Source organism: Dermacentor silvarum, chromosome 3 (genome assembly GCF_013339745.2).
Source record: "Dermacentor silvarum isolate Dsil-2018 chromosome 3, BIME_Dsil_1.4, whole genome shotgun sequence".
NCBI classification, from domain to species: Eukaryota; Metazoa; Arthropoda; class Arachnida; order Ixodida; family Ixodidae; genus Dermacentor; species Dermacentor silvarum.
The window spans coordinates 139,681,506-139,753,594 of NC_051156.1; positions in this window are offsets into that span (position 1 = coordinate 139,681,506).

Below are 72,089 nucleotides of genomic sequence, written 5' to 3' on the forward strand. Positions count from 1 at the left end.
ATACACCAGAGTTTACCAACCGGCGCCTATATGCCATGGACCCACAGATGCAATTACAACTTTTACCCGGTTTTAAACGACAAGAAGAAACCTTACTGTGCCGCCTGCGAATAGGAATTTCTTTTACAAACTCCTATTCATTCCTAATTTGAATGGCTGACAGTGCCAACTGCAGCACATGTGGTGTTGAGGAAACCACCAGACATCTCTTATGTGACTGCCCCAGATACGAAGAAAAGAGGATTGCCCTTCGGACTGCTTTGGGGCACTTAGACGACAAGCCTTTTACGGAGGAGATCTTGGGCCCGTCGCCTCCTGCGTCTGCTATGTACAAGGCTACAAAGGTGCTGCTGCGTTTTTTGAAGTGCACAACCCTGTTTGACCACCTGTGACGAAACTCGGCGATGAACGCTTGACTGTGTAAATGTGCAAGGTGTGAACTTCTCTTTTCCTTCTCCTCTTTCAATCCCTTCTCCCTCTTCCCCAGTGCAGGGTAGCCTACCGGGCTCAGCCTGCCTTTTCCTTATGTCTTTTCTCTCTTTCTCTCTCTCTCTTTTTCTTGAGCTGAACTCAAGAGGCGGACATTATTTGCAAGAGAAATCAAATGCTCCTTTCGACTACTTACGGAAATTTCACTGATTAACATTTTATCTATTTATTTTAAGGCATATATTGTGATTTATGAATAGACACCGATGATCTCGTAAGGCATACCCCCTCCTCGATAATGGCAAGGAGCATACTGGTTGAATAACCAAAGTTACGCGGGCTGGACCGCAAGCTCGATTGCCATCGTCGTTAAAGTTGATGCTCTGTATTTAATCTCAATATGTTGAGCGCGGACGTCTGTTGCAGGACCGGCATAACTTAAGAGGTATGCGTGTGATAAGTCTTCTCACACGCATACGTATATATATATATATATATATATATATATATATATATATATACAGTACTGCGTCGGCAGCAAAGTGCGTTTCGAATGGTTCTTCTTTCTGGGGTTTTATGTGCCAAAACCAGTTCTGATCATGAGGCACGCCGTAGTGGAGGGCTCCAGATTAATTTTGGCCACCTGGGGTTCTTTAACGTGCACTACAATGCAAGCACACGGGCGTTTTTGCATTTCGCCTCCATCGAAATGAGACCGCCGCGCCCGGGATTCGATCCCGCCATCTCGTGCTCAGCAGCGCAACGCCTTAGCTGACTGAGCCACCCCGGCGGTTCGTCAATCGCTGTGTTGATAGTGTCTTCTGCAGATGCATATCGACGAGGGCAGGATCACGTCCGTAAAATCAAATCCTTCTCCGCGCACTTTTGGACTTAGTGCACAGTGCAGCATTTATCCTTCTGAGTCTTAAGGAGAACGAGCCAGTCCGCGGGGCGCAGGGAAGTTTTTATTGACGTTATACAGAATGGGTGGGGCTAAAATTAGTACTAACAACTTCTTGGGCCGATTTGGTGTTTACGTAACATGATACTTTGCAGCGCAGAAAAAAACTTCAAATAAAAGATAACAGTGAGAGGTGAGAGGAAAGGGAAAAGTAGCGCTCGCCTTTCCTTACCTCTCCCCTCTCATGCGCTGTTATCCTTTACTTGGAGTGTTTGCGCTACTAAGTTTCTTGGCATTAATAGGCCAGTAAGCAAACGCAGTTAATTAAAAAGCGATAGCATTGACTACACAGGGGCACCCTTCGACCTTTTCGCTAACGACGATGACGTTAACGATGATGATGATGATGACGATCATCATCATCATCATTTCAGTACTGTGGCATATGGCCACCGCGTGGTCCCTTCAAGCATCAGAAGCCGTGTGCAAAGAGAATTTATGATATCCTCAATTTGATATTAATCTACAAACTTTTGAACAAAGAGGAAATATGAAATTAAGATGCGTGAAAAACCAGTTAACCATTTCTTAAGTTATCATGTACGACAGGTGCCCGCTAACAATAGATGGCGCTCGATGATGACTACAGAAAAATAGCAAGTTTTTTCCCCCCGCTTTATTTATGTAATTACTTATCCGTTGATGTGTGTAACATACGACGTCGTTGTTTTGTGGGTGTGACTTGGTGGCTCTTAACTTAACTCTATGCCCTGCTTATGCACATCGGAAAACATTAGTTGGGGCGCCTCTTATAATATCGCCTCATATATCTACGGACATACAAAGCCGGACGCCCCGATGCAGGTGTTAGCTACACACATTCACATATGAACCGTCGTTGTCAACGACCACACAACGCCAACAAGTGATAGGCTGAAGAACGTGGCCCAGGACTAACATTCAGTCTCGCAACACAGCTTGCCAGGTTGGATGGAATGATGTCACACAATTCACTATTGTTACGAAAAATTGTCTAACGTTCAAGTAGTTGCATATCTTACGAAAGGCAAGATCTCCTATTCTGTCATCATTCAAAGCTTAAAGAAGCAATGATGTTCAGCGTACATAATTGTGTGCGTTTTGGACGTCCGTGAACATTACTGTGATTGAATGTTTCATAGTTTCCTTATGTTAAAGATATGACCGAATCACGCTAACTATGGAAGGTAGGCCACACAAGAAGGCCAGCATAGCTTATCTGTCAAATTTTAGGTGCCACTTTTAGGTGCCAGTAGAGGCATGTCGTCACCATCATTTCTATTAGTTATTTGTCGCAACTGGTCAGAACAATTGGACGGCGCGATGCCATGGGTGACAGATATTCGCTATATTTAAGTATAGGTGGATGAGTGGGTGGCTTTTGATAACAATGAGCCAACTCAGCGAGCCATATGATACGTATCTTCCAAGAAAACGATTCACGGCCAGTTTACAAGTACCTACCACGTAATCAACCCCGTCAGGCCAAGTCAATGATGACTCCTAAGTGTGTCATGGTAGTTTCGCGAGGTGGTCTTCCCCAAGCAGCCCATTTCATCTCTTCCACCGCCATTATTCGTTGTATGTACATAAAGAAAATTAGCGTGACGCACTACATCTTTCTCGACCCTGCTTTCCCTGCTTAATTCAATCACCTTTAAGGACTGCCTGAAGGCCGGTCCTTGGAAGCCCACATGGGTGTAATGAGCGCGACACAGAAGAACACAACTCAGAATTAACAACAAACAATTTGCGCAAAAAAACACTACACGCACGCTTCACCACGCCAAGAAGGCAAGTGCTCTCGACTCCGTCTCGTGGCATCGTCGTCATAGGTACTCGACGCTGACGATGCGTCGATGATGCGAGAACTAATTGCAGCCCGAGGACAAAGTAGATTGGGTTGGAGATGAGCGAATACTTAATCAGCGCCAGTTGCAGCAGGTTAAAAAAGATATATGCGTGCATAGATATGACAGTGCCCTAATGTGATGTGCTTCGGAAACCGCAGTAGAAAACACCCAGAGCGCCAAAACTTCGAAGAAGCGAGCCACTCTGCCCGAAGACGCGACGTCTGGGAAGGTACGCCACGCACTCGAGGCTGCGCTGCCTCCTTTTGCCGACGTTGTCGGTCCTGCCAATGCGGCTCGAAGCAAACACTGACGCTGTCAGCCTCTGAAGAGAGAGCACACGGTTGCAGTTCGTTACTCCGGCATCGCCCCAAGGCCTGTGATAACCGGGTCTCCCCTTAAAGTCGTCTTCTCGGGCTTTCTCTTCCAGTGCTTTCTTTTATGCCTGTGCGTTTGTTGGCGTGTGTCTGTCTGTCCGTCCGTAGTGGAGCGTGCGTGTGTGAGTGTGCGCATGTACGCGCGTTTGCGTGTATATGCGTACGTGTGTGCCTGTGTGTGCTTGCGCGTTTCACTGTGTGTTTGCGTATGTGATTGAGAGCCCGTGGCTACTGAGCGCCAGAAAAGATGGATGGAGAGAACGATGGTAGAACCGAGAGAATGCGGCCCAGCCGGGAGGTCGTTAAGGTTGATGTTGATGAACCGTTAAGAGGAGATAGCTTTAGCCTTACGATACCGGGTTGTTCGTATAGGAACAAGAAACATCGCGCTATCGGTTCTTATGCCTTAATGTCGCTGTTATACCAAGCAGCAAGCGCACCACGGGTTAATTTAGCTCGTGATGCTCGACCTAGGAAACATTTGCAGCCTCCTTATACGAGCAGTAAATAAATGTACGTAAATATCTTGATGTGTAATTCTTGTCTATTACGAGCACAACGTTAAAGGTGCTCTTTCCGATAAGTGAGGCGATTGATCGGACTAACATGAAACGTATCAACATGGCCTGCAGCATACGACACTGCGGGTCTCCGCTAGGCAGCTGCTGGGACCTCGCCATCATTACTCTTATTACTATCGGACTAGGCTTTAGTCATTAAAATCTTTATGTGTCACAAGGTTTCAGTTCCACGAAGTGTGGCGTGTATCCTTTGTTGGTACATAGAACCTTCAACTTTCCTGAAGCTTGTGCAACAACTACCTCACCTTCCAAGACGCGTTAATTATATAGCGAAAATGTTATGTGGGAAGCATTTGCTTAATCACCTATTTGTGGCCAATGTGGAAACCAGGGTTCTTTTTAAAGTGCCAAACTGTTAAAGTGCTATGGTTAAGTAAGCCAAGTTGAATGCGTCTGTCACATGCATTGCGAGAATGTTTCCCCGGCAAAACTCGTCAGCAAAGAAAAGAAAAGCAGATGAAAAACATTCCATTTCTCATGGTCAGTATTTTGTAGCTCAATAAAAGAAAATATCAAAATGCTAGCCGCAAAACGAGAACTTAAATATTAACATGATTTCTGTACAGCGAACATGATGAATGCATGATATGAAAAGAAAGAATGGGCTCGCATGCAGTAAATGTTCCAGATTGTTGGTTTGAATAAAGAAGAGCATAGGGAAAGTTGAAATAATTAACATGCCTTCTTATCAGTTCTATAAAACTATAAAGAGTTCAATACATGCTTGGGACAGCATAGCTGAAAAAAAATCATGCGGATCCCAAGCACTGTGAGAATTGGTGTAAGCTAAGCTTGCTTTAACGTTTTCGTTCCTTGGCGATACTTGGTTGTAACGTTGACGGGCAAATGTTTAAGTTAATTAGCGCATGGTGCCAATACGAGAATGGTGAGGCGAAGTTAAACGTTACCTTACGTGCACCACTTGGGTTTCTCTACGTAGTACACAAAACACACAGGGAGACGTGCTTACTTGAGGCGTAGTTTCTCCAGTTCGTCTGCAACGGCTTTTATGTCTAGGAGTAGGGTTTTCATTACTGACGAAACCCCAAACCAGGCTGGCTTTCTAACGTATTTTGCCTCTCTGGCTCCTGTCACTTAAGCGAGCTGCCACGGCTCGTTTCGTGACCAAGTCGGTGCACGAATGGGTCGAGAAATCTGCACGCGGGCCAACCAAGCGTACATTTATGGATGGAGTCGCAACTGGCACGCGGACCTTAAGTTTGGCAGTAATTGTGGCACCAGCTTTGCGGAGCACAATATCAGCAGCTGCAGAGGAAAAGTGGGAGCATATAAGATGCTTGTCGAAGCATGTGTTCGTGCGGTTCGGCGTTGGAGGCCAGATACGTACGAAAACGTGCGTGGCACTCGGCAAGACAGCTTCGCTTGAATGAAAAAAATAGTGTGACAAATAAGGGGGCTTCGTATTTATGTGTGTAATGCCGTAAGAAAGACGTTCGGTCATTCCGATAGGTAAGAAAGCTTAGCATTGGAGGACGCTTAAGCTTCGCCTTTAAGAGGGGAGAGCAATAGCATTAAAAGATCCCTGACTGCTCACGCTTCCCGGTAACTGCAGCTTATATAACCGTAACGTTTGCGGGTAAACGCTGGCGGCGAACGCTATGCACGAAGGCGCGAGCTTTCTGGTAGGAACGCGACCTCTTGCGTGGGTCGATCCCGGAGCTAGTGCACAACTGCGACAAAAAAATTACATCATTTTCGGTTTTCTGTTATATTTCAATCTGAGAAGATTTAACATAAAAAGCATGTGCTGAGGTGTTTTGCTTCATGACATTTGTTTGTGAACTGTCATTCTCAAAATTCTGAGGAATAACTTTGTCAAGAATGTAAGACAATGTATAAGCAACTTTAGTGATAGAACGGCGTGGCAATATAACCCGCAAATACCGCATGTTATATAGCAAGGCGTGGCAAATACACATACCTATATATATACGAAAATTTTCGTTCACGGAAACACCGCCGACACCGACACCAACGCCGACATGAATTTTTCTGCGACATGGACCGTTAACGCTGTCGCGTTAAAAAGTTCTTCTATTTATTTATTTATTTATTTATTTATTTATTTATTTATTTATTTATTTATTTATTTATTTATTTATTTATTCTACACTATGCTAGACGACCATACATGCTGCGGCCGGTGCATCCTGCAGGGACACCGAAAGCAGTCACATAGATGTTTTTCTTTTTGATATAAACTGCTTTTGATATAACCCACCACCGTGGCTTAGCGAATGTGACGTTCCGCTGCTAAGCAGGAGGTTGCGGGCATGATTCCCGGCCACAGCGGCCGATTTCCGGAGGGAAGTTTGCAAAAACTGTCGCGCGTGGTGCATTGTATGTGCATTAAACAACCCAAACGGGCAAAAATTAACTAGACCATGGCGTGACTCATATCGTAATTTTAGCACGTAAATGCCCAGAATTATTTTAACAGCGGAGCTGTTTAGCCGGAGGGTGGCCCGTGTAGCGTAGACTAGAAACGGTGCCTGGCGATGACGTCACCGCGCGTTGCTTAGTAACCACTTGGCACAGCTGCGCCTCGCTTCGCCGCCGCACCGCCGCGCCGAGCTGCTACGACCGCGCACCTGCTCCGTCTAGCCATGACGTCACTTCGCGTCGCCTAGCAATCACATGTGCCTCGCTGCGCCTAGAGATGTCAACGCTTCGCCAGTCCGCGTCTGTCAACACTTCGCCAGACCAAGCGAGAATCTGCGAGTCGGCAGCGAGCCGATCCAGAATACCGTGGCGAAGATGCAGTCGAGAAGAGGCGTCGTCGAGTCGAAGATCCCGAGTTTCGAGAACGAGAATGCGAGAGTCTGCGTTTGAGTACCCAGCGTCATCGGGATAGTGACCCTGGCTACATGTAGCTTGCTCGATCACATGCTCTGCTGTTTTCTCCAGTCTTTCATCACTAGTGCAAGCTGCGCTCATTTTGTAGCGGTAGCTACATTGCGCCAGGTTTTCGCCTCTTCGCCGTCGTCGCACTTTGAGCCGTGGCCGCATGGTGACGTCACACCATTGCCCTCGATTCTCCAGCAACTCGGCTCGTCGCGGTCGCCTCGCGGCCACCGCTCCTGCCGTTGGTAGCCGTTGGGCTCTGGCCGCGCCCTCTGTGTGACGTCACACCACGGGCCTCGATTCTCCGGCGACTCGGCTCATCGCGGTCGCCGCGCGGCCACCGCACCTGCCGTTGGGCGCTCGCTGTGCTCTTTGTATGACGTCACACCCCGCGCTCCACAGCTGTGATGACCGGGAGTATAGAAGAGGAGAGATCGCGTCGCCGCCGCCATAGTTGAGGCCGCAGTATGGATGTTGAAAAGTCGGTGGGCCTGAAGGAGGCCAGGGATCGCCGTAGAAATGAAGTGAAGAGGCGACAGCGCACTGAAGAGACTCAAGAGTAGCGTGCCGAACGGTTGGCCAAACGCCGTGAAAGCGATGCCGCTAGACGGGCTCGCCTAGTCTCAAACGACGAATCTGCAGTGCCGACCTCTGATGAGCGCAGCCGGGGGTCTGTAGCTATTGCTACTCGACTAGGTTTAACCAGAGCTAAACCACAGCCAATTTTTTAAGCGAAGCTTCATAGGCTCACAAGTGTCGGCGGTGGTGGTGGGGGTGGTGTCACGCTGAAAAGCAGGCCGATCCTGGTGATAGTGCAGATTGAATCCAAGTTCAATGGCACATAGAAGGGACAAAAAAGAAAGAGAGAAAGAGAGAGAGAAATAGAGTTCTTCAACATGGGAGCTCTAATATGGCAGTTAGCGTATTCCTTACTTGGTACCAATTATTCCCTTCATGTCTTTTGGATGCTCTTCATAAGGACCAAACCAACTACTTTTGTTTCAGTTATTTTTCCTTTTTCTGCAACAACCCACACTGCTCGTCAGACGCTGCTGTAACAGACAACTTCTTGGCTAGGTAATTCCTAGAATTGAAACTATGGTCTTCGGCTGACGGGAGTAGAACTCTGTAACCGCTGACGCACCGTCGCCGGCGTTCAGCCACATTCGCGCGTACGTCGGTAGCCTAATAGCCTCTCCCATTAACCCGCCGCCTCTGATCCTTCACTAACACGGCTGGAATTGATCAAAACTCGTGGCGGTATTAGACGCCGGGCCAACTCTGTTTCTCCGCGCCACTTTTGTACTCCACAGTCGCGTCAGCACAACTCGAAGGAGACGGCCGTTAATATACAGGAGAGTGCTGAGTAATTCGAACTCGCGCTGCCATCTGCTATCCACTTGGTTAGTTCAGATCGCAGACTACTACTGAGAGGCTTGGAAGCCTGGCGCATACATTTTTTATTCCTTAACTGCAAAGCTCTTTCTCTCTCTGATAAACCAGGAAGCCTTTCCATCGTAGCTTTGTGTTACGTTCGAAACGATGACAGTTTACTTTACAAAAAATACAAAAGTGGATTGACAGTTACAGAGGTTGTGTAGCATTAAAATAAATGTAATTTCCAAAAAAAAAAAGTAATATGTTCTCGCTTTGTGATTGCCGTTGCTGTCGCAGGTCATATACTTTTTTTTTTGTGTGCCCAGAATATTTTATTATACATCAGTTGGGCTCGATGGTTGAACCCATGAAGCCGAGAATCTTACTCCTATCGTCTCGTGAGATATGGAGGCCCACTGTTTGCAGGTAGCGTCGTCGGACCTGGTTTAGGCCAGGGCAGGTCCACAACGGGCGTTTGGTCGTAACATGCGGAGATTGAGCAATGTGGGCAGGTATCTCCGAAGTGTTCATGGCGGTTTTGTGGCAAGCCATAGGGCGCCGACGGGGTTAGTGCCACCATCACACGGTTGCTCCACAACACCACCTCTTTCTGGCGAATGAGATCTCAGGGGAGGTGTGAACGACATTGTGGGATTGAATTTCGTGTGGCATGGCAGGGAATCTTCTGGCAGTAGAAGGAATTCAAAATTTAGGTGAACTTGTCTGTGGCGCGAAATGCATTTTGTGAAAAGGGGACAGAAGAGAAGAGACAGTGAAGCGCTTCACTGTCTCTTCTCTTCTGTCCCCTTTTCACAAAATGCATTTCGCGCCACAGACAAGTTCACCTAGGAAATATCAGCACCAACTTGCCCAAGAAGAAGTTCTTTGGGAATTCAAAATTTAATTTTCCTTCTTTCCAAAGTTATGTCATGCTCTCCAACACACCTTTTCTAATCAAAAGGTAGTGGTGCTCTTACGTGTTGTTTAAAAGCCATAAGTTGACGTAGGCACTGTGAATAGCGGCAAGCTATGGCGAATGCTGATTTGTTCCACTTAAGTCTTTCTTTAATTGTAATGCAATACGGAGGCTGCAGATATTTTATTCTGCAGATCAGAAAGGCCCTTCGACAAAACCATTCCGTGAAAGATATTACAAAAGAATAGGAAATAGGTGTCAAATCGACTGAGCACCACGATGTACTTGTTGTTTCCCTTGTTGTTGTTGTTGTTGTTGTTGTTGTTGTTGTTGTTGTTGTTGTTGTTGTTGTTGTTGTTGTTGTTGTTGTTGTTGTTGTTGTTGTCGTCGTCGTCGTCGTCGTCGTCGTCGTCGTCGTCGTCGTCGTCGTCGTCGTCGTCGTCGTCGTCGTCGTCATCGTCGTCGTCGTTGTTGTTGTTGTTGTTGTTGTCGTCGTCGTCGTCGTCGTCGTCATCGTCGTCGTTGCTGTTGCTGCAGTAACGACTTTAAGCCTTCGCAAGCAGATGCATTCAACCGACCATCGATGTGATATAAGATGGGCCCTACGGCTGCCGGCTACTGAAAGCAGGGACCAAAAGGAAAAACATCCGACAAAGGCGCCAACATGCATTATGCGTAAAAACAGGTCAATCATTCTCTAGGAACTTCTGCATATACATATACCTGAAAAATTAATAAGGTGCCCACCATACGCGAGGATACTGCGGCCCATAGCGAAAGTCAGCCACGCTAGTTCAGCGAGTTCCGGCCTTTATCATTATGCGTACTAACCCTCCTTCCGACGAGACTGTTTGTTCCCTCGTGATATACTCAGAAAATAAAATGCAAAGAACAAAAATATCCCTTCCGTGCCGGTAGACATTCATCATGCATGCACCAAACGGCTCCAAAATGGAGCCCGGCAGGTCTTTCGAAACCAATAACCGTTACTGCACATTTGCGCATACGCCCTCTAGTCTGTCGCGGTCTCTCTGTTTGCGTACGCCGCTGCGACTGGGCTTGTTTTTATGGCCGTTTCAGTGGTAGGCCACCATCAATCATGGTACCTGAAAACAAACTCTAAAAATAAAGTTGTCGCACACATCAGTTATGGTTTGTTTTCTGCTCCAAGGAGTATGTTTGCTGTCACTGAATCACTTTCACTGGCATTCATTTTTCTCGTGTTTGTAAATAGGAATGGACATATCTGACTCTAACGTTTCTTTTCTTTTTATGCATTCGCGAAGCATCGGACGCACCCAGGTGAAGAATAGGATGATTTCGTGCCTTTTTTTATCTGTATAAAGTAGTGAATGGAAACAGACTAGCTGTAGCAATAGGCAATATGTCCGATCGAAAGCCTAAGAGAGACGGATATAAAAGTGAAATTATAGAAAGGTTATTCAGGATATCAAAAGGAAAATGATTTACGTTATCCAGGATATGATTGTCGTTCTGGAGTGAAAACAATCGTAACTTTCTAAACCAGTTCCGGTTCACGTCCTAAAAACTGCTTTTTTTTAGATTTAGAGATTTTTTTTATACTTACTTAAAGTAGGAGCTAGAGATTAGAGTTTCCATATAAGAGGCACCAAGGTGAAACGTGTGGAAGATGTTCAGTGTAAAAATACTTATCAAACTTGCGGTGCTGTTGAAAACGGAGAAATTCTATGGCGTATCTCCGTCATTGCTGATGGTTCTCGTTCCTCCTTTTTTAGTAAGCGGAAGACAACACGATGACTACGAGGTGCTTTTGCAAACTGCTGAGGATATATGTGACAACGAAAAGAGTACTTTCGCTTTTTTTTTCTTTACAGCCACTCAAATTTTCTCAAGAAACTACCAACTTCGAGAGACACTTCGTCATTGTCTTCACGTCTTAGATAGCTGTCCCTAATCTGTAAACCATTTACTCTGGCTCTGCTCCTGCCCCTATAAACAAAGAAAAAGTCATGAAAGCCTTGCGCGATGTTCTTACGGACCATGACCTCAATAATCATGAAATAAAGAAACGGTCCCCATGCTTCTCAGTTTAAAAAAATAAAAAAAATGAAAGAACGTCGATGAGGGACGAAAAAGTTTGACAGTGCCGAAGTTTAGCACAGACTTTCCCTACATAAATTACTAGAGGAAACTCTGAGGTTGTGAGTGTTCAGCAACCATGGGAATGATGGCGAGTATACATCGATTTAGCCAATCCTTAAGGCTTCAGTTGCGGTGAAGAACTTTGTTATGAGAAATGAATGCCTGAATGGTCGCTCCAGACAGGTCACATTGTGACGTCGCCAACTAAAGAAGGCTGTGTGGTAAGTAGTAAACATTAAGGTAGTCGCACTAGAAAGCGTAGTGCGTGTGGGATGATTAAATAGTTCGTTGTAAGGTTGAAATCTGAACAAGTGATTATGAAAGCAGTACATTCTGAGAAATGTTAACATGAGGATGAGGCTCGGCCCAGGAAAGGCATGAACAATTGAAATCGCCCACCAGAAATATGGGTGCCACCGAGTATCGTGTAATCTTAAGCAGTCGCCGGAAGGATGGCGAGGAGGATGGTGGCAAGCACAAAAGAGACAATGTCTTTATGATGGAGACGGATGCAGACACAAACTAGTTCCAAGGGCGAAGAACTGGATAACAAAAGAAGTGAGTTAATGATCTACCGCGAATAAAACTCCGCCACCAGCTCGAGTTCCATGATCACGCCGATAAAATGTATGCTTTCTTTAATGGTTCAAAATCTCTGTACTGTTGATCATGGAAAGCCATGTTGCGCTTAAAATGAAATTATGGGGTTTTACGTGCCAAAACCACGATCTGATTATGAGGCACGCCGTATGGGGGACTCCGGAAATTTGGACCGCCTGGGGTTCTTTAACGTGCACCTAAATTTAAGCACACGGGTGTTTTCGCATTTCGCCCCCATCGAAATGCGGCCGCCGTGGCCGGGATTCGATCCCGCGACCTCGTGTCAGCAGCCCAACACCATAGCCAAGCCGGTTGCGCTCAATATCATAGCATAAGCGCAACACGTGTCAGCTGACGATGATAGGGTGTCACGCTTGTTCAGTAGAATTCTGATGTATGTAGATTATGATTATGCTGCACAAAAAAAAGGAACATCACTTGAAACATTGGAACAATTCTTTTTTTTTTTTGGCCAGTGGGGCCTGCGCTATGTCCTCTTCAGATGCAATGTTTGACGCTGGCCCGCCGTTCGATTCAAGTTCACACACTCTGTCGGTCGTTTTACAAAAGGTATGAGTATTTTATTTATTATTAGCTTATTGTGGCATAGCGCTTACCACTCCCCATTGGCTTTCGCAAATTCAAGCAGTTTCTTGCGCGTGGGGCTCGTCGTCTGACAAGAATATTTGCTAATACGTACCCCAATGCCTCGAAGTTTAGATTTTTCAGATAGCACACTTTCTTTGACCTTAAATGAAGAGAACCATTCGATAATATCAGTCAGCACTTATTTCTAAGGAACGAGCCCAAGGGATAAGCGCGAGAAATGCCGTCATGCAGGCAACGGCAGATCGAGGCCCTTCGGTGGCAATTAACGCACTTTTTCCCTCGTCACTATAGCCCATGTTTCCGTGTCACAATCTACAATACCATTGAAGAAAAAATTCTTCCTTCTAGCTCGATCTTCCTAATCGTCCAGACGTGCCTGTTGTGGTGCACTTTGACCGCTACAGAAACCAAGGTCTCGAAGTTCGGGTCCCCGTGCCTATATTCCAAAGAAATTACTTTTTCCTGTATAGCAGACACCCCAGAAGCTTAGTCCAGGACCTTTGAGTCAAGCAGTTTTTGCTTTTCATTCACCTCGTCAATGTATTTATGAAGCTCATCGTGACGTGTGTCCAAATGCGTACTAAACTGCTTGATTGCAGCTAAAATTTCCTTATATTGTATACTACATTTTTCATTCTCAGGACCGGGATTAAGTGCAGCATTGCCGCAATGTAGAAAGGCATTTAAAGCAGGAGCACATTCAAAAGCAATAGACAACAAAACCCGTGGGCATGGGAAAGTAGTAAGTGGTTCGTGAGGAAAGGGAAAGGTTGACGCTATCTTCTGCTGCCCTTGAGGGAGCACGGCTCAGCGCCAAATGGGCTTGGGAAAAGTTGCGGGGGTGAACCAACCTGCACAAATAGGCAACAACAGTTTCAGGATGCCATCGGTGGCACATTACCATGCCCACTGAAGACGACGGCAACTCGCAGGTTGCTTATATGATTCCCGGGGGGCGTTGACGGCGTCGAAATGGCTGCGTCGTTAAACGATACGTCCAGCGTCGCACAAAAGACGTCATGGTCCTTGATGGCGCAGGCGCTGTTGGTCCATGCGCCACACGTGTCGTCGTATCGGAGAAGGGCTATTGCACGGCGGACATCGCGAACGCCGGTAAGCAAGAGCACATCACGTAGGCCAAATGCGCAAATAGGCAAAAGCAGTTTGAGGATGCCATCGGTGCCACATTCCCGTGCCCATTCAATAAATAAATAAATAGAAAATGAAAAATTCTTGCACTCGGCCGCGCAACGCTTGAAAATGCAAAGCTGGGCGATCGTAGCCCAGCATTTTCCGGAAGTGCGCACGAACTTTTCATCTTATTACTCATGATGATGATAATTTCTTTTCGCGCGTCTCCGACTTAGGGCCGCCACTGCGCGTTGCATAGCGCGGCTTGCAACACCGACACCGCGTTCCAATGCCGACACCGCGTTCTAGGAGGTCCGGTCCGTGAATGCGTCTCTCTCTCTCTCGCCCTCATAGCGCGCAAAACCTCTTCACCTCGCATGCTCCCACTTACCCCTCCCCGTTGGCGCTGAGCCGTGCTCCCTCAAGGGCTGCAGAAGATAGCGTCAACCTTTCCCTTTCCCTCAAGAACCACTTATCATCATCATCATCGCAGAGCACGAGCGTACGAACGCGCCAGCTGTGGACGAAGCCGACGACGCTCGAACGCAATCATATGGTTCGCATAAATGCATGCTCTGCAGGCGGGGACGAGAGTTTGGGATTATGGCATGGTGCGTGGCTTCAGTGCCAATGGTCTTTGAGAACATGCAGTGGAGCACAGTACCCAACACATACCTTTGTGTCCCGTTAGATAGGTACAGAGAAAATACGCAGTATCGGACGCAGACAACAGATGAATCGCAAACAAAAACGTAAGGCTGGAAGGGGCGAGATTTATCAATATCTGCGCGAGCCCCCATATGTAACGTTTTCTTAGTAGCTAAAATATGATACGTCCTCCAAGTGCTATATTGCACAAGAACCAATATCCATAGAGTCTTTATAACATTTGTCTGCGATTCCAAGTACGAGCGAACATCGCGGACTAATCTTTTATTGCGATAGTCACTATACGGACACTCAAAGAGGATTTCTGCCGTCGTCGTCACCGTCGCCGTGAGGTTCTGTATGACGTCAACGGCGTTGAAATCGTCGCCGCGCGCCGGATCCTGTATGGGCGAGTGCAAGGGCGCGAGAGACGGGAAGCGAACGCACGGCGTAGAACAAACGCGCGTTCGGCGCCGTGCTCCCTGAAGGACTGCAGAATTAAGCGTCTCTTTCCTCATTTACAATCACCACATATATAGAGCAAACGCGACTTCTTCCGTCGCGCGAAAGGCCGTGGGGGGACGGGAGGGAGGGGGGAGGCGACGTTTAGCTGCGGCACCAAATGCATATTTATATAAAAACGTTGCGAGGCGAGAAGGTGGTAAAGACTTCCGACGCTGGTCGACGAGTTTCCCTTTCTGATCTCGTCGAAAAGCTCCGAGCCGCCCCCAGACGCCCTGGCAACAGTCACCAACGCCGCGCGCGTTCGGTGCGAACGCGGACAAAACGGCGACAGCGTCGACAACAGTTCTGCGCGTTGCTGGTGCTGCTGCATGTCCAAGTTTATACAGCCGATAAAACTACTATCCTTACTCCGTATAGCTATCTAGTAAGTTGCTATCGCAATTGATGCTTCGCCTTTCGGGTGAAACTGCGACATTTTTTCGTGAAGGTCAGCAAATGGAGTTTGGGATTAAGTCAATTGTTCTTAAAACAGGTGACCAACAGGTTTTTGTTCTTAAGAGATCAGCAAGCTCCTTTTATTCTTACATACATTCAACTAATGGTGATACGAGCGATACCAGTATTTGTAGTCTCCACCATTGAAAACGGTCCGCATAGGGTATCCGTTACCTATGCGACGTTGTATCCTCCTATAAGTTTCTCTTCGGCCAGTTTTCGATTGAGTACTTAAGCAATGTGTCCAGGAAGCGCCTTAAGGGCTCTGTCAGACAGTCTTTCCGGTCCCTATGTATAGATCGATTTATCAGACAAATTTAGGAAACGATTATCTGAAACGTGTTAAAAACATGTTAGTCCCTGCAGGGGTCAAAATGTTTTATTGCGATAGCAATTATATGGACACTCAAAAGCAGATTTCTGCCGTCGGCGTCGCCGTCGCCGTCGCCGTGAGGTTCCGTATGACGTCAATGGAGATGAAATCGTCGCCGCGCGCCGAACGCTGTATGTGCGAGTGAAAGGGCGCGAGGGGCGCGCGCTTTCACGGGGAGTGAACGCACGGCGGAGAACAAACGCGCGTTCTGCGCCGTGCTCCCTTAAGGGCTGCAGAAGTAGGCGTCTCTTTCCTCCTTTACAATCACCATATATGTAGAGCAAACGCGCCTTCTTCCGACGCGCGAGAGGCCGTGGGGAAGGGGAGGAGGGGGAGGGAAGGGAAGGGAGGCGACGTTTAGCTACAGTGTACTAGAAGTACACTGTAGTTTAGCTGCAGCACCAAGTGCCTATTTGTATCAGAGGCTCCAGCAACAGTCACCAACGCCGCACGCATTTTGAGCGAACGCGGGCAAAGCGCCGACGGCGTCGACAACAGTTCTGTGTGTTGCCGGTGCTGCTGCATGTCCAAGTTTATACAGCTGATAAGGCTAATATCATTACTCCGTATAGCTCTCTACAAATTTGCTATCGCAATTGATGCTTCGCCTTTCAGGTGAAACTGCGACAACTTTTTTTTTTCTTCGCCGTGCGTTCACTTCCCCGTGAAAGCGCGCGTCCCTCGCGCCCTTTCACTGGCACATACAGCGTTCGGCGCGCGGCGACGATTTCATCTCCACTGACGTCATACGGAACCTCACGGCAACCGCGACGGCGACGGCGACGACGACGGCGACGCCGACGGCTGAAATCTGCTTTGGAGTGTGCATATAATTGCTATCGCAATAAAACTTTGCTCGAACGAGGAGGCATGTTTGTGCCAGTGGGGAGTTAAATGGTTTTTGTGCAGGAAACCAGATACAGTGGAGCATGTTTTCATTGACGGTTGGAATGCTGTCTTTTATTGGGATGTCCTTCAAAGGACACTGCAGAAAGACCTTCCAATAGAAGCGCATGGCGTAAGATTTCTCCCTGTTCAAGAAAATGGCGTCCCCTATGATTTATTTATGCTTCTCGGTCTTTACATCATATGGAGGTCATGTATGGATTTCCAAAACGCTGATCCCCAAGCACGATCAGTTAATGCCCATTTTGTTGAGAATGTCACGAAACTCCGAGATGTGCTGAAACACCAAGGCGCTGAAGAGGAAGAGCTTCAAATATTGGATGCCCTTACAGAGTTGAGAGTTTATAAGTAAATGCAACTAGCTTTACACAGGCTGGAGGATGTGTTGTTAAATATGGCAATGAAGAAAAAAATGTGGCCGTGTAGCCTAGTGGTTACGACGTTCGCTTTGGGAGCGGGGGTACGTGGGTTCGAGTCCGGCCTCTGCAAGAAAGTTTATTTTCTTTTATTTCTTGGTAGTTTCTTGATACGCACCACAAATTGCGGCTGGCTGGTTGCTCAGTCAGCTAAGGCGTTGCGCTGCTGAGCACGAGGTCCCGGGATCGAATCCCGGCCGCGGCGGCCGCATTTCGATGGAGGCGAAATGAAAAAACGCCCTGTGTGCTTGCGTTGTAGTGCACGTTAAAGAACCCCAGGTGGTGAAAATTTATCCGTAGCCCTCCACTACGGCGTTCCTCATAATCAGAACTGGTTTTGGCACGTAAAACTCGAGAAAGAAGAAGAAATTACGGCTGGCTTAAACAGTTTCGCTGTTAAATGATTGATTGTAAACAGTGATATATCATTGATGCAATATTTTCTATATCACGATAACGCCATGATGATTTCTCATGCGATTCACAATTTATGGGCTTCGGTGTGATGTGCGCTCTCTTTTTCGTGGGCACTGGGTTTATTTAGACTGCAATCACAGATCAACTTATTCCTTTAATAATTTTTTGTCATCCACTTGCAAAACAGCTTTTTCTCTCAACTAACTGAGATGATCCCGTGTAACTGGCTGCCATGAACGATGAGAAAAAATATATTACTTCAATGCCACACTAACGTGCTCAAGTGGCATTGCTTTTCATCAAAAGGAAGGAGGCACGGCCATTTCACGAAAATAACTTATTAATGTAATTAGTAAGTATCACTGTCCAACACAAGCACATGAAGGCATAGTGAATTATAAGTGTGGACCTTTGAGTCGGGTGGCTGTTGGAATGAACTAATATCGTTAGCGCTTCTTTAGCTGCTTTCCATAAGTTGTGTCGACCAGGCGAAAACGCCTGCCGAAACTATGGGAGGCAGGTTGATGTTCGATATTCTGGTTCTCCTACAAAAGAAAGGCGACGCACGTTAGCCATGCTCGGTGCTATCTGCGGACGCGGCACAAGTCAAACGACTGTGCACGCTAAGTGTTTGTTTAGTCAAGAATGTTGTATATGATTATGCAAGGCATGTTTACAATAAGTATATGGGAAACTCTACTACAGCGATGCAAAGCACATGCGGTACAAATATCTCATTTTAAAATTCCACAATCAGGCGTTAAGAAGTACAGTCATCCTGTTGTGTCTAGGATAGTGGTCGTCCACAGTACGTGTAACTGCACTACTATGGCATTGCTATCAGAGCAACGCTGACGTGTATGTCATGTACTGACGTATCACCGCCGCACTTACGCCCCCCTTAGACGCATTTTTCCGTGGAGACTGAATCATTCAAATTTTTTCAAGCCTGTTTCCACCTCTCTCTCTTTTCTAACTGTATCTCCATCTACTTTTTGTTTCATCTGTTATCTATCTAGATCCCCTCGTCACAGTCGCTCAGGCGTTGATGTAAGCGCGCGCAAGCTAAGCATTTGGTAGACAAGGGTGCGCTTTAACCGCTGCTGGCAGTTTTCGCTTCAGCAATGTTCTAAGCACCGAAGCCATGACATTTGTCTCACTGACGCATTTATTAACCTCATCTACATTGGTAGTGATTAGTACACTGTCTGAGTAGGATCAACTGCGGAAAGAACGCACAATTTACGGCCAAAATAAACTGCCTAAAGTGAAATTTTAAACAGTCACTTGTATCATCGGTTATGTTCTTCAAGTAAGAACTGTTTCATTTATCTTTGGGCCTGCTCTAACAAAGTGCACGTGAATGTTCACCTCGATTGACAATTGGTAGTGACGTGGCTTTCAACTCAGCAGTCAAACTGTGGAAAGTTCTTAATGAAGCTTTATCGCTCTCTCTCTCTCTCTCTGACTTCCTTATTTTTTTAGTCAAAAGTACCTCTAGCAGAAAGCCTCCTCAATCTGAGAACCGAGGCGAGTTCCTCGCTACGCAGAAAGCCGCTTACGGTTCATTAGAGGGAACTCTAAGTAAGTACGGCGCAATTTCGCATCATTACATCTCCAAGGCTGCGCAGCTTAACCACAGATTAAGCAGGATACATATACTCTCTAAGCTCTCTTGCAAACATATTAGCCTATTCTGGCTGTGCATGGCGATACTACGCAAACGTTTACTTGGATATATGTACACAAATTACCATGGTTATAACGAAGTTTTTCCATTAACTTTTCCAACTTAATGGGAACAGTGTTAGCATTACGTAGTAATAAACAACTAACTAAGGACGTATAGTTTGTTTCTCGTGGACATTGAAACTCAGTGCTGGCACTGTAAATCACGTAACCTAATATCTTGCATACAGTGTTTACAGGGTTTGTATTTTTAAACATTGGTGGCAATATCTACATGTGTTTATTCACCGAAAGTCCTAGCACAAAGTGCTTAGATGTATTCATTTGGTCGGCAGGCAAAATTACAACAGATTTACCGGTGACTCTCACTACAATATCGCACGTATTAGGGCAATGTAAATAATAAATTATGGGGTTTTACGTGCCAAAACCAGTTCTGATTATGAGGCACGCCGTAGTGGGGGACTCCGGAAATTTGGACCACCTGGGGTTCTTTAACGTGCACCTGCACCTAAATCTAAGTACACGGGTGTTTTCGCATTTCGCCCCCATCGAAATGCGGCCGCTGTGGCCGGGATTCGATCCCGCGACCTATTAGGGCAATGTCTGTAAATTCATTTTTTTCTAGGAACCTGCCACTCAATGTTAGAAATAAACCAAGAAGTAATTATGTCTGAGTACTGTATTTTATTATCTAGTTCAATATCTACCCTATTCAAACGTTTATGTTGTATTTTGTCCATGTCTTCTAAAAGAAGCCTTATTTAGCGAAAGAGGGCAGTATGTTCAGGAGTGCAATTGAAATCACAGCATAAAAATGTATTGAAAGCTGTAGGATTTTTTTTAATATTTGCAGTGTTCAAAAAAAAAAAAAACCTGAAACGCATAGCACAAAAAAGGCCGGACATGGGCTGTCCTGTCCTCACCTTGTGTGTTTCCGTTTTTTCAGTGCTATAAACATGGAAAAATACTCGAACAAAACCAGCGAAGCTTGCTGTCTTAAGTATTGCATAATGTCGTCACGCAAACTCGGTGATCTGGCCTATCATAATTTTATACTTGGTAGGCCAGGTGCTATATCCACCAAACTTAGTCTCAATGTGCAGATCTCACGCTGCTTTGCAGATTTACATTGTATATGCAGTTAAAACACGGCATAAAGAATGTTTACCAATAATGCGGAAAGCGTTTCTTTTTTTGTTCAGTTTATTCGTCATTACAAATCGTCTTGGTATAGTAATGCGGAAAACAGATAAAAAATAGGCGAACAGTTTTAAAAAGTGGTCGCAGTTTCACCTGAAAGGCGAAGCATCAATTGCGATAGCAAATTTGTAGAGAGCTATACGGAGTAAATGATAGTAGCTTTATCAGCTGTATAAACTTGGACATGCAGCAGCACCGGCAACACGCAGAACTAATGTCGACGCCGTCGGCGTTTTGCCCGCGTTCGCACAAAATGCGTGCGGCGTTGCTGACTGGTGCCGGAGCCTCTGATATAAATAGGCACTTGGTGCCGCAGCTAAACGTCACCTCCCTTCCCTCCCCCCCCCCCCCCACCGCCTTTAGCGCGTCGGAAGAAGGCGCGTTTGCTCTCATATATGGTGATTGTAAAGGAGGAAAGAGACGCCTACTTCTGCAGCCCTTAAGGAAGCACGGCGCAGAACGCGCGTTTGTTTTCCGCCGTGGGTTCATTCCCCGTGAAAGACCGCGTCCCTCGCGCCCTTTCACTCGCACATACAGCGTTCGGCGGCGCTGAGCCGTGCTCCCTCAAGGGCTGCAGAAGATAGCGCCAACCTTTCCCTTTCCCTCAAGAACCACTTATCGATCGCGCGGCGACGATTTCATCTCCATTGACGTCATACGGAACCTCACGGCAACGGCGACGGCGACGGCGACGACGACGGCGACGGCGACGACGACGGCGACGCCGACGGCAGAAATCTGCTTTGGAGTGTCCATATAATTGCTATCGCAATAAAATTTAGCTCCATATGATGTTATCTAAGTGTGTATGAATATTCAACTGTACAATCCGAATAGAATAACATTTCCTATTGGTTTCATATTCGAATTGATAATGCAGTCGATGCGGTCAAATATTCATTTCAATTGAAAATTAGGCATAGGAACATTTATCGGGTTGAGTTCGTTAACTGTGCCTAATGTTCAAGCTGTACAATAGCCGCGGTTGCTACTAACAGAATACATGATCTGGAGGAGATGGCGAGTCCTTAAGCGCCACCGACATCTCCCTTTCACATGAAATAGATTGTTGCTAAAATAAATGAAGAAGCCGGCACTGAACAACAGAAAGATAATTGAGTCTAGGGGTTTACATACCAAAATCGCGACCTGATCATGAGGCACGCCATAATCCGGGTTAGTTTTGATCACCTGGGGTAAACGTGCACCCAATCCACGGTACACGGGGCATTTTCGCATTTCGCCCTCATCGAAATGCGGTTGCCGCGGCCGAGATTTGATCCCGCGACCTCGGGCATAGCAGCGCAAAGCCGTAGCCACAAATTCATCACGGCGGGTAAACAAAAGAAAGGTAACATGAACGAAGAAGTCAAAGCTGAAGTCGAGTGACATAAATACAACGCAGAGAACTGACTACAGGAGTCGCAACTTCGACGGCCAATCGCCACTCCTGCTCCCGTGAATTGCAGAAAAAAAGTTCTTGCACGCCGTTCACTCGTGCTCTTGTACACGTCCAGCCCATTACTCCAGAAGGAATCGATGGCTCTACAGCAATCCTCGAACATCGCAGATCGAACATGCGTAGTCTATAAAAACAAACTAAGTTAATACAAGCTAAGATGAACATAACCACATTGTCTTACAACAGTTAACAGAACAGGATGGAACAATGGAGAGTGAACAGCGCGAACTAAAAGACTGGCGAAAAGAATTCTTCAGCCACGAACTCAGGGCTATAGAAGAGGAAGAGAAGCAGCAAAATGCGTTTCTCCCATTGCGCAGCGGCAGACACATTAGCGTACCTTATGAAAATAGGCCGCATCTGGAAAAATTTATGCGCCGGTACTCGGATATTTGGTGCTGTGACAGAAGCTATAGTGGAAGCAAAAGGCTGAAGCTCAAGGCGACCCTAGTAAAGAAAGATAAAAAAAAAGAAGCGACGCGCTTTAAGGAGAAGCCGGGAAAACCGTGGGCCTCCAGAACCAGAAATAGATTACACGTCCCGGTTCCGATGGCTTTTGAGGCTACTAACGTCGTAAAGCGTGAATCAAGAATTCATGCGTGCAGGTCTGTTCTTTTATTTATTTATGTTTTCCATCCGCGCATCGGCCCCTTCTGCCTCCCCCCTAGTTCCCAAAACATAGCGCCTCTTATTCTTGGCCCCTTAATACCTTCCGCCTCTATTCCTCGTCTCCGTTTGGCAGGAGCACGGCGTAAAGTAGCCAGAAGCGTGCAGCAGTGCGTTCGAAAGAGCGATGGTCGTAATGTCCTTTAACGTGATCATGTGACATAATGTGCTTCCGCCGCTCTTACCCCGTGCACATCCCTGCTCCTTTCGCTATAGGCAGCAAAAAATAATATTACGATAGCACTTCAGCGCCTCCTAGAGACAAAGCGAAGCCGGGAAGTGCAATAAACTGAAAAAAAAGGTGATGCGTGTAGCTGATAGACGTTCTGGAGAGGCGAAGCGCAGAAGAAAAGAAGGCGCATCGAAAATTGGAGTTTTGCATACAGTGTCGCGATAATCAGGTGTTCAATTAATCTACGCCAACAAATCATGCACGGATGTCTTTCTCTCTTTCTCTATCAGCCTTTGCGGTATGGTAATTCGCCAAGCGTAAGTAATCGGATGACTAAAATGTATTCGGTTGTATATTTTTTGTTGCTGTTGCTGTTGGAGAATATTGAGTGTATCTTGCTGCTTTTTGCTTACATACTTTTATTTCTTTATCTCCTAGCGGTTTGTGAAATGTTCAGTGCCGAAGTTGAACGACTGCGCGTTCTTGAATTCCATGCGCTGTTTTTTACGTTCGCTTTTCTTTTTTCGAGTAATGGACGTATATTAAGGACCGGCTGATATTAACTGTCTCCCCGTTTCCTTTGGCTTCTTCTTATGGCACACGGGGTAAAACACGGCTTCCCACTGGAATGAAAACGTAGTAGCTTACCAAGACACGGCATTCCTTCTAGGTATCGGAATAGGAAATGTGTTTAAACAGCGAGCATTTAAGGCAAAATCGTACGGAAAAATGGAATGGAACAAGGCATCCGTTTCATATTTTTTTTTCAGTAGCTTACGAGAAGTTGCGTTGAAGGCTATGATTGTCACTTGTTATTATATACCATGTGTCCCATGCAACTGGTGCCAAATATTTAAAATATGCATGTGCCACATAGCTTAACAGAAACAAGGTAATGTTGTGTGCCGTCATTTCGAGTGAGTCAGACAACTTATTGTATTTTGTTTAATTACATAATTAGTGATTATGATTATTATTTCAACTTTTTAAATATTACGCTCAGCGCGAGAGTGTCAATCCTGAAACATTCCCCATCCAGCTTTGGTTGCTCTATACGTGCTACATAAAACCTTTTCTAAGCCTGAAAAAAGAGCCCGTGAAAAGGTAAAACTTTCATTGACACTCATTAATATGTTTGTTCTGAAATAAAACTTCAGTGTTTGGTTAAGTCAGAATATCTACTTATGCAAATAGGTGAAATACAAAACAAATAGTCTAACTTAATCCAAACGACGGCCAACAACATTACCTTGCTTGTGCCCAGCTACGTGGTCCTTGCATATATATATATATTTTTAAATTTTTGGCATAAGTTAAGTGGGACACGTCATATATATGTAATGCCAGCAGGACGTTGTGGGCGTAGGCAAACATGGTCACCCGAGCACTGCCTTTTGTTATTCGGCTTCCTTCACTTCACCTTAACCCCTTAGGTCCACGCCTGGAGTATTACACACAAAGGAGGGCATGACAGTTTTCCTGAAAAAAAAGAACACGAAGGGCAATAGAGAGTAAATGAAGACACCCACAGGTGCTGCCATAGAATGAAAATATGCCGTAATATTTTTGATACACGCTCAATCTTCTTCCACGTAATTTCTACCAGGGGAGTGGAACATTTTTTCCAAGTATGTTCCACTTAGCTTAACCTATGTGAAACTAGATTATAATGTTCCGCTTACTATGTTAAACCAACGTAGAATGAGGTTACGAGTGCAGTGAGAGTCTAAACACGTGTGACCTTTGACATATCGGGTTCGTTATATCGAATACGGTTGATTAATTGCGGTTGTTGATGCACAGCGATAGATTAAGCACTGGTACAGCTAACCCCTTACTCAGTTTCAGTTTACTATTCGTTCATGCAATTAGTTACTAGAAATGACATACAGGATGAAGCACGAGAAGCGATTATGAATAGGGCGGGACTCTGGCAATGTCTTCTCTATACTGTATCTGCAATGACCTGCAAATAATAGATCGCTTTTTTATTTTATTAGCGGTTTTGCACCTAAAGGTAACGAGTTGAGGATGTTCCATTTTGTCATTGCGATTAGAGTTATTGTAGTCCTCTTGGACTCCCCCTTGAGACCTCGGTACCGGATTAAAGCCGTACAGGAGTGTGTGCCGAACCGTCTTTACGTGGTTATCCTGGCGAAGCTAAGTGATTATAACGATAATGTCTTCTTTTCTACTTTAGTAGCTTTCTACCATATAACCCAGAATCTCTTTGCCATTTCTAAAAATTTTAGGTTCAAATTATTCAGAAGTTTTAAAATTTTCGTTGGAAAATTGGGGCCTCCCTATTTTCGTTTACATATTTTTTTTCCTCTCACTTGATCTATTTCTATACTTGCCAATATAACTGCTCTATAACACATTTCTTCGGTTCATTGGTCAACTTCCTCTGCATTTTCAGTTATCGTTTTGCTTTCCATTTAGCACCCAATTCTGCGCCCCTTCTCTCGCCATACGTTAGTTTGTTAGTGCACGCCAGGGGCACAAGAAACTACAAACACACACAGGGTTCTGCAAATAATTATCGCATCATCCTCATCATTACCATCTTTATCATCGTTATCTTGTTCATGTTTTTCTTCGTCAACATTTGCACTAAATTACTGAACAGTGCTTTAGAACAGAAGATGAAGATAACATAGAGGTAATGAATGAAACCGTAACTAGCCTGATTTCAGAAGCAGCAATTGAAGTGGGAGGTTAGGCAACAAAGCAACCAGTAGGTAAGCTATGCCAAGTATCAAAGGACCTAATAAAGAAACGACAAAGCATGAAAATGTCCAACTCAAGAGATCAGACAGAATTCGCTGGACTGCCAAAACTGACCAACAAGAAGAAAGTAAGGGACATTCGAAATTATAACGTGGGAAACATTGAGCAAGCAGCATGAAATCAATGTGAAGAAAATTTGACATAGGTCAAAGCAAGATGTTTGCACTGAAAGATAAACAGGGTAATCTCATCAGCAATTTCGATGACACAGTAAAAGCGGCGGAAGAATTGGATACTGATCTGTACAGCTGCTAGAGCAGCCAAGCTATCTTCATTCGAAGCAGTGATGAACAGGGGACAAACACTCCTTCTATAACTAGTGATGAACTAGTGATGAACTAGTGATGAAGTTAGAAGGGCTTTGCAGGACATGACCTGGGGAAAAGCGGCTCGAGGAGACGGAATAACAGTCGATTTAATTAAAGATGAAGAAGATATCGTACTTTAAAAGCTTGCGGCTTCACGACTTCTAATGTACCAGAGAACTGGAAGTCTGCCAACATTATACTAATCCATAAAAAGGGAGACGTTAAAGAATTGAAGAATTATAGGCTGATTAGCTTGCTTTCAACAGAATCACGGCAACACTTGACTTCAGTCAACCAAAAGAACAGGCTGGCTTCAGGAAGGGATATTCTACTATGGAACACATCCATGTCATGAATCAGGTAATCGAGATATCTGTGGAGTACGATAAGCCTCTCTACACGACTTTCATATATTATGAAAAGGCATTTTATTCAGTAGAGATACCAGCAGTCATAGAGGCCTTGCGTTATCAAGGAGTACAGGAGGCACACGTGAATATCTTGGCAAACATCTACAAGGATTGCACAGCAACCTTGGTTCTCCACAAGAAAAGTAGAAAGATACCTATCAAGAAAGGGTACAGGCAAGGAGACACATTCTCTCCACTGATATTTACTGCATGCTTAGAAGTATTCAAGCTTAAGCTTTAGAATGGGGAATCTTAGCAGTGAGGCTCAAAGACGAATATCTCAGAAACCTCCGATTTGCAGATGGCATTGTTCTGTTCAGCAACACTGGGGACGAAATGCAACAAATAAATGATTGAGGATCTTAACCGATAAGTGTAAGAATGGGGTTGAAGATTAATATGCAGAAGACTAAGATGATGTTCAATAGCCTGGCAAGGGAACAAGAATTCAGGATCGCCAGTCAGCCTCTATACTCTGTAACTAGGAGTACGTTTATCTAGGTCAGTTACTCACAGGGTATCCTGATCATAGGAATGAAATTTACAGAACAACCAAATTAGATTGGAGTGTATACGGCACCCATTGCTAAATCCTGATTAGGAGCCTACCACTGTCGTTGAGAAGAAAAGTGTACAATCATTGCATTCTACCGGTGCTAACATATGGGGCAGAAACTTGGTGGTTAACAAAGAAGCTCGAGTTCAAGTTAAGGACCGCACAAAGAGTGATGGAACGAAAAATCTTAGGACTAACGTTAAGAGACAGGAAGAGATCGGTGTGGATCAGAGAACAAACGGGGATAGCTGATATTCTAGTTGACATTAAGCGGAAGAAATGGAGCTGGGCAGGCCATGTAATGCGTAGGATGGATAACCAATGGACCATTAGGGTTACAGAATGGATACCAAGAGAAGGGAAGCGCAGCCGAGGACGGCAGAAAACTAGGTGGGGTAGAAAATTTGTAGACACAAGGTGGAATCAGCTAGCGCAACACAGGAGTAATTGGAGATCGCAGGGAGAGGCCTTCGTCCTTCAGTGGACATAAAAATAGGGGTGCTGATCATGATGATGATTGAACAATGCTGAAGTCATCTACTAGAAGTGGCGCATTTAATTTTTCTGCGTAAGCTTCTACGTGGTTTCCACGTGGGTGTGTCTCGCGGCACGGCTGAGCTCTGCGCGGCTTATCTCCTGCACTGCATTTATCGTTGAACTCTCGCAACGCTGTCCAGACTGGGCACGTTTCGCGCGCAAGTAGCGCAAAGGGACAAGAACACATGACGAAACCTACCTACGTCGCTGCGGTAACGCGTCACTTTACTACTCGATTTACAGCCCGAACAACCTTGAAGCTCTAGCCGCGAAAGGCTTTGCCACTACCAGGTCATTCAGTTAGTTGTTTTCTTGTAATTCCGTGTTGGCTCAATGCGTACGTTTTCTTCCATACAAACAGCATGGCGGCCGTTGTTCGAACAATCTGGAAAAACGCAGAGTGTTGGCGTGAAGGGCAAAGTGACTTTCTTCTAATTACTCTGAATGGTCCCCCGAGGAAGGTACCACAGTTTTACCAGAAACCTAATCCAGACGAGAGTGCGCACCACACTGAACAGCACGTCGCTCATGTCCCGAGAGAGAGCACAACCGGCGGAAAAAGAACAACGAAATTTCTAGTAGTTGCACTAGCAGCGCATATGACGTGCCGGTTGGCGTGGCCGTGCAGTGTCAGACAGGATTCTGGGTGTCCTATAGCATTTTGTTTCGTTTTCAGCTTTCGACTCCACTGGACAAGTTAATCAAGCTGAGAGAACGGCGTTCGTCCAGTGTTCCAAGTGTCACTTCTGCTGTATAGTTTAACAGCAGTGCTATACCATCAATAGGGCACTGCGGAGTTGCTCCTTTTGTTTCCAGACAAAACGTCGCAGTGATACTGAATAAAAATGAAGTGGCCGCAGCTTGTCCAGGCTGTGGCGCCACTTCTAACATATTTTACCAGAGCATAGGAACACTCGGGAACTGTGTGGCTTAAAGAAATTTAGAATTATGACAGCTTTTCTCTGTGGGTACATACATATGGGACAGATTATACAATACAAAAAAACTGCAGTCCGAATGTGTGAAGTTACTGCTGGACAGTATCATAATGCCTTTGACTGATACGACTGGTTCTCTATTCCCCATAAAAATCATTAGCAGCCGGATAGAGAATATTATGTAAAGTTATTGTCCATAGTACCAGCCTGATGCTCTAGCAATTAGGCCACGGCCGCATACGCCAAAAGGCCAAATGAAAGACTCGTACAATTTTACCTCGTGCTAGCCAGCGTTTTCTAGCGAATTTGTTCCACATTGATTTTTGGGTGGTGGCCGGCGGCATGCATAAGACTGCATCGTCTGAACTGCCCCCTTTATGAGTCCTATACCAACGTGCACTGCAACCACATTTATGTGTTTATATACGTTCAATGTCAAGTATGTATATGTGACAATTTATTATGGTTTAACGGTGTTTGTGTTCTCTCTTGGTTTAGGCAACAATGTAGTCTCGATCGTGGACTCGAATATTTCTGTGAATACGAGTAGTGTACATAGTGCAGTTATTGGTATTGTATCGTCCTGCTAGTATTGCGTCGTCATCGTAACTCGCAACGTTCGCATCGTTCGTATCGTCATTTGTTTGAGTAAGGTTTTTAACGAACAGACTTTTTTTTTCATCGCGTGCGGCGTCTGAACGAAAGTACGTAGAATGAACAAAAATATTGGCCTGCTGCAGGTCTCTTAACTGCTGACCATAGTGAAACTACCCACAGCATTTTAGATGCTTTCGTCATAGGCAGCAATGGCAGGTGCGTACTAGTTAGCGGAGGAGGAAGCAAGCTTTATTGGCACAAGGTGATACATGGCGCTAGCTCTCAGTGGGGTACAGGGGTCAAGCACGTGACATCGCTGTCCACCGGGATGCTAGAACGCGCGAGCACATGCGCATCAATGCGCACGCGTCACCATTCGAAGGGAACTGGCTAGACGCATTAGGCTAAACAGGCTCTGATATATGCACTGGCTTTACAGTCAGTCTGTATCTTGCTTAACGTGAACATTCTGTCACGATGCTTGTTGCGCTGTGTTTCATGGGTTAGGGTAAGCGTCATTTACAATCAACGTCAGTTCACTTGATAAAGTTAAAGGACGCGTTAGTGCCGAGCGTCTAGAGCAATGATACGGATACCTGCGCTGTAGGACACGTTTAACATGTTCCGTTCGGGTAGAGCTGCACGTTAGAGTAAGCACAATAGAATACGTACATCCAGGCTGTCGCAACTACACAGACAAAACAAGCAATCCTACCGTGGAAATCAAAGACGGTCAGGAATACAGAACGATGTAGGAACAAGGTTGCAAAAAAATAGTCAGGTGGTAGGGATGCTTTGTTAGGTAACGCTCCGCACAAGCGGATATAATGACCTTATAGCGTCGTTACTGGCCCATAAAAAAACGCTCTTCGTGCTGTAAATAACCGCCTTTCGCGGTGAACGCGAACGTCCTCACCGGACATTAGTGAACGGTAAAAACGCATTCTGGGGCCATAAATAATTACGGTTCGTGGCAAGCGGAACCTGTGCGAGCACGTCGGTATGCTTTTAATGGCAAAACGCCCCGCCCTTCGTAAGAAACGTTTGATTATCACCTTATCGTTTTCTTGCTGTTTCGTATGAACGCTGTTAACAGCTTTTATTGTTTGAACTTAAATTTTTCGCATGCATCGGCTTTCCGGCAAAAAGTTCGACGTGTCATGTTTTGTTTGCGATATTCCTGCGTTATTCGGCAGCCATTGGAGCGTTAAAGAAGGAAAGATTCCGAAAGTCCAATGCTTTCTCTGGGCAACCCTGCGCCTGCCATCCGAACAGAAACTTTGTTGCCTCTTGAAATTCTTCATAAGGCGTGCGTTTATGACTGCATATTTCCCCTTCCTGAGAGATTCTTATCGGCGGCACAGAACTTGGATTTGTGTAATCATAAATGCCTTTTAATATCAGCGCGTCTACCTTAAGTATGTACAGGTTTTCTCCTGGACGCATGCAGAGCATAGAAACAATTTAAGCTTGTTTTCAGCAACGAAGGTATTTAACCTGTAAAACCAACAGCGCATTCACGATTTTAATAAAGCTCCCAGTTTACATTTTAGTGACGCGGCAGCAACACGTACTTTCCAGGAGAATAGAATACCGCAGTTTTCGTGCAGGAATCTTAATGTTTGGGTTGGGACGGCGTCAGCAAAATAGGGTGCCAGCGTCTCCTTTTTATAGTTGATTTGTTTAGTTATATTCTTTGCTGTGGCCAGAGTCATTTGAACCAAAGGCATTTTTTGTTACCTTTGTTGAAGGATACGTTCGTACCTGTTATAAGGCACCGGCTACTATTCTCCTCTTATTTCGTAAATGTGATCCAAACGATGTAGAAGTTTCAAAACAAAGAATATAGAAAAAATAGGGTGTCAACACTTGTAAAGTTCCCATCGACAAACTCATAAATTAAGTACGGGGAAAACGTTCCGAAGAAATGATCAAAATTTTAATGTTGATTTGCAAGCGAGGTCCTTGGCTGGTTTCAAATCAGATGAGCCTGGACGTTCTGCGAGGAAGTGTACTCGGTTCATTTCTTTTTACCTATTGTAATGGCTGAGTGACTCTATTTCTTGCCTGCTGCGCCGCACCGTTTTCTTTCTTGTATTATTAGTGCGTGCGGGAACCCGCATGACTCCAGTGCCAAATACACTCAGCAGGACCTGCAAGAGGGCTTATCATTCATTATTAGTTAGTTTTTAAAAGGCAAGGTACTCTGCACTATCGCTCGACTACGACACCTGGTTGTGACGTAAGTGGCAGCAAGCTAGACGCTCCCTTAGTCACTCTCGCCAACTCCGTCCCCTGCAGCGTAAGCAGCGGGTTTTGCACAGTATCATGTTGATGCTGTACGCTACAGCTGCTGAAGAACTGCAGAATACGCGCGAGGGAGTCAGTGGCACGAGACTCAACGAAAACACCTTCACAGTAAAACTGAATAATGCTTTCAAAATGTGAGGACAGTGATTTCTCTACAAGAATACTCTCATACGGGGCCGCAGATGTGCATTGTATAGGCAAAACCGAAGGACCTTTTGCTGAAGGCCTGAGAGAACACCTTCACCGCATTTCAACAGACCGCGCACACTTGAGTCATGTAAATGACCAAACAGGCGAGTATTATCGATGCGCCGAATATTCTTTATACCGGTATATGTGTGCACGCGCACAACAAATTCCGACAAAAAAAAAATTCAGTGCCAATTTAGCGGTAAATGCGAGATAAATGCGTTAGCATTACGTCGCACTTCTTTCAGGTCCCGAACCCATGATTTAAACCGGGTTCACCACATTGCTAAGTGTTGTTCAGAAGCTTACTCTGCGACACACGCCCTGGCTCCTCGAGGAGCGATGTGCAACTGACGTGGCCCAGAGCCGCCCGAGTCAGAGACGAAGCACCGCACAAGACAAAAGGTGATGATGAGTCGTGTGTACAAATGACGACGACGACATGCACAAATAGCGCTCACACAAGGTGATGAGTCGTATGCACAGATGACGACGACGGTATGCCCAAAAAGCCCTCACAATATATATATATATATATATATATATATATATATATAAAGTTCCGCTAAGGTACCCAGGGGGCTCCCTAGCGGAAATAGAGCAAGCTCTAAAAGCGGCCTTGGACGAGACAGAGGCTCACCTCGCGGACGCAGGTCTCAAGCTGTCTCTGAGGAAGTCGTAGCTGTTACTTTACAGACCGGTAAGGCAAAAAATTAATCAAATTATGGGGTTTTACGTGCCAAAACCAGTTCTGATTATGAGGCACGCCGTAGTGAGGGACTCCGGAAATTTGGACCACCTGGGGTTCTTTAACGCGCACCTTAATCTAAGTACACGGGTGTTTTCGCATTTCGCCCCCATCGAAATGCGGCCGCCGTGGCCGGGATTCGATCCCGCGACCTCGTGCTCAGCAGCCCAACACCATAGCCACTGAGCAACCACGGCGGGTAAGGGGTTAGGGGTCTGACACCGCTCAACCAGCTACCCGTGGCATTATACGCGAATAATGGGCAGAAAATTTCTAGAGTCGACTCAGTCAAGATCCTAGGCCTGCTCATAGATGCGAGGGGCTGTAATGCCAGAACAATTACCCACGTTACAACCAAGACGGAGAACATGTTGAGGTTAATCGATATTGGGTATCTAACCGAAAGAGGGGATTAGATGAGGACAACCTCCTTCATATGTACCATGAGTTTCTGATGAGCCATATTAACTATGTGGCGTCAGCTCTAGTATGGACCAAAACGGAAAAGACCAAGTTAAGTACCCTCATGCGCAAGAGCATCAAGAAAGTGCTAAGCTTACCGATTGCCACGAGCTCCGACAGGCTAGATCAACTAGGAATGCACAATAACATAGACGAGATCATAGAGGCGCAGGTCACTGCCCAGGTGGTCAGGCTGTCGTCGACCAAGGCTGGCAGGCGAATCCTTGACGAGGTTGGCATGGCTCCTAGGATAATGGAGGAACGGCGGATAACACTGACACGGGAAACGAGAGAGACCTACATGGTGGGGCCCTTCCCGCGAAATCTACATCCACGTCATAACGAGGGTAGACGTAAAGCCCGTGCACGAGCCATCTTGAAGAAAGTTAGGGATGACATAGACTCTTCGCTCTTTGTCGATGCGGCGCAATACGGCAACAGGAGAATGTTCGTGTTGTCGGTTATAGACGGGCGGGGAGTGCTTCGCTCATCCGCCTCGGTAAGGACGGCCACGCCGGGTATAGCAGAGCAAATCGCAGTTGCGCTGGCCTTGTGTGACCCAGAGCATTTCTACATTTACACCGACTCGAGAGACGCAATCAGAGCATTCGAATCGGGTAACCTCGCACGAGAGGCGGCCTCTATTCTAGAGAAGAGGGCTTGCCCCGGTTCTCATTATATTACGTGGTTCCTCGCACACATGGGGACGAACGTTCTCGAGCGCTTCCCAAACCTCAACGAGGTGCCCCACGACCATGCGCGAGAACTCACGCGCCGCGACGGTCTGGAGGCTCCGGAGGGGCAGGAAGGGACTCAGCAGAACAATGCACTACTCACATTTAATGAAATTACTAAACATTACCAACTTGGAAGGAGAGTTTATCCTCAGCCGAAGCTCAGCAGAGGTCAGTCAGATACTCTTAGAATGTTGCAGACGGGATCTTTCCCGTCGCGGGGCTTTCTTAGTAGGATATGCTCAGACGTTGACCCTGGTTGTCCCGACTGTAATGAAACCTTTTGCTCTATGGCTCACGTGCTCTGGCGATGTCCCGCGTTACCTAACGACCTACTCTCGAGCGAAGCCGAATGGGAGGAGGCCATCAGAAGCACGGTACTCCGAAAGCAAGTCCAGGCTATCCAGAGGGCCCAGGAAATGGCGGAGCGTCACGGCGTTCTGTCCTCTACGGGGGCGCGGCCAGCGGTTACAACGGCCTCCCGTTAGGGGGTCCTGACACTAGCTCCTCAGGATAAAATAAAGTTCGTTGTCTGTCTGTCTATCTCCAAGCTACGGTAAACAACATTACTTTGCTTCTGTCCAGCTACGTGGCATTTGCATATTTTTGAATCTTGGTGCATAATAGTTGGTCCACCCTGTAAATATATATATATATATATATATATATATATATATATATATATATATATATATATATTGCCCGGCTAACCACCCCCCCATCATTCAAATTTCGCTCACCAGCATGTATGCATTTTCCTTACTGGTTGATATTACGGTTTGCGTGTGATACATTCGTGAAATACGCAAATTGTGCACACTGACGGTGGGCTATGCGGTGTCAATGAAGTACGACGGCAGTGCTGGTTCAAAAGATTATTGCGCTAGGTTAGCGGTCTGAGGCATAGTGCAGCACCAACCGTCTGAGCAATGTAGCTTGCAGAACCCAAATTCAAAATCGCTTACCTTTTTATTCCCTACTTTAAATATACCTATACACATAAATATGTACACATACACATACGCGCTCTTCTGATCTCTCCCATCTCCTCTCTACCTGTACCACGTCACCGCCTTCCTGCACTTCACACACATACACTTTTTTTTTGTTCACTTTGACGGTCCTGATGCTAACGCATCAAAAAAAAAAAAAAACGAGAGAGAGAATCGCTGAACGCCGTATGTAGGTATAAAGCGAGTTTATGCGCACACATGAATGGCGAAATGGTGTAGGCTATGTTATTCATAAAGGAATATACAGAAAGCGTCAATAAAAAGCTTTCAAGTTGCGCCTCGTGCCGCCTCGGCCTCATTTACGTGTTATCTTACACTTGTCTGTTCTCCACAATGTGACCAGGCATGGATGCAAGGGGTGAACGCTTATAATTCAGCGTGGTGGCTTCTATGAACTGAAACAGAGAAGTAAAGTGGCCAGTAGTGTCATACTGATGCTGTCGCTTAAAAAAAAAAAAAAACTCTGAAGAGATTAGCTAAAGCCACAGTTCCGGCCTGACCTACACTAATTGCGCAAATTGGTTCTTCGCGCGCATCCATAGTTTTGTGCTTATTCATACACAACACACAACGCCCCTCTCCTCCTATCTTCCCTTCTGTATTAGGCGACAATGCACAGTGCACATATCAACATTTTTGGGTTCTCCTTAAGCATTTGCTTTGTGCCCATGTACTTATGCATTGTCTGAAGGATTGTTACATTAAATAATGTCAAATTTTGGGTCGTATCTTGTAATTCATTCCTTCCGCATTCAACTGGTAGCAACCTACAATAATTCTTCTCTTTATGCCGAACTGTGCGGGCATTAAAAAAAGCTGCAGCAGATACTCGTAAATGTATGTCTCCCTGACAACTCGGAAACAGTGAAACTTGCTTCTCACTTTCCTTCTCTCGTCGATTCCACACAGTTCTCGGAAACTCACGCAAACGCGGGTGTCTGACAATTCCGCAAGTCCACTGTCATGCTTTCGTGCTGCATGCTTTATAGTAAAGCGTATGTAGCAGTGCTACTTTCGTGGCTGGTAACTTAGATTTGGGGGCATGTTAGGGAACCCCAGGTTGACCGCACTGTCCGTGAACCCCAAGAATCATCCTGGGCCGTGAGTGGCTTTTGGACGCTAATGCCAACAATAAGACTTTTAAGTGAGAATTATTGCTTGATTTATTGCTTTTTACCTCCCTCGGCTTGGGGAAACGCCGTACCTCAAGTAACGTATTAATTCCGGTTTCATCTTGTTATTTTTTCTAACGCGCTCCAAAATCCAAGTACATGAGCGTTCTTGCATTCCGCTTCCATCATAATCGCGGCCAGAGATCGATCACACGATGTCATACCAAGCACCACGATGCCTTAGCCGTTAAAGAAACGGAGATGTCTTAGTCAAACGCAATTGCATAAAAGCGCTTGAACATGACTCATCTCCATCACCTGTTCGTTGTTCATGTAGCCATGCATTTCTGTTCGTTTTTTTTATCACTAATCCGGTCATTTACAAAACAGAAATGGGGCGAAAAAAATATAATTCCTAAATCGCTTTGCAACCGAAGGCAGCAAGAGAAATTCGTTTCTTGTACGAAAGTCCCGTTTCCGCAGCCCCACGCATGAGCGAGTCAACCAACGACGACCAGCTAATATTGTCACGTACGAGTTTGTACCGCTGTGGACAAAATGACGTTGGTTGGGGAAGAAGAGGCTGAAGTGTCTCGGAGCTCGGTAGATGGTGTCACCCTGGCCACTGAGCTACAACCCTCTGTATATATTGTAAATACATATATTTTCTCCCCGTAACATTTTGGTGGAGGTGCTGGGTAATCTCGCCACAAGCCGGCCCTGGATCTTCGCAGCGGGCGTCACATCGGTTCCGCTGTTATGGCTACTGACGCTGCCTCCGACGCTGACGCTGCCTCCGCCGCTCCGACACCGGCGGAAGTGGTACTAACCCAGCTACGTCACCCGGGAATCTTCACTGGCACTGGCAACGTCGACGTCGAAGACTGGCTGACGTCGTATGAGCGCGTCGGTAAGCACAACAAGTGGAATGCCACATATTTGCTGGCCAACCTGATCTTTTACTTGGGAGGAACCGCGAAGGTATGGTTCGAGACGCATGAAACCGAAATTACAAGCTGGGACTCCTGCAAGGAAAAGCTACGCGATCTTTTCGGAAGGCCTGTGGGACGTCAAATGGAGGCCAAGCAAGAGCTAGCGTCTCGTGTCCAGACACCAACCGAATCATACGTCGCGTATATTCAAGACGTTCTGGCTCTCTGCCGAAAAGCGGACGTGGACATGCTAGAGGCCGATAGGGTTGGACACATCTTGAAGGGCATCGCAGACGATGCGTTCAACCTCCTGCTTTGCAGGAACTGCTCAACGGTTGAATCCATCATAAAGGAATGCCGGAATTTTGAGCAAGCGAAGAGCAAACGCATCGTACAACGCTTCGACCGACTTCCCAATACGGCTGCCACTTCCTCCTGCAACGACCCTCCGGCATCACATCCGCCTGCCACGCCAAGCTTGACACAGGTCATCCGCCGCGAACTTGAGGCTATGGCTCCAAGTTCTCACTGTCCCCATACGCACGACAACATGACCGTCTCGCTCATTCAAGCTGTTGTCCGCCAAGAAATTGCCAACATGGACATCCAGTCTGCCGTCCGCCCACGTCCCACCCCTACCACTCCTGTCATTGCCTCTGCTGCACCTCGCCAGTCGTTCCCGAGTCGATATCGGAACCCATCTGAGTGGCGAACACCGGAACGAAAGAGTAACGAAAGAGTGATCGATCAGCGGTACGTTTGATGCGGGTTTTTTTTTTTCGTCCTGTGGTTGCAACAATTTCAAGAAAAACCAATAACAAAGCCAGGGAAAGCATATGGGAAATGGATTGCTACTTTTTATTGCAATGTGTAAATTATAAGAAAAACGCAAGTGAACGTGAACGAAACGACGACTTACTACACTTGTGAGCCAAACCAACACGTATCGCATTACGCGTGTGGTAGTTTACCATTTAAGCTAACGTGGCAGCCATCCAACCGCCAACGCGTAAAGCATCCGCATGCTAAATAAGTACAAATACGCAAATACTCAAGAAAAGTTTACATTAGGACCGCCCCAGTTTCGCTTAATTGTTCATTTCCCTTCTCTTGACTATTACCTATACCCTTTGAAAACTAACAGTTAATTCTTTGTATGATTTCTATGACAATTCTGCCCGTTTGTCTCATGTGGTTCTAACTAAGAAAGAAAGGCCAGTTTCTCGGTTCCCCGTACTTGTCTCGTTCTCCGGTTGAGGTAGTTTTTGTTCTTCAATGCCCTTCGATTGTGCTTCCGGCACCGCGCGTTCGGATGACGGGGTGCTTGGACAGATAAACAATGGACCCGAAATGAAGCTTGGGTGGCTAACTTGGGAATTGTGCTTACCAAAATGGCAATGCCGGCCCAAAGCAAACCTATAGCAGCCACAGATTTCTCGGTGGGAAAAGGCGGGTAAAAGAAGCCGACCATGGTCCGCGGGGACAAAATACGGAAATGACGATTGTGGCAGCGCGGATAACGAAAAAAAAATAGAGGAAAGAGAAAAGGAAACATCCTGATCTTGCCCGGAAGATTGCTCCTCTGCTTTCGCTATAGGCGCTGTTGTTTTGGACTTCATTTCTTGGAAACATGGGACGACAACGTGTCAATTACTCCTCTTCCGCCTGCGCAGCTTCCGCTCGTTTCCGTAGCTTCTATTACTTCTTGTAGCTCCACGAAATGTACTACGTCCTGTCGCGACATAAATTCAGCACTGTTCTTTTTTTTTTCGTGTTGTGGACGGTCGTTCTTGTTTACTGTGTCAGTGTCTACCTCGCTCTGCAAACTACACATCAATATTAGCTTTTGCCATTGTCAGACCTTCCTGGGCTTTGTACCATCTGCGCTGCATCTCGTACTTTTTTTTTCTTGAATAGCGTTTTTTTTATTTGTTTCATTATTCCTTACGTGTTTATTTTTTTAGTTGCTTAAATCTTTGTCGTTGATCTGATAACGTGCGCGAGTACCCAGCGGTCGGCATGTAAGGCTCTGTGTTCTAGAAATAAGTGTTATTGGCCAAGTCATCCTTCTACGCTCAGTCTTTATTTAACCCTTCGTAGCATTTACCCGAAGCGAAGCTACACGTCAGCAAAACCTAACATGCGCTTACATGCCGTATGCCCTAGCAGTTACCTTCCCCATCACCTCAGCTTCCTAGTTTCTTTCGAAACACTACCGTTAAGTCGCCACATTCAGCGCTAACCTTCCTTTTAGCAGTGACTGTCGTGGTTTCTCTCGTACTGAATATTTCCCCTAACGTGACTTCATGTGGTGAAAAGAGTCCACGCCTCGTATAGCACAAACGGAATGGTCGATACAACTTCGTTTTCTCGCCGCTAGACAAGCTGCTGTAACACTTAGCGCAGCGCTGCGCATAGCTAAACGCGTTTATATGCAAATTTATAGCCTCACACCCGAAAATAACTACACCCGACCTCAAAAGTTTACGGGACACGGATCCTGTGAAAAGGCTAATTTCCCGCGTAGTTTAGGCATGCCGCATGAAAAAAAAAAGGGGGGACACAGCGGTGTTTGTTGCATACGCCTCTCTAAGGACTAGATGAAAGGGAACCGAGGGGCCCAATTTTTAATAAGCATATCATAATGAGCCAACAAACAATAACACCAAAGACAACATAGGAGGAAATTACTTGTACTTAATAATTGAATTAAAGAAATGATAAATTAATGAAAATGGGTGAAAAAACAACTGTCCACAGGTCGGGAACGAACCCACGTCTTCACATTACGCGTGCGATGCTCTCACCATTGAGCTACCGCGGAACCGTTTTCCCATCCACTTTCTCGGGTATTTGTGTTTTGCAACTATAGAACTAACCCTGGGAGTGTTAGCCAGCGCCACCACTCACAAACCATAGGGCGGATGTGGAACATGCTTTCTGCCAAAGGCGTCACGAGCACGTGATCTTTTTGGGTGATGGCAACTGGTCAATAAACCCACATATGCTACCTGAAGGCATCATTGCTGCCGGATTCGAGCCCTCGTTATGTAGTGAACGAGAAGGAAGGGAACCGAGGGGCCCGATTTTTAATAAGCATATCATAATGAGCCAACAAACAATAACACCAAGGACAACATGAGGGAAAATTACTTGTACTTAATAATTGAATTAAAGAAATGATAAATTAATGAAAAGGAAAATGGATGAAAAAACAACTGTCCGCAGGTGGGGAACGAACGCACGTCTTCGCATTACGCGTGCGATGCTCTCACCATTGAGCTAACCATTGAACTAACACTCCCAAGGTTAGTTCTAGTTGTAAAACATAAATACCCCAGAAAGTGGATGGCAAAACGGTTCCGGGGTAGCTCAATTTCGCACGCGTAATGCGAAGACGTGGGTTCGTTCCCGTGTGGACAGTCGTTCTTTCATCCATTTTCATTTTCATTAATTTATCATTTCTTTAATTCAATTATTAAGTACAAGTAATTTTCCCCTATGTTGTCGTTGGTGTTATTGTTTATTGGCTTATTATGATATGCTTTCTAAGGACTAGAAGGACAAACATCGGCTGCTTAACGCACATTTAGCGGCAGTGTTTTTTTTTTTCTTTGCTGCTTCATTCAGCAAAAAAAAAAATGTGTAGCCGACAGCCTCTTTTTCCTCTCGTCACACTAACTCCGTTCGTTCAATCAGTGGTGCCCCTGGAAAGGTCACTCCACCCCAGAACGAAGAACATCATGGCGAAGCACGGTGATGCTTCCGATTTCAACGAAATATACACAGCGTGCCTCGCTTAGTTCATCCTGTCTTCTCGCTATCTTCTCTCTCTCTCTCTCTCTCTCTCTCTCTCTCTCCCCTGCTTATTCATGAATACTAGCCTAAATAATTTTTGCATTCATCTCAACAATAATCTTAAACATCACCTTTATAGTACCCTTCACTGCAGCACGCAGGTCACCCTCGAGTTCCCCGATTACCTCAGCCTCGCGCCAGTCGAGTGCAAGGTGTAAAAGTACCGGCAAATTGTCTTATCTAATTACACCTCCTACATCATGAGTATAGTCATCACATGGCTACTCCCGATTGTCAAATGTTTCACTTCCATTTGTGATATCGCGCACATAATGCGACCATGCTAGTGACCGCAAGAAAACATTCAGCTTTGCTGTATCTCTGTACTACAAACATTAACCACATTTACGTTTACAGAGATGCTGCGTGTCATAATCAAATGTCTATCATTCGTTGTCTTTAAACAAGATTACCAGGAAGGGAGAGCATTCGAACTTTATCACTTCACGACATATATACGACAGCAGAACTCAACTCTATTCGTTTTCCGCTTTATGATTAATCAATTTATGCTCGGAATCTCTACAATTGAATATTCTGAGTGGTTGAGAAACTTCATTATCATGCTTTAAAGTGAGTTTAGGGCAAGTTAACAGCACAATATTATGTATACTAGAATGCAGGCAGTCTGCTATAGACTTATCCTATAACAAGGAGTCTTTCTCGCGACATTATATTCCTGAAAGTCCCAATTCTTATTGCGACATTGCAAAAGCGCCACTGTTGACTCCGTTATGTGCGCGGAGCGCGAAGGCTCTACCAGCGACAAATATGAGCCTTGTTGTTCAAGCCAGATCGCCGCATGAATTTCAGGCACAATTTATTCGATAATGGCTCAGAAAAGTAAATATTTCTGATTTAGACCCCCGACGTACAGTTCCTTATAAGGATGACGATCAGCGTCTTTGTTGCATTAACAATTAGTATATTTCAGTTTGGCACAATCAGAACTCTATGCTTCTTGAATGAGAAAGGAAAGACTGACATCACAGTGCATTCTTCTGACGATGGTGATGACTACGCAGATCGCTTTTGTTTTTTTTTTTTTTTTCACTGAAAACAAAATACGGGGTGTTTCAGCGAACACTTTCAAAAAATTTCGAAAGGTTGCCTGTGGTAGATAGCATAATTCCAGTTCATGAGCAGGTCTACTCGAAGAGGCGGACATTACTTTCACAAGAAACTGAAATGTATAGTCAACTAATTCACAGTAATTCACAAATTAAATTTTTAGCTAATTACCTTATGCCCCATATTACAATTTACAAATTGTAGCCGCGGAGTCCGCAAGGCGGATCCACTTGGAGCGAATTTCGAGTATGACACCAGCTTCGAGATATTGGTTCCCGAACTTTACGGAGAAATGCATTGGCGTACCAGTTACATTCATAACAAAACGCCATTTTATGCATTGTAGCACAAAAGTAACTGGAACGCCACTGTGCTTCTCCGCAAAGTTCGGGAATTAATATCTTGAAACGGAGGTCATCCTGACAATTCGTTCCAAGTGGATCCGCCTTGCGAACTCCATGGCTACAATTTGTAAATTGCAATATGAGCCATCAGGTAATTAGTTAAAATTAATTAGTAATTTTTGGTAGTTAGTCAATTATGCATTTACATTTCTTGCGCAAGTAATGTCCGCCTCTTCGAGTAGACCAGCTCATTAACTAGAATTGGGCTATCTGCCACAGGCAACCTTAAATAAATTTTGAAAGTGTTCGCTGAAACAGCCTGTATTTGTTTCTATACTATCCGTGCTCTTAGAAGCAACTTGCACTGCCAGCTCTTCCCATGCGCCTTTGAGATGCTTGCAAAATCAGCGAGGGACACAAAACTAAGTTACTTCACTAAGACATGCTCAATAGTGAGTTTGGCTAGAAGCAAGATCGTTTTATTTTTGTCTGTGATTCTAAAAGGGAGGAGCGAATTGTGACACAGAAACGACAGCAGGACCCGAGAGGATCTCTGGCTTGTCTTTCTGTCGTAGTAGCTTTTGGCGGAAGCCAAGCATCCGTCACCATCCTACCAAAAAGGCAAAACCTACTAAAACAAAAAAGCTAAATAAACAGGTACTTTATTTGATGCTGGAACTCCGACAAAATAGACACCAACAAAATTGGCGGCAAAATAATCTGGCTTCGTGTTGCTAAAGCTTGAGAAACACTCGTTTCAACGAATTGAAGGCGCAAAGAGAACGATGGAGAGGTAGGAAAGCAAATAGTTAACAAAAATAATATGATAGCTTACTGGCCATCATTGGTTGTAGCTACAACGCAAAAAAAATATTTGACGATCTTACTTTTACACCACGGGCGATAAATAAATTAGCCGGCGTCAGACACCTGGGCGGACGAGACGAACGGGAGCCAAGCCAGGAACATTGCAGGACGTCGCTGACAGAAGCTACTAATGAACAGCAACACGTGCTCACAAGGGCAGCAGAGGCAAGCTTGTTACGTCACGACGAAGGAGACAACATGAAAGAGCACAAAATTGCCCGGTTCTTAGCGGACCCTCGGCCCGAACGAAGCGCAACTAAGACGTGAGGTCCGCTGGGAGGCACCGCTAATGTCATCAGGACGCCACATCGGCTGCAGATTGCCCCCGGGACATAAGCCGGTCGACAGTCGCGCTGTACAACGGTCGGCGTGCAGGTGGCTCGCAGCCATTGCAGTGCGTTCACAGTGCGCGGCAAGATTTCACCTTTATTTTCCTCCTCGCGGCGCGTACACTTGTAGCGACAGTGGCGGACGTTGCCGTTCGTCGCACAGTATGGACAGGACCCACTAGGCCTCTTCGAAACATGGAGCTGGAATCATAAAAAAAAACATCAGACTTCTTGGCATCACGGGAAATGTGCCACAACTACGTGGGCCCGCCTTTTAATGGAATGGCACAGTAAATCCAACAATTTTTTATTGATTTATTTGATTACTGACTTTCCCATTTGGTATGTGCTACTGCGTGTGTCCCCATTTTTGTCCAATCCTCGAGAATGGGTTTGTGGCACTTCGACGAAAGAGGTAAAGAATCCCTGTATGTATAGCTAGATACGTGTGGTACTTTCTTTTGCACATACTTGTTGTCCCCATTTTTGCCTCGACAAGCACATTATACATTTCTCTCTGTCTCCTGACATCACTGCGTATAGACGCATCTCACTTTAAATTCGCCTGGTTAGGTGTTCACCTTTAGGCGTAGCACGTGAATGGTGTAATGCATAAACATCGATTTTCCATGATAATTAAGTTGTGACCTTTGTGGTGGTTAAGCATAAGCGTTGCTTGAGAATACGCATTGCACAGGATGAAAGTGAGAGCAAATTTACACGTGGTCGTTAGCTGTATAGCATTTAGTAAAGCACTTTACTAAAGCTTCGCTTCAGATAGACTCCAACATGCGAGTTGAATCTGCATTTTTCTTTTTAATGCAGGTCATCTTCAGGGGACATAAACAGAACTGCAAGAACGGTGGCTGAATTTAGGAATTACGCGCCCATAGGTTTCCTCTGTTCGAAACATTTGCATCACCACGTCACTGAACATTTATTCAGAGAGTGGTATCTACACCACCGTGTTTGTGTCTGCGAAGGTATTTCGACTGTATGCTGCCGAAGATTGCAGCATGCCGTGTGCTGACGTAGAGAGAAAAAGGGACCCCGATCAAGAATTTTACGGCATCAATCTAATACGGGCACTGAGGCAGTGACTGCACGGCCTTAACCAGGTTTGTTTTATGTCGGATGGTACTTACACGGAGAGCATGGTAGTTACAACTGTTAGATGTCACGGTAGTTACAACTACATGAAGTCAATAAGCAAAGAAACGCTTGGGGGAATTTATGCGTTCCTTTATTTGAAATGTACAAATGATGAGGAATGTGCTAAATAATTAAAGTGGACGAAAATAAATCTTGCCAAAAGTAGGAACTTAACCTGCATCTTCCGCATTACGCAAGCGCCGTTCTACCATTTCAGCTACGGCAGCGGCCATCCTCCCGTACCACTTAGGGTATTTTCATTCGTGCACAAGATCTTAGGCTAGATACTGGTAGTGCTGGTCCTGGTAGTGCTAACCCGCGTCAGAAAGGATCATGGCATTGGATGTAGAACATTCATTTAACCGTAGTTGTTATTATAAGAGTGAGCAACATGCCCACAAACCCTCGCATATCGCCTCATAGCTGCCGAGACCGACACAGTCGAGTCCCCCAAGCTCATTTATTCTTCGTACTCAAAGTCACGGTAGCTTTGGATCAATATGGCCGCGGCCTCGATGAGGCGCTGCTTCCAATGGCCGAAAACGCCTGCCGCAGGAAAAGAAACGAACGACGTCATAAAATATGTCTTTGTGGGAGACGATTTAGATATGCGATGTTTCATAAAGACGTGTTCAGTGGTGGCCCTTATATATCGTGCAGCGGAAGTTGCACAAAGGGACTTGTTTGTTCGTACTTTCCTTCCACGTTAGAGTATGGAGGAGTCCTAGGTTCACCAAGATCTATGTATTCCGCCTTGGGTTATCAGCGTGGTCATCAGTAGGATGTTGATTGAACTGTGCGTCGAGAAAGCATTATCTTTAATAACGTCACCTCTATTACAATGTCGTTTTCAAATTTTACTGCGTCAGCTGTTCAAAGCTCGAAACTGTGCCTGCTAAATCCGTCCGCCCTTCCCGTTACGCCTCCATTGTCCGGCCCATCTCCTCACCCTCAATTTCACCCTGATCATTTAGCAAAGTTTAACTTCACCCACCTTCTCCTCTAGGAATTAAATAGACGGCCCTGCTGTTATATATAGTTAGAAGCGGGGCACGTTATCAAGTTAGTTATTCCGAAACGTTTGCCCTGCAGGGGCTTCGCGCGTCATGTTTTCAGCGAGAGTTATTGCGTTTGTGCACGTACTCCGGCGACGACAGCAAGCAAAACTGCAGCAGGCAAACACGACCTTGTGCTCATTAAAAACTCATTTTTGTGAAGACGATGGCGTTACCTTAGGAACGAACAAATAAGCAATTAAGGTGGCTGGGCGTATACTTGAGAAGCTGCTGTTGTGTAAGAAAAAAGAAAAGAAAAACGAGTGTGTAGTCTAAAAAACCACCGAAGCCTGCCATTGATTTGCTAATATTGCAGATGAGTAATGGCATGTCTAGAACAAACGAAATATCACTGCAAGCAACAAACATACTAAACTCAAAACACGAGCATTCAAAACCCAGGCAAGCAAATAGCGATGTTTAATAACAGGGAGAGAAAGAGAGAGAGATAGAAGGGAAAGGCAGGAGGTTTACTAGAGCCCTGTAGGCTACGCAGCACTGGGAAAGAGGAAAAACGGAACTAAAAGATGAGAAGGAAGAGAAGTTCACACTTTGCTCTGTTCGCACAAAATCAAGCGTTCATCGTCAATCACAAGCGGTCATAGAGGCTGGAGCTTTTCAAGAACTGTAAAAGCTATATCCAATAATGTTACGCGTGTGTCATGTGTGCGTTAAGTATCGTATGGCTTTGTGTCTATTATACGTTATCTCGGCGTGTCAACATGGTTTTCAGCCCGGTTTCTCGACAATAACACAACTTATTGAGTTTTCGCATGATATTGCTACGGTTCCAAATAGCCGAGGCCAGCTGGATGCTATATTTATAGACTATGCTAAAGCTTTCGACTCTTGCTGTCATAGAAAACTGCTTCTCAAGCTTCGTGAGGTTATTAAAAATGACCAACTAATTACTTGGATTGCTGATTACTTGCATCACAGAAGCCAGTACGTTTCCTTTAATAAAAGTAAGTCCAATACTGTCGAAGTTACATCTGGTGTGCCCCAAGGATCTGTGTTAGGCCCGCTTTTATTTATAATCTATATCAATGACGCCATGAAGGTCACTGAAAACTCGGCAGTTAAGCTACGGTTATACGCAGACGGCTGTGTACTGTATTCCGAAGTGTCGAATGCAAATGACCAGTCAGTATTAAATGAAGTTTTTTCTAAGTTTTGCGCTTGGAGTGATACTTGGCAACTAGCACCTAACCTAACAAAGACAGTCTCGATGACCTCGCAAATAAGAAAACACCTTTGCACTTTAATTATGGTTTCAGTGGGACTAAAATTGCACATGTAGATGAATTCAAGTACCTCGGGGTAACTTTTGCTAATAACATGAAATGGCAGAAACACATAGACTGCATCCACTCGAAGGCACTTCGCAAATTAGCTTATTTAAAACGTACATTAAAAGACGCTACTAAGGATTGCAAACTAACTGCATACAAGACACTGATCAGGCCAGTTTTGGAGTATGCGTCCGTTGTCTGGTCCCCGTATTCTTCTTGTGACGCTAACAAATTGGAATCTCTGCAAAACAAAGCGATAAGATATATTTACAACAGATATGACCACCGTTTTTCACCCTCTTCACATGCCCATCACCTATCGCTTGACACACTTGCACACAGACGCACGTGTGAGCGTCTTATCACTTTGCATAAAATCATACACGGGTCGTCGGTTATTGCGGCACCGGTTTCGTTTGTGAAGTGTCCTGCGCGTGCAACTCGAAGCACTCACCCCCTTAACCTTGTTCAAATTCAATCACGCTTGAACACTTTTAAATTTTCATTTTTCCCGTCAACAGTCGAGCTCTGAAATGACCTTGACGGCTCACTTCGACAGTTACCTCCCGCACAATTCGCGAAAGAAATCTACCACATCTCTCATTAGTTCTGAGATCTGCTGGTGTACTCTTTATTTTTTGTAGCTTTGAATACGTGCCTTTCTTTACACGCAATATTGTTTGTACTGACCATGCACATATGTAACATGCTCTACTGATTGTATGCTATATAATGTTTGATTTTGCCTATTTAGGCTACTTATGTACCCACCCCTGCAATGTCTCGCACTGAGACGGCAGTATTTGTAAATAAAAAATAAATAAATACCATTTATCATCGCATTCACCTGTAGTAGAACGCAAGGCTAGCCGCCAGGCAATGTTCTCCAGTTTTCATTAAGAAGCCTCTCCTTTATTAGGGATATCTAGCCCGGCTGTTGTTCTTGAGCTACATACACACTGCGAACATATCTACCAGGATCAGGATATGCAAAAATTTCATTCCAACGCTATTTCGCTTCCAGGATTAGTCCTATCAGCACACCGCCTGCATTTTCACTGAGATCGGTTGGCCTTGAATGGTCGATGACAACAAAGGAATAGGATCGAGCGAAAATAATCCTTACAATACACTGAACCTGGGCTGAAGTCACAAAGCGTTTCGTTCGTAAGTGCTGCTTGTCATTGGCTGGCTGCATTCGCGAAAGATGTCTTCCAAATTAGGGCATGGCGCTTACGAAAAATTTCATCGTAAGAACTTTTTTGTGAATACGGGTCCTCATTCCCCAAAGATAAGCACTGAGTATCACGAACATCTCCCATGCCAGGTCACAGAGGCGTGGTGCATTGCCGTCCGTTTGACTAGCTAGACGCGCTAATTGCATACAATACATTACAATACATTTTATTTTCATCAATACATTAATGTGGACGGGGTGGGAGAAGAAAGCGCAAACACTTGACGAGGTTCCAACTCCCTTTACTGCAAGCAACGGCTGTGGAAGATTTACATTATCGCTGTGAATAACACTGGAAATGCGGTTAAACTTGCACGCTATACAATAATAATGAAATCAACAAAAAATCGGTATATCAGCTTGCGCAGTTGACAAAAGAAAACAAAAAAGATAAGAAGAAAGACTTCGATAAAGTTTGTGGTTGACAAACGGAACATTGATAAGAATATTGTTTGTAACGGAGATTCATGCCATTTTGGATAGATTCAAATAACGTTCTGCTGAAGTGGCTAACTCTATAAAATAAAGAAATCAGGCAGGGCCCAGGTACTGACGCTGTCTATATTAATAATAGTACTGTATTATAAAAATTATTTATTCATATACCGAAAATCCTTCACGAGAGGGCATGGAAATACCCGGCCAAATTGGTGGCCCTCCATCATCTTATTGTAGTACTCCGAACGCACGGCGGACTAGACAACATAATGTCATTGCGACAGCCTTATTTATTTGAGCTAAATTTTACCTCCAGTTTTACAGGTGCTACATCATCATCATCATCATCATCATCATCATCATCATCATCATCATCATCGGCCTATATTTATGCCCCCGCAGGACGAAAGCCTCTCCCTGTGATCTCCAATTACCCCTGTCTTGCGCTAGCTGATTCCAACTTGCGCCTGCAAATTTCCTAACTTCATCAACTCCCCTAGTTTTCTCTGGGTTGATGAAGTGTTACATAATCGGTTCTTATTTTGCACCATCGATGATGTTGCGAATTAATAAAGACGCGTCGACCGTATAAGCTGAACTATGAAAGCCCGTGCCATTGTTCCTTTCATTCAAAGCACATTGTAAAACAGCACAATCAATGTCTGTTTACAGATTTAAAAGCGCCGCCTAACGTGGTCGTTGAATAAAGTAACTTCCTAATTTCTTAAAATATTTCAACGTTCAAGCCATTTAGAAAACACAAAACATTCATGCAAGCAGAATTCATTCAAAGGCTCCTGAAAACGCGGCACAGGCAGAAAGCTTTAAGTAAAGTAAAAAAAAAACTTGGAGTTCTGCGGGCCGAGAAACACTGCCGTAGCTACAACCCGCATGGTACCACAAAGCATTTCATAGAAATCTTCAAAGCATTGTTCTGTATCGGAAGTATGGGAATATTATCCTCGCATTAACACGTTTCTGTCTTTTGTTTATTAAATGAGATGCCAATGGACCAATTACGGCAACGTTCTTCACTGTAGCATCAGCTTTGTTGTCGCCAAGTCACGTTCAAGTGCTGTCAGCACAAACCTTGAAATTTCTTTGCAAGCAAGTCTTCCCTATGTCAGTGTCAGACATTTTGAATTCAGCACGTGACTGTTGGTTTTTCTTGCCTATGCGAAAATTTTAGTCCCTCGTCACCATTGCGGTCGTATCGCCAGACGACCGCAGTGCTCATATTTACGATGGCGATTATACAAACCAATTCTCTTGACTTCCTTATTATTAAAGCGAAGCCTCCTATATCTCACTGATTCGTCCGTCAGCGCCGAAAACGGACTCCGGGAAAGCCAACCTACACAATGGAACTGTCTGCGCATCTGCCCACATAATAGAACAACGGCTGCGCATCTGCGCACACAATAGAACAAAGGCACACGGAGGACACTAAGATACGTATGTCGATACGTATCTACACTACGATACGTATATAAAATAAAAGCTATGTAACTTAACGAATCGTGTCTTAATTCAACTTCAAAGTTCAAAAAATTCAATCCTAAACAAACAAATAACATATGCATCGCATCGGGTCGCTCAGCATTTCTTAGTTTCGTTGCGTGGTCGTTGGCTTTGGACCTTGACTTTGATTCAGTTTCCATGAGAGAATGCTTCGCATTCAACCATCTTTCTTTAAGAAACGGGCTTTGATTTTTTTATTTCTTGCTTTCTGAACACATTGATGCCGGTTCAACTTGTCTGACGCGAAAATTCCCTCCTGAGTTGTGTGAAGTGGCTCCTGGGCTTACTGAATGTACTCGCAGTGGCACCCTTGAACATTCTTAATAAGCAAATTTCTCGGGTGATACTGCGATTCGGTAGGTAAAAACGGCTTTATGCAACCGCTGTCTGGGTTGCGAAACCTTTCACTGAAAAAAAAGAAGGAAAACAGAAGAAAGAAAACAGGAGTGATTGCTCCTGGTGTACCCATTAAGGCATATATACCATACCGACCCCGACATCTCCTATATATAGGCGACTAAGTTTATTCTTCAGTTCTATTTTGCGCACATGTAATAGCTTGAGTGCCATGAACCATCCACGATAAGGACATCTCACTACTCCTCCTAATTAGGTGGCTGATAAATTGAAGTTGTGCAAGCGATAGAAGACAGTCCGTCTTTGAAGTACATGCTGCAACCCTCGACAGATGTTGTGCAAGGGTTCACCACGATACGAAAGATACGAAAGAAAGGTACGCTTAATCTCTTCGTCGGTGCCACTTTTTATTTATCCCCGCAAGAGACTATTAGTCTTTCGTAAACGAGTGTTAAGAAGGAAATATAAAGCGCCAGGAACATCGCCGCTGCTGATGTTAATTCAAAGGCACGAATTTGCTATTGCAACACGTAACAAGTTTTTACGATTTCCTTGCGCAACAGTACATCCCTCACTCCAATGGACGTCTGGAAAACATACAAGAATAAAATGCTTGCTTTGCGCGCGTGCTTTACATTACACGGAATAGCATGACATACGGTGGAGTTCGCCAATAGTCAAGCGTCATCACGCCACGTGCCAAGCTAGTTTTACCGCATGTCGCAACGCTCTCTATAGAATGGTTTTACGGTGACGTAAGTTAGCATGTTATACGCCACTCTTCGGGAACCGCTTACTTGGAGAACGACTCCGAAGAACACGTGAGAGACGGCGAGGGAATTACCGCTGCTGACTAAGCCCAATTCACACAGCGTAAGTGAACGACAGATTGAAGGCATCCCAATTTGCATTCGGGGAAGCTGCAGGGTTGCTGTCCTAGCCTGCTGCTCGCCGAGAATGTACATTGTCTCCCGCATGACGCCATCGATTGGCACCCGCTGCAGCCTCGCTCATGTACGAGACCGCCGTGTGAAACGTTAGTTCGCTGTAAGACAGCGCAATCGAAATGCTTCCTAATAGGAACACCGCGTACGGACCAAATTCAAATGTCCTCCTTTGGTTCGGAAAATGAAAGCGTTCGAAACTTCTATAGGTTTACCGCTGCGTTAGGTCAAGATTCGAGTTCTATATACGCTTAAGATATCGTGCTTTGTAAGTAAGCAAAGGCATGCCGAGGCGCTTGCCCGCAGCAAACAAACATATTTGCAGAGGAGGGAGTAGACAGTCGTTTGTACCGACGGTGCGTGTCGCCACGTTTTATGTGACGGATCTTAGCGCAAAGCTTGCGCCTCATGCTTCGTGGATGAATTTCTGACGTCGCCGTTCCAGCGGGAGGCAGTGACCGCGATGCTTGTGATCCAATCTGTGTAGTGGCCATGTAGTGTAGCCGTCATTACGCTGTTGTAGCATAATTTATAATACTGTGGGCAGCTGCAAAGCGAGCCAGAAATATTTCCGCGCGCATTGTTTCATATGTGGGAAGACCTAGAAATCATAGACCAGCCGCGGAAAGAGCCGCATGTTGCGGTGATTTTTTTTTTTTTTTTTAGCGCGGAACAAAGCAACGAAATTGGCAAGACAAGACGGAGCGCTGATCCTATCAACTCATGCTTATTCTTCGATTCGGCACAGTATTCAGCGCAGAGGAGAAGGTAGACATGTGAAAAGACACATTTTGGCGTGGAACTCTGCCGCATACATGGCAAGTGCCTAAGAAAAGCACCTCGCGCTGTTAAATGAAACTATGCCAAATCAGCTAGGTCAGCAGTATACATTATGTAGCCTCGTTTCATTTGATATTGGCTATGAGGCGCATGTATTCTCCGCAAGGGTCCCAGCAAGCGTAAAGACGCAAGACGGCGTTAACTGGAGCTGCAGCGACCTGTCTCTTCATGGACAGCTGCGTACTGTCAAGCACTAATTTGGAGAAAAAAATAAAAAATACAATTTTAAATGGTAATGCCTACCACTCATAAAATAAACTATTATATCCTTGAAATATCTTATAAATTATACATATTGTAATCATGGATCTATTATTCATATTTAATTGAGATGTTCTAATACACCATTCCAATGTTCTAATGGAGATGTTTTAATGTACAGAATCCAATTACTGGTATTTAGGGAAGGGGCAAAGAACGCAAAGAGAGGCAATTCAGGGAGGTCAACCAGATAAGCGTCCGGTTTGCTACCCTATACTGGGGTAAGGGAAAGGGAGAATAGAAAAAGGAAAATATGAAGAGAAAGAGAGAATGTGTACCACGTGCACACAGCAGGACGCATAGCAATCGGTCATTAATGACACTGTCCCTCAATACGATGTTCAACGCCGACTGGACTCTTAACAGAACATTTTCGGAAGCAAAATTCTTGGGCCCGGGCCCCAACCATCGATGGCGCAGAAAATTATTCGAGCACAATTGCAGTTTTTGAGGGACGAAAGAAGTTCGTGAATGCCTTGGCAGTGACGCTCAGTTTAGGCTGAAAAGCCAGAAGCGGACAGGGCGGCACAAAAAGTCCATAATGCGCTACCGCAATCGTGGATGGAGATCGTCTATGATTGAACACGCAATGTGTGTACCCTGCTGCTGAGGTTAGGTGGGAACATCCAACGTCACACGAGTACAAGTCCATGTGTAGAGGACGCGATGTGCTAGGTGGGTGTAAAAATGTTAGGTACAAGAATGTGAAGTCCTAACACGTTTTCAAAATGAACAAAACAAGTTAATATTTCAATTCGGGGGTTTTACGTGCCACGACCACGATGGGATTATGAGTCACGCCGTAGGAGGGTGACTCCGGGTCAATTTTGACCACCTGGGGTTTATTAACGCGCACTCATTGCACGGTACACGGGCTTTTATTTTTGTTTTTTCTCTTTTTTTTCATTTGACTTCCATCGAAATGCGACAGCGGTGGCCGAGATTTGATCCCGCGCCCTCGAGTTTGCAGCGCAACACCACAACCGCTACGCCAGCACGGGGAGTCGCTTTTGAAACGACCACCGGGAGTCTACATGAATAGCGATGCAGGGTAGCAGCATGTGCGCACCTTAAAACCAAGCTTTAGCTCGGGGTCTCATATCTAAATACAAGGGAACGAAGTAATTGATTTTCCCGGCAACCACTGCAGCGAATATTATTAGGTTTGTTACATTTAAAAGAAACACTTGAAGGCTATATGACTGTAGGAAGCAGTTTGTTTTATTAAAGCCATCAATTATTTTATAAATACTGTTGCAAAATTTCAAAATTGCAATATGCGAAACTATCAAGTTTACAACTCTGTAATTCAGCAATGAAAACATTCGTCGGCCCTTCCACTCCGCGAATATGGTTAACCAGCGAGGCTGAAACGCGTGGCCCCGGTGTTTATCGCTGGGTTAATCCCGAGTATTCATTAAAGTATTTCTCAGTTACCAGGTTGCACACACGTTCGGCTGTGACGGAGAGAACGACGTCACTGACGGTATGCCCGCAGTCCGCCGTTGTCGCTTGCGTCCGATGTCTCGAGTTTGCTCGACGGCGTGGTTAGCAGCATTCGCCCACCATTGCCGTGTAATTGTGCTTCTCCGGAATTAAATTGCTTCAACGTTAAATCTGTCCATAACGGGTACGATTATGAATGGCTCATACTCCCGTGAACGAGGCCTCCCCATTGCGACGACTAAAGAGAAGTGAAATTTTACGTTGGAATGATAAGCGGCATCGGAACCAGCTGTGGAAGCAGACGACGACGACGAACGCGGGAGCAGTGGCACGAGCGCGTGCCGAGCACGAGCACGAGCGCAACCCGAGGGGCGCCAACGAGCCAGCTTCGTAAGAAGACGACGACGCTCGAGCTAATGCTGATGATGATAGTTTTCTGCACATAGGCGATTTCGCCTAGCCATATACGGTTTCGCCTAGACATATAAAGCTTCGTTTTAAAACGATATCCCAATTCTGCAAACCACAACTAATGTTCCAGCTAAAGCGAACAAAGTTGATGTATTAAGCACGACTCTCAAGTATACTGCTATAATTTGTGAGTAGAGATTTTGCAAAACCCTTCGAAACATCGTAGTAAGTGAGCGTGAGCTCCAATATTATATATCAAATTTGTGCCCCCTATATGATCTAACAGATGCAGTCAGTATACGGAACTGCGATATCTGATCTTTGGACTGAGTTACAGGTTTGTAATCTTCATGCTTCGATTTTGTTTACACTTACCAATTTTGACAATGCTGTTAGCAAAACCCTTCAGGCTGTAGATCAACGTTCAGCTTGCTAGGGTCAGTAGAATTAAACTTTCTTTCTCAATACAGCAAGTTTCATTCAAATCGGCACACGTTTGTCTCATAAAGCATTTCCGCGTTTTACATGTATTTGAATAGGTGTAATCAAAGGAGAGGCACTACTATACTCACAACTAACGTCGATTTCGAAAGAGAACACAAATACTGTATAAAGAAGTAAGGTGGGCAGACCGAACAGGAAACATTAACAGGAAACGGACATTAAAGTCATCTTGTAATCCGTCAATAAAAACTAATCAGAGTAGTACATGGCTATCTTTGCGACTTTTGCCCCTTTTTATGACCAGTGGGTGGTGGTTCGTGGTTGGTAGTCGGCGATCGCGCATTCATCGTCGATGCAAAGGACGCGCGCTCTTGCGCAACTGTGTTTCAACGGCCGTTCATCACCCAACTGCAGCAGTAAATACGTTAGATTAACAAAGTTGGTTCTATACATATCGCACTGCAACTGATACACACCTTCAAGCGCATCCTTCGTATAATAAAACGGATAGCTTTCTAAAGGCGTTCCGGGATTCACCTAAATTGAGAGTAATCATCCACAGATACTGCATAATTTTATTGCGATAGCTATTATATGGACACTCCAGGCGAATTTTCGCCATCGGCGTCGCCGTCGCCGTTATGTTGCGCATAAAGTACAAGTGCACCCACCGTAGATATTCCAGTGGCTATGATGTACAATGCGCTGCCGAGTTAGAGGCCGCGGGTTCCATCCCTTCCACGCCAGCCGCATTTCGAAGTGGGCCGGATGCAAAGATGTTAATTTAATTAGATTTGGGCGCCCGTAAATGATCACCAGGTGGTCAAAATTATTCCGCAGTCGCCCACTACGACGTGCCTCATAATGAGATCGTTGTTATCGCAAGTAAATCTCCAAAATCTACTTAATTTGTTTTAAAGTTCAAGCGTGATGAGATTCTATCGAGCCCCGCGTGCCGCGTGCTGCGAGTACGAGAGAAAGCGGCCGAGGTTGAGCCGAATAGGATAGTGGTTTGATTGTCTGCCGTCTACTCGCGTGGTCAAAGTTCGAAGTCACGTGATCAAGTGCACTCTAAGGGAGGACAGCCCGCGTCTCCTCCTCTAGCCCGACTGTCGCTAAGCATCACGGCCCGCAAGGCTGAGCGCAAACGCGCCCACGCGCCGAATCTTGGTGGTAATATACGGCTGGGTGCAAAAGTTACGGGGAATCAGAGATCGCTGGTGGAGTCATGCGGGCTGTGTTTCCGTGCGACTCGCGTTTGAAGTCGCCCAATCGAGTTTCAGAGACGCTGGGAAGCGAGAGGCAGCACGAAGCGTTCGCTCCCTTTTGCGGGCGCTATTCATCACGCGATCGTTGTGACAGCGAGTGTTTGTGGTCATCGAGCGAGATCTCTTCATGTACAGTATAGGCATACTGTGTATACTATGTGTGCGTTGTACCATGCGTGTTGATTTAATTACTAATTGACTGTTTACTTCAGTCAGCATCATCAGCCTATATCTATGTGCACTGCAGGACGAAGGCTTCTCTCTGTGATCTCCAATTATCTCTGTCTTGTGCTAGCCGATTCCAATTTACGCCTGCAAATTTCCTAACTTCATCACCCCACCTGGTCATCTGCCGTCCTCGACTGCGCTTCCCTTCTCTTGGTGCCCATTCTTTAACTCTTATGCTCCACTGGTTATCCATCCTACGCATTACATCACCTGCCCAGCTCCATTTTTTCCTCTTAATGTCAACTAGAATATCGGCTATCCCCCTTTGCTCTCAGATCCACACCGCTCTCTTCCTGTCCCTTAACGCTAGGCCTAACATTGTTCGTTCCATCGCTCTTTGTGTGGTCCTTAACTTGTTCTCGAGCTTCATTGTTAACCTCCGAGTTTCTGCCCCATATGTTGGCACCGGTAGAATTGAATTATTGTACACCTTTCTTTTCAACGACAGTGGTAAACTCCCAGTTAGGATTTGGCAATGCCTATCGTATGCACTCCAACCCAATTTTATTATTCTGTAAATTTCCTTCTCATGATCAGGGTCTCCTCTGAGTAATTGACCTAGATAAACGGTTCTCCGTTGCAGACTCTAGGGGCTGACTGGCGATCCTGAATTCTTGTTCCCTTGCCAGGCTATTGAACATTATCTTTGTCATCTGCATAAGAATCTTCAATCCCACTCTTACACTTTCTCAGTTAAGGTCCTCAATCATATGTTGTAATTCAGCCCCATTGTAGCTGAATAGGACAATGTCATCTGCAAACCGAAGGTTGCTGAGATATTCGCCATTAGTCCTCGCTCCTAAGCTTTCCCAGTCTAAGAGCTTGCATACTTCTTCTAAGCATGCAGTGAATAGCATTGGAGAGATTGTGTCTCCTTGCCTGACCCTTTCTTGATCGGTAACTTTCTACTTTTCTTGTGGAGAACTAATGTAGCTGTGGAATTTGCCAAGATATTTGCCAAGATATTCACGTATGCCTCCTGTACTCCTTGATTACGCAATGTCTCTATGACTGCTGGTATCTCTACTGAATCAAATGCCTTTTCATAATCTATGAAAGCTATAGATACAGAGAGGTTGATTGTACTCCGCAGATTTCTCGATTACCTGATTTATGACATTAATATGATCCATCGTAGAATATCCCTTCCTGAAGCCAGCCTGTTCTCTTGGTTGACTGAAGTCAAGTATTGCCCTGATTCTATTGGAAATTAACTTGGTGAATATTTTATACAATACTGAAAGCAAGCTAATGGGTCTATAATTCTTCAATTCTTTAACGTCTCCCCTCTTATGGATTAGTATAATGTTGGCGTTCTTCCAGCTCTCTGGTACACTTGAAGTCATGAGGCATTGAGTATAAGGGGCCGCAAGCTTTCCAAGCATGATATCTCGATCCTTCATCTTTCAATAACTCGACTGTTATTCCATCTTCTCCAACTGCTTTTCCCCTGGTCATGACTTGCAAGGCCCTTCTAACCTGCAATACTGCAATACAAACGGCCAAAAAGCCCCGCAATCTTACTACGTGTAGTTGTATAATACTTTGCTCTCGCTATCAATTTTTTCGCCTTTCGGGCGAAACTGCGGCTCTTTTTATTATTCAAAGTTAGTTCTTTCTTTCTAAGCAAATCGGGCACCCTACGTGTCAAATGAGGGACTATGCAATTTTTAAAAAATGTCGCAGTTTCGCCCAAAAGGCGAATCATCAATTGCGATAGCAAATTTGTAGACAACTATACGAACTAAGAATAGTAGCTTTATCGGCCGTATAATCTTGTGAACAATCAGTTACTAACTAAATTACCAAGCATGGTGTAACGCGTGCACAGGTAAACATGAACGCATCTCGCTCGATGACCGCGGAAACAATGAAAGCGAACAAATTGACCTTCGTGCCGTCTCTCAATTCAACGCGAACTAAATAACGAAAGCATAGCGCATACGAAGCTACTGGCGTTCTGCGAACTTCGTCCACAGTGCAGATCGCTTTGAAGAGGAGGCCTGCACGGGTGCGCACTTTTTCCAAGTCGCAGATCGCTTTCAAGATACGGCGCCCGCGCGGCCGGTGGCAGAGTAGAGCGCCGACCCCCCCCCCCGTGCCACGCGTGCGACAGATGAAGCGAGCTTCCGCCCCGCCTTTCTCCCTTGCGTGCCCGAGATTGAGCCGCAAACGTCGGCTGACCCTCGCAAGCTTTCACTCGCACAAACAGCTTACGGTGCGCGGCGACGATTTTGCCATGTTTGGACTTTATATCGAACCTCACAGCGAAGTCCACGACCACGTCCGCGTCTACAACCACGACCATGGCATAAATGCGCTTGGAGTGTCCATATAATTGCTATCGCAATAAAACGTTACTGTGATGTTTCACTTCGGGAACGCGGGTGACGCGCAAGCGTATCGCGAAGCTATCGGCCCACGGTGTGCCTCGACGCCTAGACTGTACGCATCGCAGATCGCTTTCACTATAGGCCTCACGCCGCAGCGCCATAAACTGCAGCCGCCAGAGTAAAAGCCCCTCCCCCCCCCCCCCCCCCACTGGTGGGAAGTGACGCGCTTCCTCCCCGCTTTCCCTCATTGCGCGAGCGAGATTGAGCCGACGTTCGCAGAGTTTCACTCGCATATACAGCAGACGGCGCGATCACGAGACGAACCCGGTACGCCCATTCCGCGCACAGCACCCGTAGCAACTGCCAGGAGGTCAACCCAGTGCGCCTCTGCCTACCCTCCTCCTCTGCGAAGCTTCGCCTCTTTTCTCCTTCCCCGTTTCGCTCAACGCCACCTAGACTTTCCTCTAGGTGGCGTTGGTTAGCCACACGCTCAGCGAGCTCCTCCGTACTTTCCCCGGCGCGCGATTCTCTTCTATACCTCCAGGTGCCTTCCTCCTTCGCTTCCTTCGCCGCTTCACCCTTGACGGCCCTCGGTGCGGCTAGCCATTTGGGCTTGAGCGTAAATAACTTCTTACCGTAGTACGGTAAAAAAAGAAATTCGTGCAGAAACCATCGAAGATTATTTTCGAGCAATGCGTCTGCGGACCGCATATATCATCTGGACACACTACCAATACTTCTGAAGTATACTGCTGATTTCAGTGAAGGCGTTTGATTGCGGAGACACAAATTACCGTCGACATGTTTTGCGAGACGTTCAGACAGCTCGACGACGACGACGGCAACATGACCGAGATGGCATGACGACAATGCACAAAGACAGCGTGACGACGACTGCTTTGCGACAACTGCCGCGTAACTGCGCTTCCTTATCCGTTTGTTTACTCCATGGAAGCCATATACTTCTCCGACCCTTCGCTTTAGTATTACGCACATCCCACGCACTGGTGGAGTCGGTCTAAGGGCCGGCTAATGCTCACTTCGCACGGCCTGCCGCACGCCTCCCGCACGTGTGCAGACGTGCAGAAAACCGCACATGGCGCACACAGGTGCTCATACTTAGGTTTACACTGAGCCCGCATAAGCAATATAAACCCAAACGCTAATTTTTTGTGTGCGACGTGTGCAGCTTTCCGCACGTCAGCGCGCGTGCGAGAGGCGTGTGGAAGGCCGTGCGGATTCAGCGTAAGTCGGCCCTAAGTGAAACTTTGGTAAGCTGAAAAGAGGAAATTGTGAATCTCCACAAGAGACGCGCAGCAGACTTCGGTGACGAATACGCCCCGCAACCGTCAGCCAAGGTGGCGGAGCGACTCGTCACGGAGTCATCACCGAGCACAGCCATCTATGCCTTGAGACGACACAAAACTCCACCGCGAAAGCACGTGTGTCTCAAAGAAATACCAACGCGTCCAGAAATTCATTTGCGCGAGAGCTAGCGCCCTTTGCGTCGAGGAAGTCCGGCCGCTAACCGCAAAAGCGGGCAAGAAAGACAAAGAAAGCTATTCGCTTTAAAATGCAGTCTTTTGGGGTTTACTGGACTGCCTGTTTGACAGAAGTGCGCTTTTTATAATTCATAAACTTACTAAAGGCATACCACACACAAACAGACAAATCACTTTAAAATTCACCGCATATCCACGAAGTGAATCATGATGAGTTGGGCGAAGCAGTGCGGTGTGTGATGTGTGGTGATATATATGCGGTGTGTGATATGTGGCTGCATTGCAGGGACCTTGCCGGCTACCAAGAAAATTCTGCACGTCGAGTAAAGCAAGTACTCACTGTGATAACCACCGGAGAAATCTTGCTGCAGCACTGCGACGGCGTTGACTCGCGACTGTTCGTTTCGTATGTTGCCGATTTTGGTCAACGCGTTGTCGAACCACAGGCGATCACACACCTTGCAGCTGTGCCCGAAACTGCGATCGAGGAAATCGCGCTTGAACCGCGCATCGGCGCCTCCCGTCTCCGGTAGACAACGCTTCTGGCGTTTAGCCGCCGCTTCCCGAGCTCTCACCTCCGGGGTAGCTGTCTGTCGGCGTTGCCGGCGAGCCGCTGCTTTCCGCGCCCTCGCCGCCGGAGTAGCTTGCTGTCTGTGTAGACGCTGAGTCGCAGATGCCGCGCCTTACGTTCGTCCATGACAGACAAAGAGATTGTGTGGTCTGGAACGCGCCATACACAGCAGTGCCATCTCGTGTATAGACGTTGAGCCGCTGCATGCAATGTTTCATCCATGACAGACCGATGACATGGCAGTCGATGTGAGCACGGACGACGCGGGACGGAGAAGGCTAGACCCTAAGGAGCTTCGCCCCTAATAAACAAACTGGACAGCTATATCTGTGTTTATTAGGGGCGAAGCTCCTTAGGGTCTAGCCTTGTCCGTCGAAACTGGACAGCTATATATATCTCTCGAGATCGCGGGATCGAATCCCGGCCACGGCGGCCGCATTTCGATGGAGGCGAAATGCAAAAACACCCGTGTGCTTGCGTTGTAGTGCACGTTAAAGAACCCCAGGTGGTCAAAATTAATCCGGAGCCCTCCACTACGGCGTGCCTCATAATCAGAACTGGTTTTGGCACGTAAAACCCCAGAAAGAAAAAGCTATATATATATATATATATATATATATATATATATATATATATATATATCTTAAATGAAAGAACAAAGGTTTTCAAGTCCGAAATGCACTCCATCACACCAAGCAGATCTGAAAGCTGCAGCTCTTAATTTGCGAATTTGAATCGATAAAGTCGGGTGTGCTCCCTGCTCTAGCGAACTTATTTCAAAACTGACTTAGATGTTTAATGCAAATGACAGGAACACGTGCATGAGTACTACGCTTTTTTGGGATAGCACGTTAGCAGTGTTAGAGGTTACATTATAAACGTCATTCTAAATCATTGACACCATGTGGGTAGTGGCTTTATATACCGTACCGTCCCCGTAAATAATACGACATTGGTTAGATTGCACTGTTCCACGTGTATCCAAAGCACCATAGAGTTTCAAACAATAATTACTAGAGGGTACTAGGGCGCTGAGATCGCTCAGCCTCCATGGGAATCGTGGAAAGTACATGGATTCGTCTGATCTTCGTACTTGTGGATTCACACGTTCTTGTGGCTGTGTTTATTACGCTTTATCCGTCTTGATTGTCCTAAATTTCTTAGTGATCTGTACTTTAGGGGCGAAGCTCCTTATAGCGGCACCCGTTCGTCCCCGTCGTAGTAGGTAGCCACGTCTAGTTTTATGAATTGCTCAATAGATGACGTTGTGTGTCCCTATATGTATGTATACCCATATATACATATATATGTATATGTATAGTATAACCGGAAGCCGACTTCCGCTTCCGGTTCCACTTCCGGTTCCGGTTCCGGAAGCCAGCTTCCGGCTTCCGGAGAACGCTTCCGGCGTTTTAGGGGCGAAGCCCCTTATAGCGGCACCCGTTCGTCCCCGTCGTAGTGTGTAACCAGTCTTAACGCTAGTACCAGATGTCGGTATAAACTAAACGTATTTTCTTTATTGTCTCATGTGCAAAATTCACTAATTTATCAACAGCCCAGTTCAACGAAGTAGCACGTGAAAATCATATGTAACATAAACACTACGCCACTGAAGCGCACATGGACACACGCACCACGATGACAATAAATACCCAACATGAACGAAAGACTGCGCGTTTCTAACGCGTTTGTGCTAGCGCGTTACGGCCCGTGTAAGAAGCTGGTGTAAGACGCTGTGGCCTCTCCGCCTTACCCCCGTATTCATAAACGCTGATGGCGTCGGCAAACGCGGTGCACGTTCCGGCATGTGTAAACGGCTGCGTAAGACGCTGTGGCCTCTCCCCCTTACTAGAGAGTACTGCACGTTTCTAACGCGTTTGTGCTAGCGTCCCCTTAAGCGGGAGATGGTGCAATTATAATGAAGGGCGCTGTTATAAAGTAGGAATGACGTCACTTATGGCGCGTGTCATTAGTGGAAGTCAATCGTTCGATTTAGTGCGGCGAGACTGGGCGAATTACATGGAAGATTCACGGTTTACCGATGATTCCCTCCGGAGCTTCGCCCGATCATCATCATTCACCCCGTGGATATGCGGTGTTTTCTAAGTGCAGAATACTCTGCGAACACGCACAGCTGCTCGTCATTACAACGGCTCAACCTTTCGAAGTGGCCAAATTGAAACGCCCCAAGCGTCTCAACACACTGGATTGACCGCCAGAAATTCATAAGGGCGCTCTATGCCGCTTGTCGATGCATGCGGCCGTGGTCTCTGTGGAGGTGCAAAAAGCGCAAGAATGCCCTCCGGAATGGCTGTCGAGGTTAGAACTCTTGGCAAAATCAGGAGAATTTTGATGCGAGTGCAATCGTGCTGGTTGGTTGATGTTACATAAGCTTTTCACATGCTTGTTCTTCGAACTCGGGTGTTGATAAATGTGCCAATAACGAAAAACAAAATATAAGCGTTCGTGGTGCAATGGTTTCAATATCGGGCTTCTGCGCTAGAGGTCCTGCGTTCTGATCCTCCCATCGGACAATTTTAATAATGTTTATTTTTTTTTCTTTATTACACAGTACCTTGTTGAAAACGACGAATTTACAAAGCCGAAGGGACTGTGTAAAGCCAGAAGGAAGAAGTTTAGGCAAATCTATGTACTTCTCATAATTCAGATGCTTACTGAACCACCGCCATTGCAGCTACCGTTGACACCTAGGGAGCCTACATGCAACGCCGTTTTAACGGCGTTGCATGTAGGCTCCCTATTGACACCATCGCCAGGCTTCTCTCTAGTAATTAATGCACGAAACTCTATGCAGAGCATAGGTTTATTCTACGGTAGTCATTTTACGGACACTCGAGGCGCGTCAGCGTCATCCGTGCCACCAGCGTCGAGCTGTCACTGTATCGACGGCGCATGCGCGACTCGCGTACAGGGTTATTAAGCATGGAGGAACGAAAGCGTAGGAAAGGCCCCGGCTAGTGCGGACGTGTTGGAGAAAGTGTGGCGGAAGTCACGTGCTGTTTTTCGCAAAGGAGCACTCGGACTGGTACCCCAAACGTCATCGTTTCCATAGCAACCACGCTCCCGAAACTCTCGCTGCTGCTCTTGGCCCCTGAAAGAGAGGTAAGATTTTTCCGCCCGTGTCTTTCCCGCAGCACATTTAGTTCGCGAAAAAATCTCACTTTGGAGTGTGGTATGTAAGCTGGAAAGTTACGTTTTGGGTCTGTGAGTGTGAGTGTCGGCCAGCAACGGATACACTCAAGCAATCACGGCGCAGGTCTTCGTCGTTTTCATCAACGTGCCACAGAAAAACACAGAGCGCGTCTGCTTCACTAAAACTGCTACAGAAGTTTCGTAGGCTTTTTTTTTACGCGCGTCGACCGCACGCACTTCCGGCGGCTGGTAACAAAGCAAGTTCAAAGTTCACGCCCTGCTCGTGCCTATCTGCTCCAGCGAGCTGATTAGATGCGCAAAGGGAGATGTCACACCAAAATGTCAGCACTTCCTGTTGTGTTATCATCGCCGCTAGAGCGATAGCGGCGGCGCGACTATCGTGATCGCTGGCTATATCAACCCAGTCATGTGGCCACCGGGCCGCATTCCGCGACGAGACGTCATGGAATAAACCACGTTTGGTTGTGCTTACGCCTTTTCCTTCGTCTGCGGTTCCCCTCCCCCCCCCCCCCCGACGAAAACACGACACTTCCGGCTTCAAGAACGTGACGTCAGGGCCTCTCCTATTTTGTTTCTTTCCTCCATGGGGTTAAGTGACTTCCAGATACGCACAGTGCATTCTAATGTTCGCACCGTCACGCTTAGCTCAATCGGCGCTGCCGGAAGCTTGGCCGCGTTCTGGCTACCGCCAATTCATGAGCCTCGTGTGCACACACATTTGATGGCGCATATCTCCAAAGAGGCATTGCGTAATCAAGGAGTACATGAGGCATGCGTGAATATCTTAGCAAATATCTACATGAACTCCACAGCTACCTTGGTTCTCCACAATAAAAGTAGAAAGTTACCTATTAAGAAAGGGATCAGGCAAGGAGACACAATCTCTCCAATGCTATTCACTGCATGCTTAGAAAAAGTATTGAAGCTCTTAGACTGGGAAGGCTTAGGAGTGAGGATCAACGGCGAATATCTCAGTAACCTTCCGCTTGCAGATGACATTGTTCAATTCAGCAACAATGGGGACGGATTAGAGCAAATGATTGAGGACCTTAACCGAGAAAGTGTAAGAGTGGTGTTGAAGATGAAATTGCAGAAGACAAAGATAATGTTCTATAGCCTGGCAAGGTAACAAGAATTCAGGATCACCAGTCAGCCTTTAGAGTGTGTAAAAGAGTACGTTTATTTAGTTCAGCTACTCACCGGGGACCCTGATCGCGAGAAAGAAATTTACAGAATAATAAAATTGGATTGGAGTGCTTACGGCAGCCTTTACCAAATCCTGACTGGGAGCTTACCACTGTCGTTGAAAAGAAAAGTGTGCAATCATTGCATTCTACTGGCGCTAACAGGTTAACAAAGAATCTCTAGAACAAGTTAAGGACAGTACAAAGAGCGATGGAACGAAAAATGTTAGGCCTAACGTTAAGAGACATGAAGAGGGTGGTGTACATCAGAGAGCAAATGGGATCGCCGTTATTCTAGTTGACATTGAGGGAAAAATGGACCTGGACAGGCCATTCAATCTGTAATGGATGGATAACCGGTGGACTATTCGAGCTACCGAATGGTTACCCAGAGAAGGGAAGCACAGTCGAGGTCGGCAGAAAACTAGGTGGGGTGATGAAGTTAGGAAATTTGCAGGCGCAAGTTGGAATCACCTAGCGCAAGACAGGGGCAATTAGAGATCGCTGGGAGAGGCCTTCGCCCTGCAGTGGACATAAATACCAGGCTGATGATGAAGCACTACCAAGTCGTCCCCAGCATTTTCCGAAATTTATTTATTAATAATCGATTATCGATTAGCTATTGATTGGCTATCGATTGGCTATCGATGACTGACGAACCTTAAGTAGTCCCAACCATGCTTAGCTAGACTTAGCCAGGCTCAGCTTCGCTAGTTCGCAGGGGTATGTGCCATTACGCTTGGACCATTTCTGCCGCCAGGATCGGCCCACAATTTCTGTTCGCGCGTTACGGACTTGCGCTAGCCTTAAACAGCTCCGCTGTTAAAAACTGAGTTAAACGTTTGACGCACATGAAAGAAACGGGCCCATTACTACTTCGACATTTGTGATCGCTCGTTAGTAATGTAGAAGTACTTTATAAACATCCATTCGTGCCAGTGATACTATGCGGCTCGTAGATGGTAGCATTAAAGTTTCAACTTTGTATTGGTTTAGCAGCTTTACCAGCTTTACCTTTACAAATATTTAAGGTTGCCGTCATCATCCGTCCACATTATCGCTGTTTTTAAGCATGAAATGCTTTTAGCTCCTGTTGCCGGCGAACTTTAAGTGACCTCGAGCCAAAAGCCAGAGCCGTTATCCGGGCACTCAAGCGAGAACATCGGGGCGTCGTTGCGAGATCAAAACGAGATCGTCCAGGCAACCAGTCAAAACTTAAGAAAATGCGGTCTCTTCTCCCCAACCCTTTGTACAGGACCACAATACATACGCTAGTTACTACCAAAACAAGTTACAAAAAATATTGCTTCCAAGTTTTCCTAATGTTTGTTCACAATGTCACTCAAGCTGTAGCTTCTCATACGCTGAAGCATTATTTGTCGTTTCCAATAGCGGCATTCCAAACACTTGATTGTCATCTTTTGGCGCTGAGACAGCGTTGCCTGTGGTCTTTTGAACACCAGCGGTCCATGAGTTCCGTGGCCCGGGTTTTGCGTCGCCTCCAGAGATGGCGCCACGCTGTGTGGCACCGAAAACGGCGTTGCATGTAGGCTCCCTATGGCGCCGCCTTCTGCCGCTTTTCTTCTAGCTTCTAGCGTTCTGTCTCCCTGACGCCTTTCACTGCTTGTCGTACCACCTTCAGCCGGTTTTCTTCTTCTAACTGGGCAGCGCCATATGGACCAGTGCATCATATGGCGTGCTGTGGTGGGGTGTGCCGTAGCGAACATGCACTACACCCACTTTAAGATTGGTGTTAATATCATCTCCAAGCAATCTGCTTTGCCGGTAGCCATTCCATGCTTACATCTACTCTCGATTATGGGAGAGCCAGCAATATTACAGCGAAGCCGTTAAGGGCTCGGCCTCCGATGGTCGTGTCCGCGTGTAGAAAAACGTTGTCGCGGTTTCACCTGAAAGGCGAAGCATCAATTGCGATAGCAAATTTGTAGAGAGCTATACGGAGTAGTGATAGTAGCTTTATCAGCTGTATAAACTTGGACATGCAGCAGCACCGGCCACACGCAGAACTTGTCGTTTTGCCCACGTTCGCACAAAATGCGTGCGGCGTTGGTGACTGTTGCCGGAGCCTCTGATATAAATAGGTACTTGGTGCCGCAGCTAAACGTCGCCTCCCTTCCCTCCCCCTCCCCCCCCCCCCCCCCACGGCCTCTCGCGCGTCGGAAGAAGGCGCGTTTGCTCTACATATATGGTGATTGTAAAGGAGGAAAGAGACGCCTACTTCTGCAGCCCTTCAGGGAGCACGGCGCAGAACGCGCGTTTGTTCTTCGCCGTGGGTTCACTCCCCGTGAAAGCACATTCCCTCGCGCCCTTTCACTCGCACATACAGCGTTCGGCGGTGCGCGGCGACGATTTCATCTCCATTGACGTCATACGGAACCTCACGGCGACGGCGACGGCAACGGCGACGGCAGAGATCTGCTTTGTAGTGTCCATATAATTGCTATCGCAATAAAGAAACTCTAATTGGCTCGAGCATTTGACGCTGTGAGAGAGTGCAGATGAAAAGGGGAACGGGGAGGGGCGTTCACGTAAGTCGCGCCGTCCAATACTCGCGTTGAAGGGGGAGAGCGTGAGGCGCGCCAACCATTGGCGGTGTACGAAAAAAGTAGGTCAACGGTGGAGTGAGGTGTGAAAGGAGTTCGCGTTAGCGTCGGTTGTCGATACGGTGCTTTGGTCAAGGACGCTTGTCTGAGAACGTCGTAAAAAAGCGTGAGGAACGCGCTAGGAATGCCGTCACCCGCGAAAGCCGACGGGTCCTATTCCCCGAAACGCGCTAGGAACGTCGTCGCCCTTGGACACCGAGCCAGTTCTTTCAGAGCCGGGCATTGTATAGCCATCGTCTAAGTGTTAAAAAATACCCCATTGTGCTACTCGGAGCCGGCACCGAAGCCTCTTTCCCGAGTACGAAGCGAAGGGGTCGGTTTACCATTTTGTAGCCAAATTCAACATAGCAAATCCCCAATATAGCTGAACCCCAATATAGCAAATTCCACCAGAGCGGAAGGGCTCTGACTCTTTTTTTCTTTTGGTACACGTGCCCATCACAGTGCAGAATGTTAATTAATACAAGATTAATAACAGGGACACTTGAGGCACATTCACGTCATTGGCACCGCCGTCCAGCTGTCACGGTGTCCACGGCGCCTGCGCGGCCGGCGCGTAGCATGTTCGATATATAGATTCCAGAGATGCACAGTGAGATTAATTGTAAAAAAATGTGGTTGATCCCTCTTATATAGGAATCGGTATAGAACACGAAAGTGAAACGTGTCTTCACAGAAGTAGTGTAATGTTTATTGCACATTGATATATAATGTCTATTGGTGTTTTGTGGCTAAAGCGCCCTTAGGCGTTGATGCACCCACGCTGACGCCTGGTGGCACGTCTCCTCCATCACGACTACCAACGTCGATGACCATGAGCAACCGTCGTGCATATGGAAGCTGCACTACGCTGCACACGCTAGCACAACGTGAAAGACGAAGCACGTAACTGACACACTAATACAACGCGCAAGACAAAGCACGTAACTGAATCGTCACCGAGTCAAATCAGCGCGTACAGCGCGTCGTAATTGCAGCCTCCGCGATCAACTTCAGAAACATTTTCAGAGCTAATTGCGGAGGCCACGCTCCGCTGTGCTGAGTACGGTGAACGCCACCTGGCGTTGGTAGTGCTTCTTGATGCCAGCGTCCCTTCGAATGCTGGCATCGAGGCGTCGTAGTGCTGAGACCACCGAAGCGTTCACTGTCGGTGCGCGTTAGTGTCATAATGCAGTACTTCTTTTTTCTGCTCGTAGGCGGCGGCACCGCCCCGAGCAAGAGCGCGGGTACACGGAGGAGTGTTAGATATATAAGGCGCGTCTGTGTAGCTCTCTGCAAATGCGTTTGTGGCGCAATGGGTTAAACGCTCGGCGATCTATCGTCGCGGACCGAGAGGTCGTGGGTTCGATTTCCAGATTTTGCATGTTTGTGGAACTTTTTCTTCTGGTTTCTCTCTTTGTATTATGTTCGTGTACATTGTAAGCTGACGTATTTCCGTGACGGAAATACGTCAGTGAAGTCTTGGTGGACCCCGGCATAAAACACTTTCGTGTTAAAAAAATGTGGTTGATCCCTCTTATATAGGAATCGGTATAGAACACGAAAGTGAAACGTGTCTTCACAGAAGTAGTGTAATGTTTATTGCACATTGATATATAATGTCTATTGGTGTTTTGTGGCTAAAACGCCCTTAGGCGTTGATGCACCCACGCTGACGCCTGGTGGCACGTCTCCTCCATCACGACTACCAACGTCGATGACCATGAGCAACCGTCGTGCATATGGAAGCTGCACTACGCTGCACACGCTAGCACAACGCGAAAGACGAAGCACGTAACTGACACACTAATACAACGCGCAAGACAAAGCACGTAACTGAATCGTCACCGAGTCAAATCAGCGCGAACAGCGCGTCGTAATTGCAGCCTCCGCGATCAACTTCAGAAACATTTTCAGAGCTAATTGCGGAGGCCACGCTCCGCTGTGCTGAGTACGGTGAACGCCACCTAAGTGGCGTTGGTAGTGCTTCTTGATGCCAGCGTCCCTTCGAATGCTGGCATCGAGGCGTCGTAGTGCTGGGACCACCGAAGCGTTCACTGTCGGTGCGCGTTAGTAGACAGTTTTAGTATTGCGGAAATGGCACCACGCTAAACGCAATAAAATAGCGGGGTCAGACTGCGCATGCTCAGAACGCTATTTCAGTTTTGCGGATAGCGTGCGTCCGCTATTTCTGAAATATAGCGGAGACGCTAAACGCTCGCTAAGTTTTTAGCGTTGCAAACATGGTGGCACCCTCGGCTCGAACGCTTGACATGCAGGCTCGTTTCAAGGCTTGGCGTGGATCAACACGGCTAGTTTGGTTGTCGAGCTGCTCAGTTTGCTGCTTTGACTACTCGCAGCTAGATGGTTTTGCGCTTAGCGGCGCATCGTTGTCTTACGCTATACTAAAACTCTATCGAACAGCGTTCCGCAAAGATTTAGCGTGCGTAACACGCTAACGCTAACGCAAGCATTTTCCGCAATACTAAAAGTCTCTAGTGTCATAATGCAGTACTTCTCTTTTCTGCTCGTAGGCGGCGGCACCGCCCCAGGCAAGAGCGCGGGTACACGGAGGAGTGTTAGATATATAAGGCGCGTCTGTGTAGCTCTCTGCAAATGCGTTTGTGGCGCAATGGGTTAAACGCTCGGCGATCTATCGTCGCGGACCGAGAGGTCGTGGGTTCGATTTCCAAATTTTGCATGTTTGTGGAACTTTTTCTTCTGGTTTCTTTCTTTGTATTATGTTCTATGACGTATTTCCGTGACGGAAATACGTCAGTGAAGTCTTGGTGGACCCCGGCATAAAACACTTTCGTGTTAAAAAATTTGCCGCGTATCTGCGTGCTTCGCTGCAAATGTCGTCGAAAGACGATAGTCTTTTGCCGGCCGTACTACATGAGTGCGGGTCTGATCCGCGGCCACCCGTGATGCTGTTCTCGTACCATTTCCGTCCTGGCATGAAGGTTTGTTTGAACAGATTTCATTTTACCGCATTATTTCATCAAGCGGCCATTTATGTTTTGCCCTGCCTCAGGCAGCGCTTCCTTTATGTTGAATCGTCTGCATCTGGCTGGCATTGATAAAATTGAGGAGGCGCTGCGTGAGACATGGACGCCATTTGGCAATACATCGGGAAACATGAGCTTGTGCAGAGGATTTCCTTCCTCCATGGCAGAGGGCGCTCGTCGGCGCGCAGTCGGGGAACGTCGTTCGTCGGCGCGCATAGCATGGCATTTTCAGCGCAGCTTAAGAAACTAGGGTCTTTAGAGTTACGTATCTATGTATTTTCTATTAAAGGAACACACCTCCTAATACTTACCTAGTGATGTTACGCCTCAGATATGCGTAATATTTACTTTGTGATCGATAACGTTCACAAGTATGAACAGCCGTACCAGTTTAAGTAGTGTGGGCGGTAAGCAAGTGGTCCAACTTTGGCCGGGTGGCTGAATCGGGTGACAGACAGACAAACAGACAGACAGACAGACAGACAGACAGACAGACCAAATTTTCAGCGTTTAAGTTCCCCAAGAAAGACTATCGTCTTTAAAACGGTAAAGCCAAGGTGTCCCACCACCACACTCCACTCAATCTTTTCTGCCGGAGCCATGGAAGCGTTCGTTCTACCGCCGCAATTTCATAATCCCTCCTAATTTTCTGTCGTCCTCGACCGCGTTTCTCTTCCCTTGGCACCCATTCTGTATCTCTAATATTCTAGCGCTTATCTGCCCTATGGATTACATGCCTTGACCAGCTCCATTTGTTTGTCTTGATGCAATGGCTCTAGGCCAGCACTCCAGGCTCTGCTCAACTCCCGTTGGGCAAGCCTTACAGGGCGCTGCTGCTTACTAAGCTAATGGCTCTTGCCACGCCCGGAACCACTATATATTTCCACTAGCTGCATTCACATGTCGGGATAGCCGGTAACGAGGAGGTGGACACCTACGCCCGATATGCCCACCACGACGGAGTCCCGCTTACCAGAGCGGTAGCGGCCTCGGACTACGCGAGACATCGGCAACGGTGCCTGCTCACCTCCATCCACTCGGTCCCCCAAGTGTCTAGTGGCACGGCATCCAAGCCACTCTCAGAGAACAGCATCTCGAAGAGAGACCATTGCACGCTCCTGCGCTTACGGACGCCAAGGGCCGCACCTCGTCACCTGCCTGCAAGAGGTGCGGGGACCTCCAGACACTGGAGCACCTCCTATGTGCCTGCCCATTGTTGGCACAAGAATGCCCCATATTCATCACCAACGGACGCCACGGACTTCCAGTGGCCACAGAGACTGACCTGCTATTCTCAGTACGTCCGCAGCTCCCCGCGTTGCGAAGCCTTTTGGAGTTTGTATATGCAACTGGGATCACCACCTTGTGAGCGCCCGCTACAACGCTGGTCCATTTGCTGAGGGACGCCACCTGTCCTCTTCTAAATATGGTGGAGTCTACGACCCCTCATCCTCCCTTTTCCTCTTTCCAATTCCACTTCCCACTCCTTCTCGCCTGACGACGCTTTGCCATGCTCCCCCAATGGTTGCAGAGTTAAGCAGCATTTCCTCTTGTAGATCACTGTCATCCTCATTCACAAATGGGCGTGCCTCACAGTGTTGCCAGGTTTGGCTATATATAGCCAAATTAGGCTACAGGAAAAAAAAACACCGCATATCCACGGGGTGAATGATGATGAGTGGGCGAAGCTCCGGAGGGAATCATCGGTAAACCGTGAATCTTCCGTGTAATTCGCTCAGTCTCGCCGCACTAAATCGAACGATTGACTTCCACCAATGACACGCGCCATATGTGACGTCATTCCTATTTTATAACAGCGCCCTTCATTATAATTGCACCATCTCCCGCTTAAGGGGACGCTAGCACAAACGCGTTAGAAACGTGCAGTACTCTAAGGGGGAGAGGCCACAACGTCTTACGCAGCCGTTTACACATGCCGGAACGTGCACCGCGTTTGCCGACGCCATCAGCGTTTATGAATACGGGGGTAAGGCGGAGAGGCCA